At 33.9% G+C, this 58,086-nt stretch overlaps 8 protein-coding genes, 1 non-coding gene and 1 pseudogene across 14 annotated transcripts; 6 read left to right on the top strand and 4 right to left on the bottom strand.

The window, feature by feature from the left end:
• Positions 1-4,561: 4,561 nt before the first annotated feature.
• LOC125202607 (putative serine/threonine-protein kinase PBL19) lies at positions 4,562-7,105 on the top strand. Of its 2 annotated transcripts, none has more exons than XM_048101041.2 (5): positions 4,562-4,798; positions 5,014-5,412; positions 5,896-6,156; positions 6,239-6,361; positions 6,448-7,105. In XM_048101041.2, exons 2-5 carry the CDS (start codon positions 5,062-5,064, stop codon positions 6,994-6,996), a joined length of 1,284 nt encoding a protein of 427 aa, XP_047956998.1. In that variant the 5' UTR covers positions 4,562-4,798; positions 5,014-5,061; the 3' UTR covers positions 6,997-7,105. The 2 variants fall into 2 exon arrangements, with proteins under 2 accessions (XP_047956998.1, XP_047956997.1); XM_048101040.2 differs by having other exon boundaries at positions 4,563-4,798; positions 4,999-5,412.
• A 429-nt stretch (positions 7,106-7,534) lies between these two features.
• On the bottom strand, positions 7,535-7,620 carry TRNAY-GUA (transfer RNA tyrosine (anticodon GUA)). The gene is given in 2 exon segments: positions 7,535-7,570; positions 7,584-7,620. It is a non-coding gene; the product is annotated as a tRNA-Tyr (tRNA).
• A 5,195-nt stretch (positions 7,621-12,815) lies between these two features.
• LOC125201820 (senescence-associated family protein (DUF581)) lies at positions 12,816-13,617 on the bottom strand. The gene is made up of 2 exons (XM_048100077.2): positions 13,381-13,617; positions 12,816-13,280 (listed from the first exon to the last, which is right to left on the bottom strand). The coding sequence occupies exons 1-2, from the start codon at positions 13,494-13,496 to the stop codon at positions 13,100-13,102; spliced, it is 297 nt and encodes a 98-aa protein (XP_047956034.1). The 5' UTR covers positions 13,497-13,617; the 3' UTR covers positions 12,816-13,099.
• Positions 13,618-23,436: 9,819 nt separating this feature from the next.
• On the top strand, positions 23,437-27,146 carry LOC125205427 (ALG6, ALG8 glycosyltransferase family). 2 transcript variants are annotated; one of them, XM_048104362.2, is made up of 5 exons: positions 23,437-24,202; positions 24,763-24,969; positions 25,286-25,523; positions 25,859-25,956; positions 26,556-26,779. In XM_048104362.2, the coding sequence occupies exons 1-5, from the start codon at positions 23,474-23,476 to the stop codon at positions 26,640-26,642; spliced, it is 1,359 nt and encodes a 452-aa protein (XP_047960319.1). In that variant the 5' UTR covers positions 23,437-23,473; the 3' UTR covers positions 26,643-26,779. The 2 variants fall into 2 exon arrangements, with proteins under 2 accessions (XP_047960319.1, XP_047960311.1); XM_048104354.2 differs by lacking the exon at positions 25,859-25,956 and having other exon boundaries at positions 23,440-24,202; positions 26,556-27,146.
• Positions 27,147-28,223: 1,077 nt separating this feature from the next.
• On the top strand, positions 28,224-31,872 carry LOC125202732 (uncharacterized). Of its 2 annotated transcripts, none has more exons than XM_048101177.2 (7): positions 28,224-28,450; positions 29,154-29,390; positions 29,469-30,110; positions 30,503-30,673; positions 30,869-31,014; positions 31,442-31,552; positions 31,630-31,872. In XM_048101177.2, the coding sequence occupies exons 1-7, from the start codon at positions 28,313-28,315 to the stop codon at positions 31,709-31,711; spliced, it is 1,527 nt and encodes a 508-aa protein (XP_047957134.1). In that variant the 5' UTR covers positions 28,224-28,312; the 3' UTR covers positions 31,712-31,872. The 2 variants fall into 2 exon arrangements, with proteins under 2 accessions (XP_047957134.1, XP_047957133.1); XM_048101176.2 differs by having other exon boundaries at positions 28,227-28,450; positions 29,151-29,390.
• A 682-nt stretch (positions 31,873-32,554) lies between these two features.
• On the top strand, positions 32,555-34,753 carry LOC125213334 (10 kDa chaperonin 1, chloroplastic-like). Its single transcript, XM_048113823.2, has 7 exons — positions 32,555-32,704; positions 32,822-32,880; positions 33,102-33,152; positions 33,726-33,791; positions 33,899-33,946; positions 34,187-34,216; positions 34,504-34,753. Exons 1-7 carry the CDS (start codon positions 32,617-32,619, stop codon positions 34,570-34,572), a joined length of 411 nt encoding a protein of 136 aa, XP_047969780.1. The 5' UTR covers positions 32,555-32,616; the 3' UTR covers positions 34,573-34,753.
• A 575-nt stretch (positions 34,754-35,328) lies between these two features.
• Positions 35,329-37,652, bottom strand: LOC125202824 (acyl carrier protein 1, mitochondrial-like). The gene is made up of 2 exons (XM_048101297.2): positions 37,367-37,652; positions 35,329-35,755 (listed from the first exon to the last, which is right to left on the bottom strand). The coding sequence occupies exons 1-2, from the start codon at positions 37,559-37,561 to the stop codon at positions 35,579-35,581; spliced, it is 372 nt and encodes a 123-aa protein (XP_047957254.1). The 5' UTR covers positions 37,562-37,652; the 3' UTR covers positions 35,329-35,578.
• A 2,857-nt stretch (positions 37,653-40,509) lies between these two features.
• CPSF73-II (cleavage and polyadenylation specificity factor 73 kDa subunit-II) lies at positions 40,510-49,435 on the bottom strand. Of its 3 annotated transcripts, none has more exons than XM_048088726.2 (14): positions 49,271-49,435; positions 48,785-48,804; positions 48,624-48,706; positions 48,286-48,536; positions 48,076-48,190; positions 46,831-46,904; positions 45,735-45,871; positions 45,402-45,465; positions 44,865-44,930; positions 44,716-44,785; positions 44,261-44,365; positions 42,630-42,771; positions 42,070-42,169; positions 40,510-41,373 (listed from the first exon to the last, which is right to left on the bottom strand). In XM_048088726.2, the coding sequence occupies exons 3-14, from the start codon at positions 48,646-48,648 to the stop codon at positions 40,627-40,629; spliced, it is 1,896 nt and encodes a 631-aa protein (XP_047944683.1). In that variant the 5' UTR covers positions 48,649-48,706; positions 48,785-48,804; positions 49,271-49,435; the 3' UTR covers positions 40,510-40,626. The 3 variants fall into 3 exon arrangements, with proteins under 3 accessions (XP_047944683.1, XP_047944690.1, XP_047944675.1); XM_048088733.2 differs by lacking the exon at positions 48,785-48,804 and having other exon boundaries at positions 48,286-48,407; positions 48,489-48,536; XM_048088718.2 differs by lacking the exon at positions 48,785-48,804.
• A 2,901-nt stretch (positions 49,436-52,336) lies between these two features.
• LOC148932817 (uncharacterized) lies at positions 52,337-55,995 on the top strand (annotated as a pseudogene).
• A 167-nt stretch (positions 55,996-56,162) lies between these two features.
• On the top strand, positions 56,163-57,284 carry LOC148932816 (zinc finger BED domain-containing protein RICESLEEPER 2-like). The gene is made up of 2 exons (XM_089065240.1): positions 56,163-56,653; positions 56,894-57,284. Exons 1-2 carry the CDS (start codon positions 56,163-56,165, stop codon positions 57,282-57,284), a joined length of 882 nt encoding a protein of 293 aa, XP_088921366.1.
• The last annotated feature ends 802 nt before the right edge of the window (positions 57,285-58,086 follow it).

The raw sequence follows: 58,086 nt of genomic DNA, 5'->3' as shown, positions 1-58,086 counted from the left end.
GAGTACTACCTCCGTCCTCCAAATATTGACACATTTTGACCCGACATAGGTTTTAAGAAATATAATGGAAAGTAAGTTGAAAAAGTTGGTGAGATGTGAGTCCTACTTTTAAAGTATTAGTTTTATAATAAAATGTGAATATGAATGAGTTAGTGGAATATGAGGTCCACTACCAAAAATGATAATAAGTGAAGTGTGTTAAATTTTCAAGGACGGACCGAAATAGTAAACTGTGTCAAACTTTCAGGGACGGATGTAGTAGTAGAAAATTAGAGAATGAACGAGAAAAGTTACTTCATTCGTCCTACAAGAGAAGAGTATGCATTCTTTTCTTTTTAGTCCGTCGCACAAGAATTTGCATTTTCTAATTTCAAAAACTCTTTTCTCTCTAATAAGGTGAGACTCATTCTATATTAATAATAATTTAATTACTTTTTTTTAACTTTTCTCTTACTTTACCCATTGTACATTAAATTGTATCCAACCAAAAGTGTATACTCTTATAGACGAATGGAGTAATATTTAGATATATTACCAAAATATCATAATGTTGCCCTGAACAAAGGTCTTTCAAATGACGCAAAATATCCCCAAGTCTTGATGGCATCTAAGAAAAGTACATTTATGTGCAAATTCAGATTTCCACAATGAGAATGACTTCAGTTTTGTTGATGAAAACGTAAATAATAAGATTAGTAGATATTTGTAAAATTTCCACAATGTGAATCCCCAGCATTTTGGGAGAAGAAAATTCTCTGCAAGACTAATCAAAATCAAATCCAAAAGTTGATATATTAAGGCTGGATTTCTAGGTTACCTAACAATTAAAGCGCATTTCAAGAAATGATATAAACAACAAAATCTCTTTGTTATGTTTCTGAAGCTGGACTCTTCAATCTAGAAGTTGGTTAAACGAATTACAGTAAGATATACAGATCAAATTGAGTGCAAATCTTTATACTACCAAAGATTCGAATGTCCCTATAACTAAATAAATTCCATTTAGATCCCACGTATAGCTACTAACGAAAAACGTACATTTTTCATTAATTTTTTTAAGAAAAAACTCCATTTATTTATATAATTAACAACTAAGTAATTTATACATTTCGGTTATTACTTATTACAAATCCACTTTCCTAATTGACTCTATCACAGAAATCTGGTCACTGTTCTATTTATCAACAACAAATATAAGCATACTATCAGAAAATATATAGTGGCAACACAAAAAATTCATAGTTTAGTTTATCCAATTTATCATTTTTTTTTCTTCATATCAGTGAGGAATTTTAAAACTATGCAATAAAATTAGAAGCAAAAACAATAAGTCAACAACAAATAAAACAATATATCAAAAAATTACCACGTCCACGGGTTTGGTGACAATATTTTCTAGGAATAAAAGATCAATTAAGTCAAATGAAGTAGTACAATATATCTTGACTAGTGACGTGTCGAATTAAGTTTATATTTGTATGTTTATGACATCAATATTACATGTAAGCAAATATAACCTTTTAACTTATCAATGTGAATAGCACCAAGATTATTGCGAACATGAGATAATAATTTACAAATCATGAAGTTAAACAAATAGAATGACTTAATACATCAATATGATCGAACCAAAATGCTTAAAGCTGATATTCATTTCCACATAAAATAGAATATGAAATAATAGGTAAAATATATATTTGTATGTCAGTAATAATGACAGTTACATAAAACACAACCTTTGAATCAAATTGCGGATTCAACAATATATAAATTACTTTTTAATTAAGGAACATTAAGTCATTAACTACTTAATGACTTAGGGTTTAGCGTGTCAGAATGTGCCCAAATTTGAATAGGCTTGTTTTGTGACATCAATGTCACTCTTAAATCTTAATACAGTTTTTATCATTTAATTCATGTTAATTTGGTACAACAATGTCACTCTCACTACATTTTTTTTGCCATTTAATTCATGTTAATTATCATTATCTGTAGATATTGCGTTTACGATTTCGTCTAGTCTTGACCAGTTCCAGCAAATAACGTATTGATCCTTGAGCCGCAAGCTCGTGCCAATTAAAAGTCCAAAACTATCCTAATAAACTCTAATTAAGATTTGATTAATACTATGAATATATGAAACAATACAATTTAATTATAATTTACTCATTCAATACATATAATATAATATTAGTAGTAAATTTAATTTTAAAATAAATATAATTCTTAACTATTTTGATGCAGACACTGTCAACGTATGTAACAATTTTAAACACTAGTTTGAACCCCCACAATAAAAATTCTGCATCCACCACTGGTTGTTAGTACGTGTGGTTGCTGGTTTATCATCATGTTATTTTGTTTGTTGTGCGGCTATACTGAATTTTTGTAGGTTTTGGGATATGGTGTTAGTGGGAATTAATGTCACACTGTTGTCTAATCTTCGCTTTTGCATTTTTTCGTTTTATACAATAGAACTGAATTTTTGTAGGTCTTGGTATGTGGTGTTAGTGGGAATATATGTTATACTGTTGTCTGATCTTCGCTTTTGTATTATTTTGTTTTATACAATAGAATTATCTTGCGTATTTACAAAAATGACGGGTTGTATTTTAGTCCTTTTCCATTAAACATTTCCAATCGCAACATACCAACAATACATCTTAACAAAATTTTATATTTAGTCGAGGGGGGAAATGTCAACAAGTTAAACGAGTGGTGATCCACATATATATATTTCACAATATAAAACGCAAATGAGACGAATTAACACCCAAAAAGATTTACCTTACTACCTAATTAAGTTGAACATTAGAATTAAGTCAAAAGTGTTTGGTAGAAACTATTTATTTATACATCATGGGGCAAAATATATAAATTTTAAAATTTTGATTTTGACGATGTGAGTGCGCTCCAAAGATCCTTTCTAACTAAATATTAAATTAATAACAAGACATAGCAAATTATACATGTATGTTCCCTAAAATCATAAAGTTGGAACAGCATAAATTAATGATTAATTAAAAGGTAACAATTATTTATGAAATAAGCAAGGCTCGTATTGACTTTCCCATACATCCCCCACATGAAATGAAAGTTACCAGTTACCACTTCTGATTAACTAATTATGTGGAAATAAACAGCACCTTTGACCATAAATGGTCTTTCTTTATTAATTTTCACTAATATTTTAAATATTTGCAAGAGTGACGGTGGACATTTTTGCTATTTAAGAATTGTTTAACATCTTGCTATAAATATAATATTGGCGTGCCAATTAATTAAGTCCAATTTCTTGATCAACCTAACAACTGAAGAAATCATAAACATAGAGTACAATATGACAACAGAAATAAATATTTTAATTTGACTTTTAAGTCATGTCACATAACCACCACCCACTTTTGGAGACGGCGCAAGCAAAAAGGCCAAAACAAACTTACAAATTTCTATCACTGCTATGTAAATTAATTATAGTAGTAATAGTTATAAAGCGGATGCACGTTATTTAATTAGTTTTACTGTAGTTAGGATAAATCGAATCAATATCAAAATAATCGAACTTATTTTCATATGCATTTTCTTGACGTTCACATATGTAGTTATGTTTAGATCCAAACATTGAGTGACATCTTGACACATGATACAATCTTGCACAATGATGTCTCAACAATAAAATTCCCAACATTTGCCTATAAATCCATTCATATATTCTGATTATGATTTTATTAACTTCAAAAAAGCAACGATGCGAGCCAGAGATTGACTTGAAAAACTGCAGTGTTTCAAGTGTTGGAACATTTTATTATAGTCCTAACATAATTGCATGTTTAATAACTTATGAAGTCAAATGGTCATTTATAAAAGTAAGAGAACTATTGTGCAGATACTACTTTGAATAACTCCAATTTATCCAATTTAATTATAAGTGAAAAGTGAAATTAGAATTATTTTATAATCAAAAGGCACTACTTGTTAAAACAGTGAGCAAGCAAATCTTATACTCAATCCAGCTAAAAAAACTCAATCTAAAGTGGGGAAGCCCAAATTGGCTAATGCATACAAAGTGAAGAAACTCATTCCCTCAAAGAAACAAACATAAGTAAGTGAAATTAGAGTTATGATAAAGTTTGTAAAATCGTTGTTATGATCCCCTAGACATAAAATCAGAATACAGAGTTCTTCTGAAACATTGACACTAGAAAGACGATTTTCACACTTCAGAATTCATAAAGAACATCGAATATCATGAGTGTGAATAGAAATATGATTCGCTAGACTCCGTAATAAACAACTTGATTCTTCTATTGTCTTCTAGAACCGATTAGAGGCAACATTCAAAGTCCACCATTGCCATTAATCTTATGCTCCACATCGAATATAGACTCCAATAAATCTCCATCTCTATTGGGGCCGCGAAAGAAACAACCTATCTTTCTAGAAGTTTGGTTTTGTTGAGGTACTAGGAATTCAACATGCCCTCCTTTCTTGAGTTGTCTGCTGTCTCTCTCTCTCTCCTACAAAATCAACAAAATAAATCCTCAATTGGCCTCCATCACTAAAATCTCTTGGAAAGCAACTCCAGATAGGAGAGAGAAAGTTTATATTATACGTTCACATTTTTGTATGTATAATCAAGCCACACCAGATAAATAAATTCTCCTATAACTATTTTAACTCTATCTTCAAAATCAAACCTTTACGTTGATTGATACCCCATTCTTCTATTGTGCGTGTGTGTGTGAGAGAGAAAGAGAGGGAGTTGGTTGAAAATTGAAATGAATGCATTGAGAAACAGGTAATGTTCATTTCATTGGCCGCCTTCTGCTTTCTTTTATCCCTTTCCTCTTCATTATCCATTCAAATTCCAATCCCAACTCCATTCCCTTCAATTCTTCATATACTCATAATTCTCCATCTCTTGCTTCTTTTCTGGACAGATTTATTGATTTATTATGTTACCAACAATACAATGATCAATCACGCTTCAATTTCTAGGTATTTTGATTTCAGCTCAGGTGGGGCATGATTTGAATCTCAATAGAAAAGGGGAAGGAAAAGATGAAGTGTTTCTACTACTTCAAGGATAGGAGCAGAACCAGATTGCAGAAATCAGCTCCAATCCTCAAAGACGACACCAAATCTGACATCTCCGAACCCGATAGGATCACCAAATCTTCATGCTCGGCCACTTCGCCCCGCACCATACCCGAATTATACTCCGAGAAAGCTCAGAATTTGAGGGTTTTCACATTCTCCGAGCTGAGGCAGGCCACCAACAACTTCAGTCGTTTGCTCAAGATTGGGGAAGGCGGTTTTGGGAGTGTTTACAAGGGCACCATCAAGCCTGTTGAGGGAAAGGCTGATCCTATTGTTGTTGCTATTAAGAAACTCAACAGGGATGGCTTTCAGGTCTGTCAAAGATTTTTTGTTTCCTTTTCAGAGCTTTCGTTTTCTCTCCTCTTCCAATTTTGTCTCTTGCTGGATTGATTGGCCCTACTTGTTGTATTTGTATGTTTGGCTTTATAGTGCTTTTTTTAGGCAGATTAGTGGAGTTTTTGGAAGTGCATTTTGACAATTATACTTCATAATTGTGGTTGAGAATGTGAATTGATTTTAAAATCCATTTTGAGAGTTGAAGATTGGTGGAAACTACCAAAACTGATTAGCTGTCATTTCAAGATTGGTTCTTGGTGAGAATCAATTCAAAACAAGATTTCACATCATCATCTTAACTATGTGTTTTGAGTGATCTTTCTACTTGGCATATGCAGAGTTTTGATGCAGTTTAAATGTAGTAATGTGTAAAAGATATCATGTTTGAAAACTCTGTTGATTAACTCTCCTTCTTAGATCAATCTTTTGTTAAGGCTTTGGTGTGTGTATTGCTATCAGGGTCATAAGCAATGGGTGGCAGAGGTGCAGTTCTTAGGCGTCGTGGAGCATTCGAATCTTGTGAAACTGATCGGATACTGTGCTGTGGATGGCGAGAGAGGAATCCAGAGGCTGCTCGTGTACGAGTACATGCCAAACAAGAGTTTGGAAGACCATCTCTTCAGCAAGGTGTTTCCACCACTCTCATGGGATGCTAGGCTGCAAATAGTGCTTGGTGCTGCTCAGGGATTGGCTTATCTTCATGAAGAGTTAGAAATTCAGGTAGATGACTAAGGTTTTCGTTGCTTGTTAAAAGACGAGTCTTTGCATTTCTGTTGATGCTTGCTTACTCCAATTTGTGAAGGTTATATATCGAGATTTTAAGTCATCAAATGTGCTGTTGGATGACAAGTTCAAGGCGAAGCTCTCGGACTTTGGGCTGGCCCGGGAGGGCCCTAAAGCCGGACATAGTCATGTTTCAACTGCGGTATGGATAGACAGATAGATAGATAGAACAAGCGTGTGTTTACATACTCCTATTTAGTTGGATAAATAATCGAGCGTGTTACACAGGTTGTGGGAACATACGGATATGCTGCCCCAGATTACATAGAGACCGGGCACCTGACCTCAAAGAGCGATGTATGGAGTTTTGGAGTAGTCCTGTACGAGATCTTGACAGGCAGGAGATCTCTGGAACGAGACCGCCCCAAATCCGAGCAGAAGCTGCTGGAGTGGGTGAAGCAGTACCCTGCAGATAGCAAAAAGTTTGGCATGATTCTAGACCAAAGGCTCCAAAATGACTACTCGCTGAGTGCAGCTCGAAAGATCGCCAAACTAGCCGACGCCTGTTTGGTGAAGAGCGCCAAGGATCGGCCGAAGATGAGCAATGTGGTGGAGACCTTGAAGCAGATAGTGCAGGTCACAAGAGTAGAGAGCCCTCCGGCGAAATATGCAGATGACGAGGCAACGAAGGGGGAGGAGGCCGCAGCTCCTGCGAAGGCGATGGGGGCGTCGGAGTCGGCCAAGAGGCGAATTGCGCACCTTGCTAAGATTAGTGAACACATTGGTGGAGTGAGTAGAAGGAGGTTCATGATCATGCAGAGGGCTAATGTGACATGATATGATATCAACAACTTACAAATATATTTACTTGTATCATCACTCTATCATAAGCTCCTTCGGTTGGCGCTCTTTTTTCTGTTAATAAATTTTGCTTCTTGGGATGCGATCTTAAGTCTTTTTTTTGTATATCAAATAAGCTTAAGCCAAAAAAGCGAGCAAGCAAGTCCAACGTACAAACTTATAAACAAGAGAAAAGTCAAATAACATAACCTATATGACTAATGAATTGATGGAAAAACTTGTATTGTTATATATGTGGAGGTTAATCGAGTTAGCTCATTCAATTAATTAAAAAACGAAATTAAAGGAATTACCCTTCTCAGCTACATTTAACAAAGTATACTTAAAACTCACCACAATTGCCATATCAAGTTCCTTTATGTGGTCGGCAACCAACAAGATTTCCCAAAGTTCGATTAACGACCTTAATCTCACTAATGCATAGAATCAAAAAGATTTTTTAAACAAATATAGTGGACCAATTTTAGAATTTAGTCAAAGTAACATTTCTCTCATCGTGAACAAAAAAATACATTCCGACCTACCGGATTCGAACCAGTGACCTAAGGATAACAGCTGAACGACTACAGTCCTCCGCTCTACCAACTGAGCTAAGGTCGGCTTGTGTTTAGTCCATTTTGTTAATTCTATTATTATTCACAAAGTTTTATAGTAGTCGTCTAAAATGTATAAATCTATACCCGTTCCAAATTTGATTAATTGCGTCGACATGTTTACTCTTTAAAATAATTAGTTAATCATATAATTAAAACTTGAACATCAGTTTGTATTATTATTAGTAATAACTAATAGTACTACTATAAACTATGTAGTACTATAAGATTATTACTGAGAAAAAACATCACATAGACATGTTGATAAATGTACGGACCCATTTAGAATTTAGAGTGAACTACACAAATGGTTCCTGGACTATGGGTTTATCTCGCCTATAGTCCCTGGACTTTAAAAATATCGCCAGTAGTCCCTGGACTAAGGGTTTATCTCGAAATTGGTCCTTTTGGTTTTTTTTGGTACGAAAATACCCTTTGATATTATTTTGGGGAGTTTGGGCAATTTGGTCTTTTTACACTTTTAACATTTTAAATCTGATATTATTTTAGTTATGTACTAACTTTGATATTATTTCAAAATTATCATTCTTCTTCCATTTTGTTATCCTTCACTGAATTTTTTTTTTAAATTTCAATATTAGATTTAATTTTACAAAATTTTAAATTTTATTTTTTAAATATCAATAAATTTTTTTAATTATAAAAATTATTAAATAGCAAAAATTAATAGTTATAATCAATATTTGATAGTGTATAGTACTATGTAATCAATAAGGTATGACAACGCCTTAGTTTTAATCAATATTTAAATAGCTTTAATCATAAATAGATTATATAACACAATTTATTCTGAAATAAATATGCATCTAATGTAAGACTAATATAATTTTTGTTTATTAATTTGAAAACAATCAAAATTTACTAGAAAATTTCAACAAAAATACTCCTATATAAATTTTTAAGTAGGATCAAATTTTTAGTCAACTTCATAATATTTAATCACAAGCAATTATAACAACCGAACGGAGGCTAAATAGAATAACTCTTATTTTTCCATCATGATTAATATTATTTTTCTGTACTTCTTCAATTCAATTGAATATTATATTAAATAACAAAAATTAATAGTTTTAATCAATATTTATAGTGTCCATGAATTAATAGTTTTCATTAAAAAATTTATTGATATTTAAAAATCTAAATATTAAATTTAATTTTATAAAATTAAATCTAATATTGAAATAAAAAAAAATTCAGTGAAGGATAACAAAATGAAAGAAGAATGATAATTTTGAAATAATATCAAAGTTAGTACATAACTAAAATAATATCAGATTTAAAATGTTAAAAGTGTAAAAAGACCAAATTGCCCAAACCCCCCAAAATAATATCAAAGGGTATTTTCGTACCAAAAAAAGCCAAAATGACCAATTTCGAGATAAACCCTTAGTTCAGGGACTACTGACGATATTTTTAAAGTCCAGGGACTATGGGCGAGATAAACCCATAGTCCATGGACCATTTTTGTAGTTCACTCTAGAATTTATATTATTATATACCTATAGAATTTCTCGTAAAATAATCCCCAAATTACCTTATAGCTGTTCTAGCAATTGATTCTAACTAAAAAGTATGATCACATTAAGGTATAAACTTCAACGTATATTTTTCATTTAATTTAATACAAAACTTAGTTATAAACACAATAATATACAGTTTAATTTGAATTAAATTTTAAATTTGGTGAGTATAAGTCAAATCTGGATTCGTAATAGCTCAATAAACTGACTATTTGACCAATTATAACTATTATTGAACTAAACCTTCTAAAAGAATATTTACTCAATCAAAATTTGTTATTTGAACAAATTGGAGAAGAAGCTATTTTGGTTGGACGAATATGGTCCTGAACAGACTCTAAAACAAATGACTTCATCTGTATAGTAAGAGCATCAGCAGCGCCGGACGTCCCGGTTGACGTCGGACCGGCGTGCGGACGTCTGCGCGGGATGTCCGCCATTAGGCGCGAGACCGACGGATGCCCGTTCGGCTAGCGGCAAACTATAGAGATTCAAGGCATAACATGGACTTTGTTTGAAACGGTTTGTGGTTTGGGATGATTTGTTTTTTGAACTATGTACTTTTTTTAATTTAAATATGTATGCTTTTATTTAAAATAAAATCGTTGCATTTATCTCATATTCGTGTCAAACTTTTAATTCCGTAAATTGTTTAATTTGGTGAATTTGTGAATTTTTATTATTGTGGATTTCCGTCGGGATGTCCTTGGGACAGTGGCGGATCTAGGAATATATATTCGGGGTTACGAGTAGTTGAATAGGAGTAGTCGAATAGGAATAGGGGTACATTTTAATATAAAGTTAAAATTTTCTATATATATACATAATAGTACTAAATAAAAAAAAATTGGGGGGTCATTCGAACCCCCTGGTTACCACCTCCCTCCGCCACTGCCTTGGGGATGTCCACCATTATGCAGTGGGATGTCCTTATGACGTGGCAGTGCAGTGGGAGGTCCTTATGACTTGGCAGGAGGTGTTTTTGGGAAGTCCGTTGCGATGTCCGCCGAGACATCCGTTCTATTGCTGATGCTCTAATAAGAATTTCAATTTTCCATTTATTAGTTCATCAATATAACTTTTATTTCACTTTTTTTTTTTTAAATGTTAAGTTAATTTTACTTCCCAATGTACTTCACTCACCTTTCATATTTTCATTAATAAAATCAATATTCCATAGAATGTTAACTCACATTGTATTCTTTTTTTCTCATAAATATTTCATATATCTCAAAATATGGTGAAAAAAGAGGGAAATCTAATCATGGACCGATAGAATACACAAATTACAAGTGTATCTTGTTTATAAGGAAGTTCATATCTTCATTAATTGAGAAAATTGAGTATTGCAGAAGTAACAGGTCCATCAATTAATGATATTTGACTATTCTTTTAATTCTAGAAGGATTTTTATTTTACTGTATGTGTAATGTTGGACATTCATAACCTTGACCTTTTCAACACTTCCTTTTTACGCCCCTAGTTTTCAGCTGGAATATGATTTAAATAAAGTATGTTGACTCACACCTTCTTGAACGACTTTTGGTCTCTTCAATGTGATGGGAGAAGACCCCATAAATACATCAATTTTTTTATTTTTGCAAGAATTGACACGGTGGAATGATATATGACCATTTACTGTTATTTCGAGTTTAATAAATTTTCTAATATCTAGATTCTTTATAAAAAATTAGTTACTTACTCTGTATGAACATTTCATAAAGCCATTACTATGCACAAACATTTCAAAAAGCCATTCAAAAATAAATTGTTGCGTTTGCGATATAAGTAAATTACTTTGTCACGTCACTATCGATCGATGTAAAACTCTGCGATGTAAATAAATTACTTTGTCACTTCACTATTGATTGATCATTGATGTAAAGTTATGCAGTGTAAATAAATTACTCAGTCACATTATTAATTGATGTAAAGCTTATACTACATTCAAATTTTCATTAAGTTTTTTAAGAGAATCAAAAATATTTTATCATCTACTTGTGATTCAAACTCCTGACATTTCCAAATTATTGATAATAGAAGAAACATTTTAGCAATTGAGCTGTATTTTATCATCGAATTCATAATTAAGTTTCTTATGAGTGACTTTCATCATTAATCTTGGTTTGCCTAACTCAATGGAATAATAGGGCCTGCCCCTAATCTACAAATCTTTATAAAGTTAATGTCGATGTCACAAATTTCTACTACGTGTCCCACCTTCAAACACTTTTCTTAGTAGTAAATTATTTTTGCTCAAATAATTGGTATCTTCTGATTGGGCTCTACAAGAATCTAATTTATTTATTTCAGACAGTACAACTTTTAAGGAGAATATTTTTACAACTTTAGGCAATATAATTTCTGTCAAAATCATACATAAAATGGAGGGCATTCCATACTCCATAGTGCTTCCTAGAAGTTTCACAGAAGTTTCTAACTTTTTCATTTTTATTTATGTTTTTTTGAGTACGTGAAGGTAATTTTCAAAGTGTAGCTATTATTAGCATCTATCACCGGTCCCAAAATTCACTTTTTTTTCCCAATCTATTTGAGAAAATAAACTACACAAATTCGAGAACATCATGTAGTTCATGTACTAAATAAATGGACGTAAATGTATTATTAAATAACTCATTTTATTGTAACATGTTCATTTCGTGAACGAAGTAAATGTGTCTAACCGTTCGGTTCGTGAATGAAGTAAATGTATCTAACAATTTTAATTTTGAGTAAAAGAGTATTAATGCAAGGGAACCGAAAACTTTTCGTGCATTATTAGTCATTCTAATCACCCACAATTAGTTTAATATAATGTAGTGTTATGTAAAAGGGTGTTTAATAGTATAGTTTAAATTTACTCATTTTAATATAATGTAGTGTAATGAAAAAGGGTGTTTAATAGTATAGTTTAAATTTACTCAACCGATATTTCCACTAATAATTAGGGTACTCTTTGTATCATTTTCTTAAATCGCTTTTCAAAAAAAAATATCTCTTTAAATAATACTACTAATAAATAGTACTCCCTCCGTCCCATAAAAGTTGAGTCGTATTCCTTTTTAGTCCGTCCCAACAAAGTTGAGTCATTTCCTTTTTTAACTAAAGACAAAACATCTAATCACTCTTACTTTATTCCATCATTTACTTTACTCTCTCTTATCTTTCCTACTTTTTTCATCTCTCCTATTTATTTAATATAAATTTTTAATCTCTGTGCCCAAAAGTTTTGTCTCAACTTTTATAGGACGGAGGAATCTCTTATCTTTCCTACTTTTTTCATCTCTCCTATTTATTTAATATAAATTTTTAATCTCTATGTCCAAAAGTTTTGTCTCAACTTTTATAGGACGGAGGAAGTACTGATATCTTTTGGTACCAAGCTAAGCCACAACTTCATATTGAATTTATTAACCAAAACAAGTAGAATAATTTTAAAATATCACCTTTTCCAAACACCAACACCCAGACACAAAAGATTCATAGAAAATACTAGTATTAATAAAATAAATCCTTGACCTCTGTGAATTATTCACAGTATATCAATCCATTTGGCAGATTAATTAATGAGTGAATATATAAATTGACTATTGAGAGAGAGAAAATGCATTAAATTAATTAAGTTTTGTAAAGGTATTTAGTAGAATCCTATCGCAGCAGCTTTCATAATAGAGACATCAAAATCTATTTGATTCAAGAAAAAAGGGAATAAACATTACATAAACGATTAAATTAAAAATCAAAATTGTAACAGCAGGATCCTCTCTCCTCCTCCTTCCCGCCCCAACTTTTTTTCTTTACAGATCAAACTCCACTGTAATTCCTCTCATAATCAGGAATTTCGAGAAAACATCAATTAAGTCTTCTTTTCCCATACGATTCTCCTTTATTTTCATTTTGCATTTGGAGATCTGAATTTTGATATGTATTAATAAAATCTCGGGTTTAGGCTACAGCAACGGTGCCTGTTCGCACGGCTTTATCGGTATCGGATTCCGTGGTTGAATCCTTGCTCTGTCTAACGGCGTTAGATCTCTTCGAAGCGATTTTCCATCTCTTCTCCTTTGCCTCGTCCATCTCAATCTGTTCCTGCCGGCATTCCTGGCTACAGAACGGCGCGTTTCCTCTGCAGATCGGAACAATCGGAAAATTAGGCGAATAAATTGACCTAGAAATTGAAGGAAATCGAGATCTAATTTTCTGAAAATTGAGGAATTTCAACCGACCTGTACATGTAGATGTCGCTGTTGTGGCTGAGATGCTTCTGGCAGAGAGAGCAGGAATCGAGGAAATGAGGCTGGTAGTATTCTCCTCCGGCGTAGTGAGAAGCGGACGGCCTCATGTTTTTTCGCTTCTTTAGTTGTGCGGCAGCTAGATCGGTGTTGGTGCGGCGGAGAAATTGGTGTTTCTAGGGCGGGGAGGCGGTGGCGTTAATTCTTGGGTGAGAATTGGGGGAGGAGAGATGGTGTGGAGTGGTAGTGGTTTTATAGAGTGAAATGAGAGGGCAAAGCTTGAGTGCTTTCTGGACCACATGCACCAGTTAGTACAGCCAATCGAATCTACTTAAAATAATCATTTTTTAGCCTAATTAAGTGAAGATAAAATAAAGTAGAAATAATTATTTTTTAGCCTAATTAAGTGAAGATAAAATAAAGTTTAAGAAAAAAAACTAAAAGTCATTTTAAATGTGATATACAAATAAATATGATTTTTTTTCGTTTTAATTAAGTTGAGTTAAAATTTTTGAGCATGGTAATTAAGAAATTATGTTGAAAAATAGGAAAGATGGATAAAGTAGGAAAGATAAAGAGAGAGTAAAAGTATGTGATGACATAAAGTAAGAATGATTGAATATTTTATTTTTTATCAAAAAAGAAAATGACTCAACTTTATTGTGACATTTCAAGAGAAAAATACAACTTAACTTAGCTGGGACATAGAGTATTAGTTTATTACTATATCAATTTGAGGACAAATAGAGTATATGCATAGAGCACCACCACAACCGTTTATGAATAGAGTAGTACGTTTTAAATTTTAATTTAGCCAAATCATTGTATTTAGAGAAAATATCAAAACTTCTTTTTTTTTTTTTTATGTCTCAACAAAGATGATGCATTATTAAAAATAGAAATATATTTATATCTATTTTATTCCATCTATCTTATTTTACATATTCCACTTAATGTAAAATAAAGATGCATAAAATTTTGTGTCATTCATAAAAGGGGTATTTTTCTTAGAACGGAGTAAGTACAAATTATACTAGTACTTATTATTTCTATTTTTTTACACTTACATATAATAATAGTTTCCCATAAAATTTGTATTCTCCATAAAAAAACAACTGAAATATGAGGTTGGACCACTGGAATATGATTGATTAATTTTATAAGAATTTTAAAAACCAGTGGCAGTTTCAGCAAATCCAAGGGTTTGAATCCTGTGGCAGAGAATTAATACAATGCATTGCATCTGTCGGACAAAAATGGTTTTCTAGTAAATAAAATAAGCAACTTGTACTTTCAACTTTATGGCATTATAGTCCCTTGTTTATGAGTAATCCTTTATAGGTTCATCAAGATTATAAATTTCACCTTTTTGGACAAGTGGCAATTCCATCTAGAATCTGTGGTTTTAATATTAGGGCAACATGACAAAGACATGCATTTGTTTTCTTTATAGTCTGCTGCTTATAAATATTCTAATAAATTTAAAATAAGAGTGTTATTCAATTTTATGCAATAATTATTGATGAAATAAACCATCCACTTTTTAAATAACTAGTTATTCAATTTTTATGCAATGATTATGGATGACAAGAATCATCCACTTTCTAGCTCCATCCATCACATCTATATAGATTTATTTTCACATTTGGTAACTGAATTTTAACCCATCTACTAATAAATTGTCTATTAAATTATATTGCAATAGTTCATCATCAAAATATAAATGTATATAAATGGGACATTGAAAGTATAATTTCCATTTGTTGTCTCATGTAAGTCTTTGACACAAAAATAATAATACTTGACGTGATAAGGATACGAACACAACACAAACATAATAAGGAGATTGATTTGATAAGAATACAAACACGATAATACTTGACACTGGCTCATTCATTTGGTGTGTATTCTTATAGTGATAAAAATTATCAGTTATATCTAACATGAGTACAAAATAGTACAATACATAAATATCTTATCTTATGTATTCAAGAGCGAATACAAAAATTTGTTTAACATGTGCTATACATCGTGATTCACATTCAATTTTAGGACGTCCCAATTCATACATTTCTCCTTTTGCAAAACCAACATTTTTATTAGAAAAAAAACACTTTCTTATCTCTATTAGTAATTTATTCTCTTTCACTAAATCCACTAAACATAATTTTCTTGAATTCTTCTTTTTTAAAACAGGGTGTCAAAGAGACAATCCTATTTATTCTCTTTCACTAAATTCACTAAACATAATTTTCTTGAATTCTTCTTTTTTACAACAGGGTGTCAAAAAGACAATCCTTTAAAAAAAGTGTATACCGCTTAAATAGCAACGAGCATACAATATTATTTAATAAAAGACAAAAGAATAGTTTACTATACGTTCAACGCGTGACTACATATCATTTTTTAAAATCTTATGCTTAAAAGAGTGTTTACTTACGAAACAGAGGAAGTACTCCCCCCGTCCTAGAATAAGAGTCTTGTTTTGCCATTTTTGTTTGTCACATAATAAGAGTCCTATTTTAATTTTAACATAAATGGTAAGAGCATCCACATCCGTGCTCTTAGCTAAGAGCACGGAAGTGGGCCCGGACCCACTTTTACTCCTTGTCATTAGCTAAGAGCACAACACTCACATCCGTGCTCTTAGCTAAGGACAAGCTCAAGGGTCTCACCATTCTATTATTCAATTTAAATACTCCAATTATTAAAAACATTTCTACATTATAAAAATACATTAAAAATAAAAATTACATAATTAAAATTCTAAAAAATAAAAATTACATAATTAAAATGCTAAAAACTAAAAATACATAATTAAAATCCTAAAAATTAAAAATTATACACGTGGAAGACTAGTCCTCTAACCCCAATTGCCTCTTGAGACACAAGTGGGGGTATTTATAGATGAAAATGTGAATTTTGGGGGAAAAAAAATTGAAAAATAAATTAAAAGTGGGTAGAAAACGGATATAATTTTTTGGGAAGTGGAAAAATATTTTTTTATTTAAAACATTTTTTTAAATAAATTTCGCATTAAAAAAAAAAATTAAACAAGCCAACGGCAGGCGACGCCACGTGTGCTGCTCAGCGGCACGGACGTGCTCTTAGCTAAAAGCAGCGCCGTGCCGCTGGCACGAACGGACGAGCTCTATCAGCGGACGGACGGCGATTTTTATACTGCTGCGGATGCTCTAAGTATGTCTCACATTCTACCAACTTATTCCACTCATATTTTATTATGAAACTAATATATATAAGTGAGACTCTTATTCCACTAACTTATTTAACCCACTTTTCTTTACATTTTTTAAAACTCGTGTTATTACTAAATATGACTTATATTATGGGACGGAGGGAGTATTTCATTACGACAACATAGACTTTTGCTTAATAATTCACGTAAAATATTAGAGTAATGATAAACAACCAAATTTTGTACAATCAAAATAAGGCTATATTAATAATTTGATGTATTAATTATATATTAAAATAATAAATATAGTAAGTGGACAAGTTAAAAAGACTTATAAGCCTTTAACCTCAATTTTTTATTTTTATATTTGAATTTCCTTCCTATTTTTTAAAAAATTTGAATAAAAGTATACACTAATTACATTTATAGTTCTAAAAAAATAAAAAAATTATATACAAATCATAAATATATGACCACAATATTATACATTTTCTATCTACTATATATGCATTCATATACTTTAACTAAATGGATAAATAAATCTTTTTTTTAAATAAATTAACTTTTAGTTGTACAAAATTTGGTCATAGATTGATTGAAAATATTAAACACTAAATAATGTTATAAAATTAAACACTAAATAATGTTATGTAATAAAAAATAAAAAATTGTTTGGCTTAGGTGGGTGTGCGTGTATCTTAGAATTGTCGAACTTAAAAGTGCGTGCAAATTGGAGTTGCGAATATAAAGGTTTATCGGGGAAGAAACCTAATTTTATAAACTTTGTGGGGTCAAAGAAGAAGAAAAGGCCATCAGTTTGGGAAAAAGCGAAAACGCTTCGGCCCTAGCTTAGATCATACACATGATTGATAATTGCATCAGAGTCCCCACAATTTTTGTCGTTTCCCATACGCCCGCATCGGAGCTACGTCGGATGGGTCCCACTCCAGCAACGAACCAACTAAACAAAATCATTCACAGGTGGGCCCAGCCCAGCTGGGAGACTATGCGGGCTCTAGTTTCCAGGCCATTGTTCCCCGCCCGCGGGGACAGTGTAAATATTCCAGACCAGCATTATTCTTTCATTTTTTGTTTAATCTTTTTCTAGTCTCTCAACCGCATAAAAATACTATCCCAAATTACTATTTTCAGGTGTCTTACTTTAAGCATTCTGATTGAAATATTCTATAAATGCTAATAGACCTCTCATTCAACTAATTTTTTTCACTCAAATTTTATTAATAAAACTAGGGTAATGATTTATTAACAAACATTGTATATACAAAATGCCCTTATATTTTAAACCGGTTTTATTATTTTCTTACTAGTTTACCCTTTTTATATATATATGGAAAATTATGAATATGTGGAAGATCAATACAATATTTATGGAAATTTCATAAATTAAGATAATTAAAATTTATCTAGCCAAGATTGTTTCTTAATGCTTATACGTATGTTTTAAACAAATAAATATATTACTGCTAATATTTAGCACTAATCTATCGTTGTATTCAAAATTATAAGATTACATAAATTAAAATTTTTATACTTATTTCTTGTGTATTAACCGTAAAGTGATGAAAAAAAAATTACTTTGTAATTTTTAATTAATATTATATAGTTTTAAGGGGAAAAAAACCAAAAGTTTAAAAGAACCAAGCTCCAATATAGTATCAATTATATACGAATAGAATAGTAAAGACTGAAAAAAGATACTATGTATAATTATTAGTATTATTTTAGTGAATGATCATATTCGAAAATGTATATACGGATAGTTGTTTATATAGTGATAAATTAATAATAAAATAATTAAATGTGAATGATAATTATTTTTTTGTTTAATTAAATTATAAAATATTTATTTCCCTCACGGGATTTTATGTGATGGTACTATTATTGTCTTGTGGGTTAAATAAAAAGAGAAAAAAAAATAGAGATAATTTTATTTCTATTTTAGCAAATGTGTCATTTTTGTGGGACAGTTCAAAAAAAATATTTCATTTTTAATAGAAGAGGTGGAATACTTTTGTTGGATGATAACACTAAGAAATTAAGTATATATACATACAATCGCTTGTATGACTTAGAATTATAAGAATTATTTTAAAATAAAATAATTGAATGAGAATGACTGTTATTATTTCGTTGGGTGATAACACTTAAAAGTAAAGTATGTGTACATGTAGTTGTTTTTATTAAATTATAATTTTAAAGATTATTTCCTTGGACGATGACACTAATAAATTAAATATACATCCACGTAGTCGTTTTTATAACTTAAAATTTTATTGATTATTTAATAAGCACTATTCTAGGAAGCGAAATACTAATATTATTTCGTTAGATGATAACACTGGTATATATACATATAATCATTTTTATAACTTTAAGGTTTAAGAATTATTTAACAAAAAATAATTAGATGTGAATGACTAATATTATTTCGTTGGATGATAACAATAAGAAATTAGTACTATATATACATGTCGTTTTTATAACTTAGATTATGATTTTTTATTAATAAAATAATTAGATGTAAATGACTATGATTATTATGTTGAATGATAACACTAAGAAATTAAATATATGTTTTTTTATAATTTAGAATTTTACATAATATTAAAGTAATTATTTGATGACTATGATTATTTCGTTGGATGATAACACTAAGTATATATACATGTAGTCGTTTTATAACTTAGAATTTTAAATAATTTAAACAAAATAATTGAATAAGAATGACTATGATCATTTCATTGGATAACAACACTAAGAAATGAAGTATAGTTGTTTTTATAACTCGAAATTTTTATAGATAATTTTATAATAAAATATTTTGATGCGAATGATTATGATTATTTTGTTGGATAATAACACTAAGAAATTAAGTATACATAGATGCAATCGTTTTATAACATCAAATTTTAAAAATTATAAATAATTGGATGAGTATGACTATGATTATTTTGTTGGATGATAATTTTTATACATGTATACATGTATTATTTTTATACATGTATTATTTTTATAAACTTAGAATTTTAAAGATTATTTAATAGCAACACAATTAGATGCTAATGATAATCATTTTTTCGTTCAAGGATAATATTAAGAATATATATACATATAGTCGCTTTTATAATTTTAAATTTTAAAATTATTTTATAATAAAATAATTTGGTATTAATGACTATTAGATGAATTAAAACAGTTCTAAAGCAAACTCAAACGATATACTCCTTCCGTCTCTGAAGAATATGCACTATTTTCTTTTTTGTCCGTCCCGAAAGAGTATTAGCATTCCAATTTTGGAAATTCTCTTTTCTAATGAGGTGAGACTCATTCTTCACTAACAATACTTAAAAAGACTTTCTCTATCTATCACTCTTTTACTTTACCAATAATGCATTAAAACCCGTGGCGAACTTAAAGTTCATACTCTTTGGGGACGGAGAGAATATAAACTTTTATATTATTATTTGAATATTAAATAAAATTCTCCATTTTAGAATGCAAGTCAACTTGGAATCCTTTATAGTAGTATTTTGCAAATTTGAAGTGAATCTATAATATCTTATTAAAAGTATTGTAAATTTTTAATTAAATTTATTTTAATTTATTGCTAATCAAAATCTTCATCCGAAAATTATGAAATCATGAACCATATGCATCTAGCTAATTTGTAGGGGAGAGTTTAATTTTTTATTAAATGGAGAAGAAATATCCTCATTTTTGTTAATGAAAGAAAAAATTATGTCACCGTTAGTATACATAATCAATTACTAATCATTCCTTAAATACATAAATATTGATTATGAGAAACTTAATCTTTCCTAAATAATCAATTAAAGGGTAGATATGTAATACATTACATTTTAAAATGTAAAATGCCTTAAATGTCCAATTTTGTATATATAAATTTTGTTAATTTATCACTACTCATAAAACTAATATATTCCCTCTGTCCCATAAAAATATGTACACTTTTCATTTTCGTCCATCCCTTAAAGAGATGCGCAATCCATTTTTGGAAAGCAATTTAATAATGTAGGGTTCATTATCCATTAACACTACTTTAATTTAACTATCATTTTCCTTCTCTCTCTTACTTTAACATACCATTATCTTCATTTCTCTTACTTTACCAATTTTGTTTTAATGCTCGTGTCATATCCATTGCCCATATTTTTATGGAACGGATGGAGTAGAAACGTAGGACCCACATTTATCAATTTTCCTTTACATTTCTTAAAACTCGTGCTAAACTCAAATGAGACTCCGAAAATGAGATGGAGGGAGTAAGTTATACCACTATTTTTTCTGTTCATCCCACTATATAGTTCATATCTATTACTTCATCTGTCCCAAGTTATTTGAGTCGAATTTTGTTTAGGGCTGTCACAAGTTATTTAAGTCATTTCTCTTTTTAACTAAAGACAAAATATCTAATCATACATACTTTATTCTTTCTTTTACTTTATTCTCTCATCACTCTCTTACTTTATTCTCTCATTTCTCTACTCTATTTTTACTTTATTTAACTCACTAAACACAACTTTCTTAAATATCGTGCCGAAAAGAAACGTCTGAAGTAACGTGAGACGGAGGGTGTATGATTATTTTTCTTTCTCTCTTATTTTACCAATTGCATTAAAACTTATGTCAACCCTAAATGACATATTTCTGTGGGACAAAATGAAGTATAACATTACTAAAATCTATTTTCTCTGTCCGCTATTAGATGTTACAAGTTAACCCGACTTGAGTTTTAAAAAAATATAAAGAAAAGTGAGTGAAAAAAGTTAACAGTCGAATGTGAGTCTTGAGTAAGATAAAATCAGTGAAATGTGTGATCCATTAGCAAAAGTAATAAAAAGTAAGTGTGACAATTATTGGCAACGGACCAAAAAGGAAACTAGTGACAAGTATTAGCGGATGGAGTATAACTAGAGACGCACGCAATCTCTTCATTCCATTTTCATTTCAGCACAAGTTTTATGTATTGTTGTTTTATGGGTTAATAAAGAGAGAGTAACAGTAAAAGAGAAAAAAATAAAGATGTGTTATTCCTACTTTAATAAATGTTTAATTTTTAATGAGAAAATAAAAAAAAATGTTTTTTTTTTCAAAGGGATAAGGGGAATATTATTAATTTGAAAGTGATAATTTGTATATAGCGGTGTCATTCGGTTGTCATGACCAAGATAATCCATGTAGGATTAAGCTGCGAGACTATTTTTAATTAAAAAAATTATTATGATTAATTATCACATGATTATTCATTTAGGATTAAATTGTGAAATAATATATATTTACACATTTTTTCACCTAAAGAATACTTTACTAGCAATTTAATTTATTTATAGCCTTATATACTATACTTCATTTTGTAAATTTAGAGTGTGAATATTTTATGCAATATAGGGTCATCTGCAACCATTTACACGAAATTCAAACCCATTTTTTGGTATATGTTAACACCAAAAGTAATTTTACTACAATCATTTATATCAAACTCAAACCCAAAATAATATTTCATATCCACTACTTTTTATAGATTTTTCAATTACACTCTACACTTACTTAAATTACAACATTATATCAAAAATTTAAATTAAATTAAATAATAAAATAAATTTTCTTATTATATACTCCCTCCATCCATGAAAAATAGGCCACGTTGTGAATGACACGAGTTTTAATGTGAAATTAGTAAAGTAAAAAAAAGTGGTGTTGGTTGAATCTGAGATCTATATTATTAGTGGGGAATGTTATATTGCTAACTCAATACCTAATTGCTAAGTACAACTAAATAATAATCATTAGATATTCAAATTAAGGGCCTAGATCATTAACCAAGAAATATCAATACGATCAACAAAAAACGTCAATAAAGCCATAGGATTAATTCCATAAAATATCAATAGGGGTATTAATGTCAATTAACTACATGTTTAGTTATAACTAACTTTTAAAAGAAATTCCAAAACTTTAAACTCATATAACATATATCAAATTAAAGATAATTTTATAAGGATTCCAACGATATCATATATGCATATGTTCCGACGTCAAAATTTGAAAAAAAATTCGAAATTTTTTCAATTTTTTCGTAAAGCAGAAATATCAACATACTATATAAAATATGTCAATATAATACATGTAGAATGTCAATATAAGCAATGGGTTAACATTCTTAAAGCATCGTGTTGACATTCTCAAAGCATTGTGTTGATATTTCCGAAACACTATATTGACATTTTCATCTAAAACCCTAATTTGACGTTTTTTTTATATTTTTTTTATTTTATTAATAAAAACGAAAATTACACGTGGCAAATTGTAGACCACACGTTTTCTAAAATCCTATGACCTTAAATTAGTTGTAGTTAGCAATTAAATAATTAGTTAGCAATTGATCACTCCCCTATTATTAGCAGTGTTTAATTATTTTAAGTAGCAAATACGGGTACTTTTTGAAATTTGTCTATTTTTCGTTTTGGATATTTGAGTATGTACAATGGATTTGTATCGTTCGAAATTCAATTTTTTTGGAAAGTTGATTATATGCGAAAAAGCTTTGGTAAAAATTTAAATTGCCATTAATGTACGTATGTTTTAAAAATTAGCCTTATTTTAATTAGAACTTGAAATAAAATGCACTGTTTTAGTAAAAACAAAGTCATTTATGTTACGTGGGATAATTGAAATAAATTTAAAAGCTAGTACTATATGATTTTTTTTATTATATTTTCAAAAACTTAACTGATAATTTCAGTTTATGAGAAATTCCAAAATATACGTAATTGTGTATTTAGTTTAAACACAAAATGTTTATGTGAATATTCAAAATTCACTACTGACAGTTAGTAACCAACTGACCCAATGACGAAACCCCCAACCAACAGTGGCGTTGTGTGGTGGCCGGCCCTCGTCGCCGCCGCCGTCAAACTCCTCCTCATCCCGGCCTACCACAGCACCGATTTCGAGGTCCACCGCCACTGGCTCGCCCTCACGCATTCCCTCCCCCTCTCCCGCTGGTACTCCGACACCACCAGCCAATGGACCCTCGATTACCCCCCTTTCTTCGCCTACTTCGAGAAATTCCTCTCCATCTTCGCCGCCAGAGTCGATCCGACCATCACCGACCTCCACCGCGGCCTCAATTACGCCTCCTCCTCGGTGATCCTCTTCCAGCGCTTCTCTGTCGTGCTCTCCGATCTCGTTCTCGTCTACTCCGCCCACAGATTGACTAGGAGCAGGAATTTTAGGGCTTTAGAGAGGCTTTTGATCTCGGCGTTGGTTATTTGGTCGCCGGGGTTGTTGATCGTGGATCATATGCATTTTCAGTACAATGGATTTCTGTTGGGGATATTGCTGCTATCTATTTCGTTTATGGAGGAAGGGAGGGATTTGATTGGGGGTTTCATTTTCGCGGTTTTGCTATGTTTTAAGCATTTGTTCGCGGTGGCTGCGCCGGTGTATTTTGTGTATTTGTTTAGGCATTATTGTAGGGGTGGATTGGTCAAGGGATTTGGGAGGTTGGTGCTTATGGGTTCCGCAGTCGTGGCGGTCTTTGCCGCAGCCTATGGGCCGTTTTGGTACTATGGACAGGTAGATGTTGTCTCAATTATGCTAGTAAGTAGTAGTTGTTAATGTTTAATGTTGTAGAATGTGAAAACGCATACACCTGTACCAGATCCTTCTTTTCTTCGTCTTTTAGGTGTGTTTGATGGTTTGGATTTGATGCTGGTTCTAAATATCGTGTGAATTTCCTAGTCTCCTTATAGAGTTCTGTTGTGAGTTGATAATACATACTAAATTAAGTTTAGATGACATTTATGAGAAGTTGTTTGTTGATTCTTGATGCATTTGAAAATTCACGGCACCAGTGGAGAGTAGAACATGTACTGATATCTTAGCTTATTGTTGTTTCTGGTTATTAGTACTTGTTATGTTTAGAATGGCAGCAACATAGAAGTCCATACAGCTACTTTCTAGTTCATCTGAATGCTACTATATGCCCTATGATGTGTTGAATTTTGCATCCATCCAGGATGAGATGTGGTTGAAGATTTGTAGTTATGGGATTCAGTTAGAGTGTTTTGTTAGTTGTTTGATTTCAGAAATAGACATTTACAGAATGTATATTGTTTCCACCTGTAACCTTGCAGATACAAGAAGTTCTCCAACGCATGTTTCCTTTTGGCAGGGGACTCTGCCATGCTTACTGGGCTCCAAACTTCTGGGTATTCTATATAATGTTGGATAAGGCTTTAGGATTTTTGTTTACACGACTAGGTTTCAGTATCAAAGCCCCTACAGCCTCATTCACTGGTGGCCTTGTTGGAGATTCCTCGCCTTTCTCCGTTCTACCCACGGTAAGAATATATAGTTTTGTTACATGTACTAACTATCTCAATTCAGTTGTAGAAGCTGGCATTGTGCCTAAGCCTACAATCAAGAACTTATTGCTAAGTTGTTATTTATCCATGCCTTCATTCTTGCAAGAATATTGGCTTCAAGGATCCGTAGTTTTGCGCCCAATTTTTCTTCTTCTCTATATTACCCATATGGTTTGTTGGATATTAGATCTTGAATAATGTTATGTAAGAGTAATATTAGTTTCATTTATATTTTAGATTAATTATGTGAAATACCAAAGGTAAATTTTGACCAAATGGACTATAAATGCAGATCACCCCTCTTATTACGTTCATCACAGTTCTCTTGGCAATCTCTCCATGTCTGATAAAGGCATGGAGGAATCCCCAACCAAGGATGATATCTAGGTGGGTATCATACGCTTATACATGTGGCTTCCTGTTTGGGTGGCATGTCCATGAAAAGGCGTCACTTCACTTTGTGATTCCACTTGCTTTGACATCCTTGAAAAGTGTGGAAGATGCCAAGCATTACTTCTTTTTATCCATAGGTATATGATTACACTCTCTAATTTTTATACTTAAAATGACTAACCTGCTTTGGATTGAGCACTTGTCCACTCATACGATGTTACTGCTCTAAATTGACTGATATGCAAACTAATAAACATTTTCTATCTCTAAGTTGATTGATATGCAAATTAATATGCATCTTCTGTCTCTTAAACAATTGTGTTCAAACTATTTCATTTTTCTCACATAACTATTATGTGGTACTTAAAAAAGGCAATGTTGATGTATGAGTCCACCTATTTCTTCAATCTACTGACATTGTGAAATAGAATTCTACAAGTAGGGTAGTCTAATGAGGAATTGATATCTGTAGGCTGCTTTAGTTCACTCATAGATATCCCACTTCTGATAAATGAAGATGGAAAAAGAACAGCAAGAAACTCTCATCCGAAGAGGTCACAACAATTTCAAGTATGGTTTTTTTGTTTTCTTATATCTACACCAAGATATTTGTAACTGACCTCTAAGATGTTACTCTGTTTTTCTATTGAGCAAGTAATGCTGCTGTCTTGACAAATTTAGCTTGCCCATATTGGTGAATGGACTCGAAAAATTCTTGTGTTATTTTTGGATTCAGTCTTCATCATCTAATAATGTTTACGCAACAGCTGAGGGAAATGTTTGATTGCAATTTAAGGAATGGTTTAACTTTGGAAATTGGCCCCAGCGGTGGGTGGGTAGTTGCACATATTCCACTTTCAGTTGGTCATCAGAAGGCCTCATATGCCTTTTTAAACATCTTTCCTAATTTTGTACCAATTGTTAGTGAAATAATAAGTAAAGACGTTTTTAGTGTCCTACTCACAGGGGTTTTGTGAGTAGTGGAGCGGTTCGCCATCGTCCAACTCTCAGGATTAGTTACTCAAAACTAAGGATGTAACCTAATTATCTGGTTGCAATTATTTGTCTTGCTGATTCTGTGATAGTATTAGTAGCTGTTTTTAATGTTAATATGGATTGCCTGCGTTAAGCTTACAGCTTTATCGTGTTTCCATTATCATTGTGTGCAGTATCCTGCTACTCGCTGTTCCCTCTTCTGTTTGAAGCACAAGAATATCCAATTAAAGTCGTGTTGCTGCTTCTACATGGTGTACTAATGCTGTATGGATTTTCTGCGCGTTTTCCCGAGACAAGCGCCATGAGAGACCCTGCTGTGAAGGGAGGTGATAACAAATCGGAAACTAATGCTTTCCGTATTGGGTGGTTCGGAAAATCTTACCTGATCGGCTTAGTAGCGGTGGAGGTATGGGGACAATTTCTGCATCCCATCATTTTTGGTGATGCCCTTCCTTTTCTACCTCTTATGATGATTTCCATATACTGCGCACTTGGGATGTTGTACTCTTGGATTTGGCAACTAACACAGATTGTTTTGACCAATTAGAAACAATTAATCACAGTTAGGATTTAATTACGATGGATTCACCGTACATCCGGGTGCACCCGAAGTGCGACTGGCCGTGATCATCTCAAGCCTCATAACTAACAAATGACTAAGATTATGTTGTTGTAGTCTTGTATTTTTATCAGCTCACTACCAACTTTACATTTCAATGAACCTCAATTTTTGATATACACATGTTACTTGTGCTTTTCAATTTTGTATTTTGTTTCATCATACTGTATGATGGTTAATTATTTTGCATATATGCTGCATAAATCTGATAAAGAGCAAGATATAAAAACTGTGTTTTGACTTTCTGGAATGAAGTTTCATTGTCAAACTTATTTTCTTATCTTTAGGCCTAATTTCGCCCTTGCACTTTAGCTAGCGGAATTATGAGCCTTTGACTTGAGCTTCCAACATAAAATAAATTGCCGTATAACAAAAGTCTTTAGTGCATTAATTCTTTACTCTATAATTTACCGAAGTCTTTATCACATTTACTCTTTACTATATAATTCACAAAAAATGTACTACTAGAATAAGATAGTATTAACAATTTTTTATTCAAATCTACAAGCGTGTTACTTCACACTTTTTAGTTTTTTCTTAATAACTAAACAATCAATAGGCTGATCGAGACACGTTTTATTAGTTGCAGTCACATGCTTCTTGATACCAAACAATCTTTCTTAGTTGGATTTTGCAATCTCTCATAGTTATAGTAAATTTGTTTCGGTGAAGGAAAACATTTACTACTTTGTATATCAGTACTATCAACCAATCAATTAAAATAAATGATTTATTGTCATTTTTATCAATAAAAGACACCCATCAATAAAACCTTACTTTTATGTCTATGCTACGTATAAAGTAAAATGTTATTTTTCATTTTAATTTTTAAGTTTCAATGATGTCTCAATCTTCTATTTTTTGTAGTTTTATTTGCATAAAATTTTGGAGATAGAGTTTGAGCATCCTTTCAACTTGAAATTTAAAATCCGGTGATATTTAAACTACAAAAATCTCTGACCTTTTTATACCAATTTCCGACTCAATTAATATGCCTTCAAACTACGAATTTAACAATAATGCCTCAAACCTGGTTTTCAATTTTGAATTTCAACATTGAATGTATATCAAATTTTAGCTGCATCTATAAAAAAATAATAGTTTTAGCAAGGCCAAATTGCATATCAAATGAAAAGGATTGATATTTTATTTTACACTATTTGTTATTTAAAGAGTTAAATCTAATTTATAGCAAGATCCAAATTTAGAATTTAAAATTGCAATTACCTCTAAAATAAGCAAAGAGGAAAAGGAAAGGGGCTAGAAATTGTGAGTGGAATTTCACTACCTTCATCTCCTTCACAAACATTCATGGCTTCAGCCACCAATCATCTCCTTAGCCCCAAATCCTCAAACATATCCGGCTCCGGCGAGTCCAGGCTCCGTCGCACTAAGCGTACGCTCTCCAATATCTTTTGTGGCGCTTTCCGTTCCAAGTCAACTCTTCAGGTCTGTATATATATATATATATATATATATATTTTGAATTTCTTGAATGAATTAGAAACCAGTAGCCTTCTGATTATGCAATTCTTCTAGCTATGATGCCTTCTTGATTGAGCCAACTGCTTAGAGTGAGCTGCTTTGACCTTTTGATTTTTGATCTGAATTGATGCTTGAAATGTGCAAAATATGAGCTAATTTTTCGGTGGCTGGAAAGTATTTGTTCCATGATCGATTAGCTTCGTATTCTGTTCCGAAGTGGTCTAATTTTGTTGATCAAGACTCAAGAGGGGTTTGGAGTTGGGGCTAGGGTAAAGGGGTAGTTTAGCGGTTTGGAGGCTAAATATTCTGACTAACAAGAAACTTATGAAATTGTGTAATACTACTTTGTTATAGGAGAGATTTGAAGCTATTGTGATCTTGGTGGATAATTAGTTGTTGCAGTTTGCATGTAATGTAAGGGATTTTAGAACTCAACTGAGTCTGAACTAATATGGTTGTTAGACAAAGATTACTGAAACTGGTGAGCAGATTGGAGAAGAGGATAAAAGAATATCTTAATTGATATGTGAAATTATTGTTTCAATTTTTAGGTATACAACTTGCTAGTACAAGATTTTCCACCTAATGGTGATATTTTCTATGAGTTTGTTGTTTAATTTCTTCTGCTACATTTTAGTAAGGCTGTTAATTGTTTTGTTCCTAGGAGCTGGGAGATGGCCCAGCGGTAAATTCAATTTGCTACACTAAAAGCTTATCTCTAGTTGATGCTCAAAACTCAACCCTAGAATCCTCTTCTGTATTCACATCGGAATCAGGGGAGGCAGTGCCCATATATGAAAATGGGGACTCATCTGACAGAAGCAGTATCACTGAGGACGCTTTTCCTGAATCTGGTCCAATCGATGTTCAGTCAAGCAGAGATATCAAAACTCTTCCACAATCGGTATGTATAGTATATTGTGATCGAAAGTATATATATATGGTAGAACCTTAATCATGAAATTGCGGCATTGTCTGACAGTCTGCTCAAGAATCGATCTCTGATAACGCGATCAATTACATTGCGGAACTTATTGATGCCAATACAGTAACTGAAGACACGGCTTCCATTTATCCAGGTCACGATCAGTCACAGGGGCTCATTGTTCAACACCCGCATTCAAATGATATTGTCGAATATAGCCACAATGCAGCTGTAGGCTACAGTTCTGATCCAAGGTCTCTTTCTATTGTCTCTGATTCTTTACCACGATTTGAATACCCCGGAGATGACCGTGCTCACGTGTCAACAACTTCTAGTTCAGGGTTTATTGTGTCTGACAGTGACCAGAATTTGATAAATGGTGATCTTCTTCGCCTTGATTTGGTTAGTATCTCTTCCAACTCCTTATCTGGTAGCATTGCTGAAGTAAGTAGCCATGAAACTAGAAGAAACAGTATGAGGCTATTTTGGGATGCTTTGGCAAGACGCAGCTTAAGAAGGAACATTGATTCGCCGACATTTGTTTTTGCAACTGGTCTGGCTGGTGACTTAGGTTCACATGACAGATGGCTTCTTGAGTTCAGTGGTGATCTCCATTACTATGGAGCCAGTCGTGATCTTGATTCATTCAGTGTAGGACTTCATCGAAGATATGAAAGGAGATGGCTGTTGAGATCTGAGGTATGTTATTCGCTTGTTTGCTAAATTTGTATTGTTTATACGTTTCATGAATTCTTGGATGCTATTCTTGTAATTATTTTCCTAATCACTAGTTCTATATAATGCCTGTGATTTAGTATTAACTATACAAATGCAATGTGAATCACCTAGATTAAGATTTTAAACAAATACATTTTCTTTTGAGGTGTAAAAACATGGTTGATTTTTTCTCTGAATGTGGGTCATTCTCGTCTCCATCCTGCCTGCAAATGAAGATATTAACCTTTGTGTCTGCAATCATGATATTCATTCGAAAAAAGTTGCAAAGAATGATTTCCATATTCCTAGTTTATTCTGTGTTGTTTGCTCGCTAACTTAATGTATAATACTCACACCATCATTTGTTTGTCTAGGACTCAGAAACAATAAGTGGTATTGATGGGGAAGATGAACATACTGCTTTATGTGCATCTGGACTTCATCTGGATGGTACATGCTCATGTGACTCATTCTTTACAGCTGAAGAGTCAAGTAGTCTTGCAAATATTTCACGAATAGTCCTACTTGCAGAGGCATTATTTGAGGTAGACCCTTGACTTAAGTTGGTTTGATTTTTTTCGACGACAAACTATTTGTTTTGGAGTATGCAAAGGGATATTGTTACTTAAATAAGGACTTTGACCCCAATTGTATTTTGACCTGACCTGACTGAATTTTAAAATTTCTTCTCATATAGTTCTAATGAGAAGCTGAGAAGTTGCTTGATTTCTGTTCCTCAGGTTTTGGATGAAATTCATAATCAGTCTCTGTCACTTTCGCTATCTACTCTCTCGCTTCCTGCTCCAGAATCTGTCGTGGATGAATTCCCTCTCAAGTATTACAAAAAAAATAGTAAGGAGGAAAGTGATTCCACTGATGATAGACAGTAAGTCTTTGTCTTGTGCAGAAGGAAGCATGGTTGCATAATCTGTTTTCTAGAGTTCTACTTCTTTTACCCCTTTGTTACACGTATTCCACAATATAATTAAAATAATGATGTGTCAGTACCCTTCATAAAAACAAAGGAGCAGAAAAATAAAATTATACTCTAGTTAAATGAAGATTATGACATAGCCATACAGAATCAGAAAGGGCTGACTTTGATATAGTACAAGTGATATCCTCTTTTTCTTGAATAGTTCCTTAGCTCTATTGATCTCATAGTTTAGGATGCCTTGAATATGACAAGAGAAGTCATCACGGCTCAACAACTGGAGTTGTGCTTGTTGCAGTTTATTGGTTGATCTCAGATTTTATTTCCTTACCCTCAATTAAAAATAGCCTGTGAACTAATATCGTCTTTGTAACCACAGGTGTTATATTTGCTTAGCCGACTACGAGGAAGGGGACAAACTGAGAGTCCTTCCATGTAATCATGAATTTCACACCCCTTGCATTGATAAATGGCTGAAAGAAGTAAATAGGTATGTATATTCCTTAGCTCTTTGCGCGTCTGTGAGTGTGATCCCGGATTTCTCACTATTTTGCTTTGGCTGAGCAGGGTATGCCCAGTCTGCAGACACGATGTCTGTGAGGGCCGCGGAGAGTGTTCCGTTTCAAACCCACAAGTATTCTCACAATAGAAATGCAACTGTAGATATACTAAAACATACTAGTAAGTTGCTACTTGTATACCTTTCAAGGGCTAACTCAATATGTTGTGTGTCTAGAATCTGTGGAATATGAAACTATGGTGCTGCAATGTATATATAAAACTAGTCATCAACTGTTGTTGGAGATGTCACTAACATGTCTCTTCTTTTGTTTGTGTGTGTGTGTTGCCAAAGAAGGTGAAATGAGTGATATTTGGCACTGTTCTAGTGTATAATGCATATACTATGAATCATTGGACTACTACAAAAGGAAAATCATTATTTTTTCACAGCTATTATTGCAAACAATTACAGCTTTGAAATTATATACACTTTTAGCCAATTACAATTTTTGGACCAATACAATAAAAAAGGGATATTGGTGCCTAATGTTAAGAAATTTTTTTAAAAATATTCTCTTTCCACAAATATTGAATTTGACGTATAATATCACGAACTTTAATTATTGAATTTTTTATACCGGTGATAAAATTCATCTAAACAAGTCTCACTGCACTGTGAGCTAGAACTGGAGGAAAGTACAACTAAAACTATTACTTTGACATTTAGTTCTTTTTTTTTTTTACTTTTAATTATTAATAAGTATATTGATTATTTATATAACTCTATTTATTATAGCCTCTGAATAAGTGATTTGAATTTTTTTTTAAGCTCGAGTACACTACCCGATAAAAAAAATTCTCTTACAATAATAATTATACTAATATAATTTACATTTAACACAAAAAAATGAAGCCCATGTCTAAGCCCAAGCCCAAGCCCAATTAAAGGCACAATAAAATGATAGCCTGCGTCAAAGTTGTACATTCAGCGCAAAGTACAACACCTCACTGCAACTACCGCAGTCCGCAGCTCTCTTCTCTTCTTCCTTATCCATGGCGTCTTCTTCATTCATTGCCCTAACTAATCCCTTTACCTCTAACAAGCCTAACCTACAACTCCTCTCCAATACAACACGCATTGGTTACTATCTCTCTCTCTTCACCTTCAATTTCTCCAACATTTACTCTTATTGAATCTTTTTCACTCCTTTCAATTTAAGCATCATTTCAGCTTTAACATGTTGCAATTTTTGAACAGGTCTTCGGAGGAGCTCGCTGAGAGTGAATGCGATCGGAAAGACGTACGAGCCTGCTAAGGTTCCTCTCTTTCGGTGTATTAGAATCAGTGCGTTTTTTAATGTGTAAATGAAATTGAAACAACATTTGTTTATTCTTACCACTGAAGATTTACAAAATTTGAATATTTTCATACAATGTGGGAGAAATAGGGACAGCTTAAGTCAAGCTTTTACCTTGCTAGCAAGAGTTGCTATTGTAATTCTTATGGGGGTTGAAAGATTCTGGTTTTGTGTTTTTAGGTGGTGCCACAGGCTGATAGAGTTTTGATTCGTCTTGAGGAGCTTCCTGAGGTATTCTTTTTTCCTACTTCGATTTCTTCTGTGTTATTGCAAGTGTTTGGGGATAAGTATATCTTGGATATAACGAATTATTTCTCAGATTCAATTAGTACCATTTTTGTGAGGATATATGTTTTTGCAGTTGTAGAATTGGAGGTCATGTTGATAACATACATTTTGTTGAACACCATTGCAATTAGGCCTATACTTTCAACCACTTGACTTGATATGCATTCGTTTTGCTATACTATGCAGTTGTAGAATTAGAGACCATATTGATAATTTTTTCATATATTCTGAATATGATTCTGTCAAACATAATTGGAGTTAGACTGCTAATATTATGGATTCCTCATGATCCAAACCCTATAAGTTCGTTTTCATAGACAAGGTGGATATCGTATCATCTTTCATAATAATATTTTCTGAATGTGGACGCTTTTAAGTCAGTCTAGAGCTTGAAAAAACTTTAGGGATACAAAGTGCAGTAATATTCAAAGCTCATATGCATGACACATGTACGGATTAATCGTTATAATGCATTGTCTTTTCATTTGGTTAATGGGGTTTCTTTTTTCACTGAAGAAATCAGCTGGCGGAGTTTTGCTGCCAAAATCAGCTGTGAAGTTTGAGCGCTACCTCGTAGGAGAGGTATGTAAAGAATATTAATCTCATAGTTGACGGTTTGCTTGGAAGGCATGTCTTAATGAATAGTTATACTTGTAACTGAGATACATCCTCTCCTAATTCCCGTGCAGGTTGTCTCTCGTGGAGCTGAGGTTCAGGATGTGCAAACAGGAAGAAAGGTAAATTTCAGAAGTTGTGGTTTAGTATGCTTTCTCCAGTTGAAAGCTTTTCCTGTCAACCCCATTTCACTTTTCCTGAAGTGAAGCATTTGCATCTTCAGTTGTGGTTAAGTATTTGCATCTCCAGTTGTGGTTTAGAATACTTTCTCCAGTCGGATTTTTTTCCTGTGAACCCTGTTTTACTTTTTCCTAAAGTGAAGCGTTTGTGTTTCCACACTAATTAAATTTCCTTCTGCACAGGTGCTTTTCTCTGACATAAACGCACATGAGGTATGTGTTTATAATGCCTAAGTTTTGTTTGCATATTCATGAAATCTCTCCACTTGTTCGTTTCTTAGTACACTATTAATTTGTCTTTAGAAGATGACATCTTTGTAGATGCTTCACTGTCTGCATACTGGGATATCCTATCCAAACAAACCATGTGAATGCTGTATTCTGGATCTGTTGATCTGAGTTGAACACTATATTAGTTTAATCCTCGCTTTGAATTTTGATTTGATTCTTGTAATTTTGACATATGGAAGATTATATAAAGTTTTCTGGTTTACTACTAGGTTGATCTGGGAACAGACACAAGGCACTGTTTCTGCAAAGCTGGCGACTTGCTGGCTATTGTCGACTAGTCATCTTACACACTGGAGAAGGAAACAAGACTAAGCTTAACTCGGAGTGCAACAAGTAGCATGTATTGTTATAGCCTAGTTCAGACAGGAATTCTTGAGTAATGACAATGGTGACTATATGAGGTCTAATTCAATAAAAGATTCTCCTCTATTTGGATGGGGGAGAAACCCTCTTTTATCTTTTGAGAATTGAAAATTTGCTTTTCACTTATTTGCCTCTAAACCTCTCACCTCTCCACCCAAAATAAACAAAGTCAAATTGAGAAGTTTATGTTGTACTTATTTTTGTTTTGTTCATGCATCCAACTTTTGATTTCAAAATTATCATAATTTCCAGAACTATCCACTCATCCTGGTCAGAGCTCCCAAAAAATTTCAAAATTTTTTTATCATCAAAATCCTCATTTTTTTTTCTAAAATTTTGAAAACTCTCGAAACTCTGCATACATTGCAAGAAATTCTATGTCAGAAAATGTCACCCGGAATTTTTTAAGAAAGATTAGGTTCCAACTTCCATATTAAATGAGGATTTGATAGCCTAAATGTTGCAAAGATTAGGTTCCAACTTATGACTTTGGCAGTACAAACATAAAAACGTACACAAAGAAAGTTGAGAGCATAAATTTAGGACTACATGTTATTTATGAAGAAGTTGAATACTCCTTATAAGAAATTAAATTTAACCATAAACAAGAAGTTTCAGAAAGGTAAGTACCAGAAATTAGATGTAAAATTAGGTAAAGAATACAAGGGGAGTAAATTAAGGATGTGCCAAATTGGCAACAGATGTAATTTTGTGCCAATAATTTTGTTTAATCGTCACTGCAGCAGAGCAGAGGGTAACATGAGCTTAGGAAAAACAATACAAGAAGAGACTAGGCACCAACATTCAACCCCAGCTCAGGGATATCTTATCTCAAGCACAACTAAATTATTTCCCGTGCAAAGACGGATGGATACATGCTTTTAAGTTATCAAAACACCAAACTATGGAACATTGCATATCTTAGCTAGCCATAGGATGGTTATGAACGTATTCAATTGCAAGATGGCATGAGTCGATCTTATCAGCTTCCTTGTCCGGAATTTCCAACTTAAACTCTTCCTCGATAGCCATCACAATCTCCACATTGTCTAAGCTATCCAGACCCAAATCCTTTTGGAAATGAACATCGGGAGTCACCTGAAGTTATTAGAAAAGAAACTAGTCAGACTTCAGCTATTATTCCCAGCATGGCATATCAGGATGATAGACATTGAAATGCAGATCATCGAATTCCTTTAGAAAAATGCTAATACTTGACAGAGAGTGTAAGAGGTATAATCCTGACTTAAATCTGAACGAGAAGCTCCAGAAAAAACACAAAATTTATGATTAAAGATTACTCAACAAAGTTCAGAAATGTAAATTATGATGGTTTCTACGAAAATTGCTACTTCAAAGAAATGATCCTTGATGTGGTATGAAATAAACGATAATAAGGTCAATTCATTGTGTTTGAACCAATTGTGAAAAGACTAAATAGCATACTTTTATCAACATTTGAATCAATCGATCAAATAAAGAACTTAATTATATGCAGAAGTTCCTGCATGTGCACACACAACAGAATGACAAGTGAAGAAGCCATTCAATTGCAAATCTATAACAAGCAGCACAAGTATTGTTTATTCCTATTTAAAACAGAGTACAGCTTTCTGATTAGAAGTCACATGTTTTCATTTCGAGCCAATACCTATTCAGATCCAGTAGTAAAACAGTACACTCCCACAATACAGCATGGTAAAAATCAGATATGAGAGTTTTCTGTTCATTTCAAAGATACTCCCACAGTGTACATATGTTTGTTTGAACACTTTTACATATAGACAAATCATCAGTATCCCGCCATACTTCAAGTGAAGTCTAGGATTAACAATCAAACCATCATTATGTGCCTGTAGCATTTTGTATCATTTCAACAACATTGGCGACCTATTAATATGAAGCACAATTTGGATTAATAAGCATCATTCAAATCGAAACTACATTCTGTTCACTTCTTCCTCCTTGCATGATAGTAAAAAAAATACGATTGGTGATGACTTAAGAATCTATTGGTCACTTCCAAGAGATTGTACTAGAATCCAAAGTTTTCAGCTTCTTTTGAAAAACATGGAGGGAAAGTTACAGGAAGAAGCTTTTATTGTATTCAACAGTCACTATCGTTCCTATCTGCTAATCAGAGCACACAAATGCAGCTAACAAACTGCATTACCATCAAACAAACCAAGAGAAGTCTACACATGCTTCATTGCCAGTGAATTACAACCCCCTTTCTAGTTTTAACATCCCCGTCCACACCGCTCAGAAGTAAACATGAATCACTATGAAATATCAATGTATCCAATAAATATAAACATCTAAACATTAAAATAAGTAGTAATTGAAATGATATCAACACGTTATTAATGAGTGATTATAAATATGACAAGGAATTTGTGCCGAAATCAGCTACTACAATATAAATCAGGCAATCCGAATCACCTGATATAAATCCAGCATATTCATTCCTAGAGCTCCGTATCTCTATTTACTATATCTCCATTCACCAATATATAAACATAAACAAAGATTATAGAATTACATAACACAACGCATCCCAACCTTGCCAAACAAATCATACACAACGATAACCTTATTTCAAAACTTCCGTTCATACAAATCGAGAAACATCACCGAGGCAATCAAAATGCTTGACATTCTAATTACGGAAAATTATTAAAATAATCGAATAATTGAAGAAACGTAGACCTTGGATGGATCGACTTTGGGGAAGCTCTTGACGACGTCGAGAACTCGGTCAATAACTGCCTGCTTGTCGAGGTGATCGTCGCCGTGGGACGACATCGATCGGACGGTCGCGAGGCGGGATCCGTTTAGGGCAAAGGATTGGGTTACGGGGACCCTAATGTGGCGGAGAATGGCGGATCGCAACGCCGACGCCATTTTCTGTTGCGAATTTCCGGTGATTTCTCGTGCTAGAGCTGAGCAGTATAGATGTTGGAAGGGGGATTTGGAACTGAGAGTGGAAGCACTTAACTAGATTTGGGGGTTCCGTTGAGGGGTATTCTCGGTATTTTCGCTGCGAGGGTTTTTGGGCAAAGCCCACCTTTGAGGATTTCATTTTGTTAAATTTCTTTTATTTATAGTACCGTTTTCATCTCATAAAAATAGTAGGAGTACAAATAAATAATATTCCCTTTATCCCGATTAATATGATACGTTTTTCCTTTTTAGTTTGCTCTATTTCATTTTTTGAAAACTTTCTCTCTCCAATGAATACACCCAACTACTTTCTCTCACTCGTATTAAAATATTCAATTTTCTTTCTCTCTATATTTTAATACTAACACCCATTAAGATGACACATTTCATTTTTTGAAAACTCTCTTTCTCCAATTAATACACCCAACCACTTTTTCCCACTAGTATGAAAATATTCATCTTTTTTTCTCTCTCTATTTTAATACTTACACCCACCTTTTTTCTCTTCAATTAAACACTTTAACCTATAATTTCTAAAATCCCGTGCCGGCTAAGAAATGTTTTATCTTAGTCGGGATGGAGAGAGTACGTTTTAACGTATAAAAAAAATACTCTTCCCATCCTTGAATAGTAGTAGGTTCAATTTGACTTGACATAAATTTTAAAAATATACTCCCTCCGTTCCGCTTAAGATGACACGTGTTCCTTTTTAGTTTATCCCAACTAAAGGCATCCACAATGGGACGCCCTAAGCGACGCCCTATGCACCGCCACATCAGTATTTTATCCTCCTCCTATTCCACCTGCAGTGGGGCGGACTATAGCCCGCCCTAAGCGACACCCTAAGCATTTTATCTATTATTTGAAATTTATATTTTTATGTTTGCAAATGTAAAAAGAAAAATAAACATATAAAAACAACACAATTAAAGGGAAATTCTAAATTTACTTAATTAAAAAAAAGTTACAAAATAAGAAATAAAAAAAAAGCACTAAATACAAAAAAAGGCTAGTCTAGAGAAGTCCCAACTTGCGGCTGAGACCATCGATCATCCGCTGGATGCCCTCGATTTGAACTGGGTTGGTCGCCTGCATGAGGGCGGTGTGCGCGTCCAACAACGTCCGGTAGTCGGAGGAGGCCGCCAAATCCGCGTACGCATGGGCCGAGTCGAAGTCGCGGACGGCGTCGAACTCGGGGTCGGCGACGGGGCCTGGTCAGGCGGCGCGGCGGAGGATGATGTGGCCTTGCCCTTGCCCTTGGCAGCCTTGACGCCAGGGGGACGCCGGGAGGACATCGGTGTGCCGGAACTCTCATCATCGAACACCGGACTGTTGAGGTCCATTGGAGACGCGCCGCTATCGCTACTTGTATAATCATCGAGGGTGCGCTTCGACGCCCTCTTCCTCGCCGCCGTCGATTGGGGAATCATACCACCAACGAACTTCTGCTTGTCCCTCAACAGCACCCAGGACTGGTAATGCTTGAAATCGCCGTACAATGAAATGTACGACTGCATCGCTTTGTCCCGCACATCCGCGAGACTCTCGCCACTGGCCTGCTCCCTCTCGCACTTCTCGTACTCCCCCGCGAACAAATTTACCTGCTTCTTTATTTGATCCCAGTGCTTGCGGAGCTGCTCCCTGTGGCGCTTGTACGCGTTCGCCGGCTTGGCTGCGTTGTATTTCTCGGCGATGTGCTCCCAATACGCAGTCACCTTCTGGTTGTTGGCGTACACCGTCCGAAACATCAATCCAACATCTCGTCAAGACGATGGATTCGGGATCGGAGTAGTTCGTCCTTCCCGGGGCGAACTCTTCACACACCTCTGTGGTAGACAACTTCTGGACTCGTGCCTTGGTCCGCTTCTTCTTGGTGGCGGGCCCAGACGTGGCGGCGGAGGGGCGGAGGCGAGGTGCGGCGGCGGAGGATGGGCGGTGGTCCGTGGTAGGCTCCATGTCGGACAGCCCGTACGAATCGGTGCTGAAGTCGGGATCGTACTCGGCGTTGGTGTCGAATGACCGGTATTCGTCGGGTTCTGTACCGGCCATCGTGCACCACCGAACATCGGACTATTCGGATAATCTCCGGAATCCATTTTGCTTGTAGAAAATGTAGTGAATTTGAGAGTGAAGAGTGAAGTGAAAAATGAAGTGAAATGAGATGAATATATAGGTTTTGAAAATTTAATAAAATTAAAAAAAACGGAAACGCGTCACATCGTCCGCGTCGTCCACAGTGGCAGATGATGCGACGGACGATGGGTATCCTCCGCGCATCGTCCGCGGACGATGTATCGGGCGCGGACTATGGGTAACCCATCGTCCGCGATGCTGCAGTGGCGGATGATACGTCCGTCGCATCGTCCACCCCATTGCGGATGCCCTAAGATGACACATTTCCTTTTTTGGAAACTTTCTCTCACACTCAACCACTTTTTTTTCACTCCTATTAAAATATTCATTTTTCTTTATATCTCTACTTTTAACACTTACCCTAACTTTTTCTCTCTTCAATTAAACATTTTAATCAATAACTCCTAAAATCCCTTGCCAGCTAAGAAATGTGTTATCTTAGCCGGGACGGAAGGAGTGAATTGAAAAATACAATGGAGGGTGAGCCTATTTTTACACATTTGCTATCAATTTTATAATAAAACATAATTGAGAATTTAAGATAGAGTAATTTTATAATAAAATATGATTGAGATAAAGTTAATGGGATGTATAATTTAAACCATCATAACGGAGCAGTAAACCATCATTTTTATACATAACATAAAACATTGTTTTCATGTTTAACATTTGCCAGGAATTTCTTAATTCAACCTGAAAAGCATATTTTCAACATATTCTTGAACTTGATTTCGATAAAGCAAATGTAGAATAAGCTAAGACAAACAAGGATGAAGTGACACTAAATCAATGATCATAAAAGTAGATTCCTTCAAGTTTGTTTTTTCTTTTGTATCAAGAACACTGGAGCTTTAAATAATGTCACAAGAATCCATCAAAAATTTCAGAAATAATCAAGTGCTTTCCCTGCTCAACTTGACATTCTTCACTAGTGAAATAACTTTCCAAGCAAGTTCCTCCTCAGTCACCGACCATGTACAGCGAAAATGTAGTGCATCCACGTTGCTGCTCGGACATTCTTCCCTCGAGCACAAAGAGGCAACAAACGACCCAACCTGAATGCCCTTTTGGCAATCATGCATAATACAATCAGGAAAATCTCCGGAAACTAATCCGAACAACAGCTGCAGCAAAAAAATCTTTTGAGACGTCGAAGGCGACCAATCTGATGCAGCATTGCTAATATCTGAATCATATGCTGCTGAGCAACAATGAACAAACTTCACTTGATGATTTTCTACTCCTAACACGTCCCTCAATTCATTTTGAGTAAAGACTCTAGGATTCTGCAGGGTTAACATCCCTTGACCCACTCGGTCATCATGAACCTGCAATATAGGAGGTGTTCTCTTGTCCGAGCCAACATTGGTTTTCCAAAACTTGAAATTGGGGGTCAGGCAACTCTGCAGAAATTCATCAGACACACCAGCTTCTATGTGATGAGTTGAAGGAATGGTCACAGTTTCATTGTTTGCTGGATAACAGCATTCAATTCCCAATTCAGACTCTATTTTTTCTTTAAGCGCAGCCATCTTAGGCTTTTCTCCATGTACAAGCAGCACATGCTTAGGCGAGAGAAATTCAACAAGGTCCATGATTCCCTTGCCATCGGTATGAGCACTAAAAGCTAACTTATGAATCTGCAAAGCAGGTTGGGGAAAGGCCAAATAAGAACTAATTTTAACTCTAACACAAGCACTTCACCAAAAAATGTGAAATTTTTGTGCTTGTTAAGGAGCTCTGAATTTGCAAACATTATGCCTTCTACATCAAAGGTCTTGAATTTGACATAGTTAAATGTGTGAATTTAAGCACAAACAATAACTTGAAATGCATATAATGTGTGTTTACATTCAAATATTTATCATTTCACAACTTCCCAATTAGTTTACCAACATAATATGGGATAATAATCATTTAAATCATAAACATTGACCAAATTTGTAATTTCAACCCAACTTGTAAGGCTGCGTAGCAAATAAATACCAAACCTTTCAATTTTATGCAATTAACAGTCAAGTCGAAATTGCCAATTAGGTTCAATATTTATGGTTTAAATGACTATGTCATACTATAATACTTATACAATAACCACTTTATTGAAAATTATTTTATTATTTTATATTCATACAAAAATCTACAAACAACACAACTATTCTGTTCATTAATACTAGGATTATCGACACTTTAAATACTAAAACTTCGAACCCTACCTAAATCTAAAACAAAAGCATGCTAAATAATTTAGCAAAAACAAAAAAGTTGCTAACGTTTCATCCTTTTGGGCTATTAGAGAAGGAAAAAATAATGGTATATCATAAGAGGAAGGTAAGAACCTGGCATCGCACATCGGTTTTGACATTCTCATCAAGCTTGATTTGTGTCGGTATCTTGGCTGACATCAATTTGCTTCCTATAATTCCATTCGAACAAGATCTGGAGGAAACACAGAGAGTTTGGGATCAAAGTTGCATACATGCACCGCCCCCGAGTTTACGCACCAGAACTGATAACATTCAAGATTACGCACGAAAGATAATTTTTTGGCTCTCTCTTTAGCCCTATGTCCCTAATCCCTAGGAGGTCTTCCATGAAAACTTTATTTTTTCTTGTGTGGATGGCGGGCAGGCCTGCCATGACCTATCATTACTTGCGACTATCTTCAACATAGTAAAAAACAAAAAAGGGCATTCTACATATGCATCGTCTAAAACGACTTATATCAGTTTAGCAACGAAAGAAACTTTATATTCATAACAGTGGTATCGTCTTCTTTGTTATATCTTCTGCATTTTCTTCATTCAGATAAAACGAATAAACCAGACCCACCCCCCCTCCCAAAATAACAGAGCAAGTAGAAGTGCAAATCACTTATGTTAGAAAAGAACAATCATACCCTGGTAGCATGACAAGATTCTCTTCGTATGGAGCCCACTGCTTGAGAATTTCCAAAGAAAAGCCACCATTAAGGTTCCCAGGTGAAGCAAAAAGGACACAAGGTCCAGGAGCATTTATCAAGGAACGATCAAAAATCCTAACTGCAACATCACAATTCAGAGTAGATTATATAAGGTACTTTTACATATTTACTTACACAGGTTGCACAAGTTTAGATAACACCCATGCTCTAGAAAATCATTGATAATCATGAAAATTAGAGAAGTTTTTTGAAGGATTATCGATCTCCAGTTTATATCTAAATAAGGTTTGAGTTGGACTTTCCGCCCAGAGGGGAAGATGATGCCAAAATAAGATAATGAGATTTAATCACCAACAGGTAAATGTATAAAAATAAATATTCAACATATTCATTTAGTATTTAGCGCATGGCAGGCATCCCAGCCCTCATACTTATATTCAAAGTTATACAACACATTGGCGAAGTGAAGTACCGGGCCTATGGTCTGTGCCTTACCAACAACTCTAGCTTACATCCATGTGTCATATCTCCCAAATTGTAGCTATGGTCGGGCATTGTTGTATTGTAGCCGAACCACTGCAGGAGTTGGGGATGGTGGAATTAAAATTTATAATAATTGAATATGACAGAGAAAGGAGAGGATATATGAGGCAACATGGGCTGATGAGGATAAATTTGCAAGGCAATCTCCATATTTCTGCCTTGTGGACAGAGTAGAGTACAGGACTGTTAGGGAGGAAGGATCGAGGAGTTGTTGCAGAATCGAGGAGAGGTGAGAGCAAAGGCAAGTGCGTAGCAGTGCTTGATGCTTGACCATTGTTCTCTCATTTCTTCATCTATTATTTACATTAGCCAATTAATATTGGGTTGAGCTGCCAGTTAGTTTTATGGGTCTTGCTATCCTAGAGAATACAAGCATTCTTTCTCCTATTGGAAAGACTAGTCTAGGATTTTGTATTTCTTGATCACATTATCATATTCATTTAGAGTATTTATTGATTTTCTCACATTATTATTTTTATTGATTGTCTCTCTAGTCGCATCAACGATTTAAATTTTTATTCATAAAGAATGATATTTATAATTTAAGAATAAAAATAATTCTATAAATATGTAAATATATAATATTGTATAACATTAGTAAAATTAATATCAATGCTATGCCCTAAAATATATATTCATATTTTTCTTATCATCTATTTCTCTCGCACAACTTTTTCTATGGCTTGGTTCGAGTTGTTTCCGAACACTGAACATATTCAATAAATTTTAATACTCCCTCCATCCACGAAAAAAGTCTCATTTTAGAATGTCCACAAAACATAGTTCCATTTATAAAAATGGAAAATTTTCCTCTCATACTTTACCTCTTTTTCTCTCATCTCTCTTACTTTACCCACATTTTTATACATTCTTTGTCTTACTTTATCATTTTCTCATTAAAACTCGTGTCGTGCATAAATATGACTATTTTTTATGGATGGAGGGAGTAGTTGTTTGGGCCCCCCATCGTTAAAAGTCTGGCTCCTGCATATTACTTGAGGTCATCATTGGAAAAAAAAAATCCATGCTGCTTCTTATTAGATCCAGAGTTTGGCCGGACTTACCGTTTCTGAAGTCAAATGCGTTGTGTCTAGCATGAGTGTCCTTGACATTTTGGCTTGCCCAATTGATGAGAATTTTATGGTACAGATTTGCTTGTATGGTCGAACCTGAGAATTTTTGTATTTACTCAGCTATTTCCAACGAAGTGAAAAAAAAAAAAGCTGATCTTCATGGACATGTGCCCACTCTTTGAGCTGTTTGATAGAGTGAAGGCGGAATTAACAAATGAGCTAAACTGAATTGATATAACACCTCAAACCAAGAAATTCACAGGAAGATTCCTACCACACTGTGAATGCTTTTCTGTTTCCAATGGTGGTGCAAAGATAAAGAAACCCTTATTTTGAAAATACTATTCAAACACCCACTAATTCTTAAACCACATAAGAACTTTATTCCAAGCACGCCAATGAAACCCATAATAATTTTACAAAAAGATAAAGGCAAAAAGGGTTACCTGAAGAGAAGTATATTGGCACCTTAAGGTTTGTCCGCTCCCAATAATCATCTAGTAGCATACACAGTTCCTGAAGAATAATTTAATCAGGAATGCACAACAAATTAATTGCATCAACTAATTTACATTTATGCTGCGAATAGTAAAACCTGAGTCCTCCCAAGAGCATTTGAAGGAATTAGAACCTTGCCTCCACTAGTAACACACTTGTGAACCTGCAAGACAAATCAATCACATGTAGATTTAAGCATCCAAATACACACTGAAATAAATAAACATCATATTAGAAATACGATTCAGGGGGAAAGCACATGACATATGGAACACCTAGACAAACATCCACTCTGCATCAAGCAATTCACAGGTGTACCTAGCAACTAAATGTTCCTAAGGCTGAGGAGACTTATGGCTTTATGGAAGAGAGGAAGTATACCAATTCAACAAGTGCCACTCATAACTGTAACCTTGAGAAATTGAAGCGTGAATAACTGAGATTTATTATTTAATACTTTGGAGTATAATTGCTTCAGTTCAGGTATAAGAAAGAACAAATGCAGAACGCCAAAATTAGTAAATAGAATCTATTTATGGGTGATGACAAGAGATACATAAGAACATATAAAGGTATATAACAAAAGAGCAAAGCATATAAGGTTAACAAAATTCAACTGATTGAAGATTCATACTGCTTTTAGAAATTCCCTCTCTTGGACATATTTTGAATCACGGTATGTTGTTGCATAAGTTGACCTGTTAAAAGGAAAAAATGAGGACATCTTAAGAAGGATTAATACGAAAGATCAGCCAACTGTGGCAGTGTATTCAGCCACTTTCATCACCCCAATCTCCATGCAGCCACTTTGAAGTTCATGAATCATCTAATTATTGACATATCTTCTAATCCCAGCTAAGTTCGTTCAAGTTAAAAAATGTCCTAGAGCATGCGAATTTCATATGCATCCCTAGCCAAGTTAGGATTTCTAGTCAGTCAGTGTATAGTCATGTAGAGTTTTTCTTACTCGGATATAACAAGGTCTAGCTGCAGTCGGTCAATTTGAGCTGCACCAAGATGTCTATCAGGCACCATATTATAGTCACCTGTATATACCAAAGCAGCATCACCCACTTTGGCATAAAACATTGCAGCCCCAAGAACCTGAGAAAAATGTGTATCAATTCTGAGCCAAATTGGACAATATTCAAAGAACAATCTAAATTTCATAGATGAACCATCTAATAAGTAGACACCAAAAGTTCCAGTATGTAATTGTTGTAAATATTGCGTTATAGAACAAAACATGATAGGCTGTAGGTTTCTAGTAATGAAATACTTATCAAAATCCTGACATGCACCTTCTACAGATGGACTGAGCCCTATCAAGTTTCATTCAATTGTGCAACCAATACATATACTATTATACTAAACCAACATGTAAGAAGTTTCTCGACACAGCATTTGATACTTCATAGCTTACAAAGACATTGGAAATTGAGAATATGGAGTTGTGATTGATATATTCTTCGTTAAGCATTTGGTTCACGAGTTGAAGTAAAGAATGCCTTGCTTCAAATTTGAATCCTTAGTATGTACTCCTCCGTCCCAAGGTAGATGTCTCACTTTGGTGATGGCACGAGATTTTAGAAAATGTTGTTTTGTGTGTTAAACGGAGAGAGAAAATACACCCTCCGTCCTCTGTTTCACCCTAAGTGATAGAAACATCACTCCCTTACTTTTTCTCACTCTTACTTTATCCTATCTCCACTTAACTCACAAAACAACACTACATAAAAAGGAAGTATATATATATTAATGTGAGAGAGAACTTTATCAAAAAAAAAGGAAATGTGTCATCTTTTGTTGGACAAACTAGAAAAGGAAGTGTGACATCTACCTCGGGATGGATGGGTATTATGTAGGGACTGGAACTATAAGGGATTCTCTACACATCAATATATAATTTGAGGGAAAAGGCTGGGTATTTTTAATTATGACATTATTATAAACCTTACACAGATATCTTGCAGGTCATTTGCAGAAGAAGCACAAGTTTGTGGTGTGTGTGTGTGTGTAAGAGATATTAGTAACACAAGTGGAGCAAGGAATTAAAGCCTTACGTGCCCTGCATAGTAGGCTCGAATCTGAAGGTCTTTATCAACGTGAATAGTCTGTTTTAGATCCACTGCAGTCACTAGTTTGCATAGACCGTAGCACATGTAAAAAGGAGCAATAAGATTACTAAAAATAACAGATATAAAATGTGCATACAATCAAACAGCACATGCCAGGAGTCAACTAAAATAGTATCTAAAAAGGAAACTATTTAGTGTTTCTATTACCCTAAGGTCCACAAGATCGCCTGTAGAAATAGTTGATGGGAATGACTGAGCAATAATTATCATTTAAGGAGACACCAAGCAGAAAAGAAAATGGTTCTTAGCACTGAGGAGAGAAGGAGGAAACAAAAGGTGTTATGACATTGCAAACCGAATTGAGAGTTATCAAGAAAAAGAAGACCTCTCAAAAAGAATGTTTTTAGGCATGCAGTTGGCATTTTAATGATGTAAGTAGTATTTGACATAATGCTCTTAACTGTCAAACATTTCTGCTCCTTTCTGATAATTATGCCCAGAGAAGGTAATCTCAAAAGTATGCCCTTTGATTATCAGGTATCAAGTAAAATCATACCCAAAAAAAAACGATTTGAAGTGATACAAATCAAAACCTAAACAGAACAGCCAACAGGTTGAAAGGAAGTATATTTTTATCATTTGTAAACCATAGATTAACCTCTTTCAATGTAGTGGGAGATTCTTTTGTGCCTGCTCCGTGAATGTTCTAGCAGTGTAATATCTGCTAGCAGTAGAGTGTGTGTGATTGTGATATGCATAGGTAACTATTAATTGTGATATGCATAGTTGTTTCTTTGGGCACAGTACTCCAAATGTAGGTGGTTGAACTGAATTGTTGTCATGTTATTTTTGGTTTAACTGAACTGTTCCTACCCATAGCTCACTAAGCAATATGGTCTCATCCTATGAGCCCACGGATTAGCAAATTTTTCCCGAATCAAGTTTACATGTGCCACAAGTTCCCTTGGCAACCAAGTGACCAACAACTTGATTAATTAGGTGTATCTATATGATTTTAATTCACTATATTTGTTATTTTATTTCATAATTGAGTTTCAGGCTGGACTGGATACTCTAGGTCAAATTCTTTAGTTATTTATAGCTTTCATTCTATATATTTGCTCCTCCTCGATACTTTTTACTCTGTTAGATGCAAAACAACAATTTCCTTGCATAAACTTGAACTAAGAGGCAAAACAAAGATAGAGAGTTCATAAAAAGTTGCACTACCTTTTTTCATACACTCTGCAATATGCTCAGAAGTAAATTGCGCTTTCTCTCCTCCTCTTTCAAGCGTATTTCGATAATCCTCGAGTGCCAGTGGAGCTAAGGCCTTCGTTGGATACTACAGCAGCAAAAACTGTTTCAATTTTAAAAAGCCAAACATAATTGAGGAAAAGGGGACTGCTATAGTGAATATGATGACTATGGGTCTGGTACCGTCATGTAAATGGGGCCCTCATATCCACAAACTTGAGTAAAATATGGAAGGGCTCCAATGTGGTCCAAGTGGAAGTGTGTAATGATCACACAAGAGAGTGAACTGGTAAAGTCACCAGAATCTGAAATCAAAGAAAAATCTGGGTATTGGCGAAGATCTTTGTAGCGCATGTGCATTCCACAATCAAACATTATTCTCTTGCCATTTATTGTCACAACCACGCAGCTCTTCCCCACTTCTTGCCCCGCGCCTGTCCAAATTACATGGACAATTAATTAAAGATAAAACAGTTTCTAGGAAAGTTTAGAAAGTGTCCTGAATAAATACAATTCGTTACCGAGCACTAGGCATTCGATAGCCATCTCTAGGCAGCTGTACTCACGACCCGTTCACTAAAATTCTGTTTTATACTTTTAATCTCTGCAGCAGAAAGAATAAAAATAAAGCATCACCATAAAATTCATAATGGAACAAATTAAAACTGTTGTCAAATATTACCCTTGAACTCCGGCCACAACCTATATCAGAATATTACAGTTTAGTTTCAAAACACAATGAAGAAACACAACCTACCAATCAAGAATAGCAAGGAAAGAAGCCAGAAAACTAAAAAGGCCCGGAAAAAGTGAATAAAAAAGATAGCAATAAAAAGTAATGAAGAGAATTGTAACACCCAACTTTTTCTACCTTAATTCATCGAGTTATTTTTTTTTTTCAAATCTGAAATTCTCTCCCTGCAACAGAGGTACACTCTTTTCCCTCAATTCTCAATTCCATGGCTTAAGTGCCTCACTCACGATAGTTCACTCACAGAAATTATAACAACACTTTGAACCCTTTTTTTGAGAGATTTTCTCAAGATACGATCTTTAATCTGCAGTAGTAATAGGCCCTTTGAACCAATTCAAATTCTTCAAACCTCATGAAAAACAAACTAAAATCTTTTAAAAGTTTTAGAATGGGGAATTGGGGGATGAGACTTACCGTTTGTGCGAAGTCAGTGAGAAAAATTGGTGTTGTCGATTTGAGATAGAATGAGACGAAATCAGTGACTTGATTTTCAATTTGAGAGCTAGGGAGAGGGAGAGGGAGAGGAGAGGGAGAGGGAGAGTTTTTCTGGTTTGAATGGGAGTATGTTGTGTTATTGTTTTCTTCCTATTTCTTTTTCTTATGTTTAGTTTTTAGGCTTGGGTACATTCTTTTTTTTTCCTTAGCGGGCCACTATTATTTCAATTTATTTAATTGGACCAACTTAGATTTAGTATGTGAGACTTGGTTGGAAATACATATATGTACGTGTGTTTTGGGTCAGGAGTATATATATATATTCTTTTATTTAATTTATTATTTTTGTTGTTAGACTAAGTTAATTTTTTGATTGGACTGTATTTTACTAGGCCTATGGTTTGTGCCTTACCGTCAACTCTAGCTTACATCCATGTGTCATGTCTCCCAAATTGTAGCTATGGTCGGGCATTGTTGCATTGTAGCCGAACCACTGCAGGAGTTGAGATGGTGGAATTAAAGTTTACTACTATAATAATTTATTATGACAGAGAAAGGAGAGAATATATGAGGCAACATGGGCTGATGAGGATTGACTTGCAAGGCAATCTCCAGATTTGTACCTTGTGGATAGAGTGCAGGACTGTTAGGGAGGAAGGATCGAGGAGTTGTTGCAGAATCGAGGAGAGGTGAGCGCGAAGGCAAGTGCGTAGTAGTGCTTGGTGCAGTGAGAACAAAATACATCGAACATTCTCTGCATATTAGTAATAATATTGGAAAGATCACGGCACCACCACTCTACATAATGTCATGAGAACTTAAAACCCACATGCTACAATCTGTTAAACAAAACAGATTATCAATCATTAGATAAATAGAAATTCCACGCATATATATTCATCCTTCCATTTAATCTCCAAGTCCAAAAAAGAAAAAGAAAAAAAGCATAGTATGGCTATTTGGATTATTGTCTTGCTGCTTGCTAGAAGCTAAAACTAATTGAATGTAATATAAAATTGTTCACACAGTTGAACAAGAGAAAGCTTAGTTCTACTTAAGCATCTTCCCATTTCCCATACAGTTGATCAGCCAATACTTTTCAGTCTTCACAATCTCAAATTGCATATTGCTGAATGCATACGAACCAAATCAGCAGCTTATATTGAGGAAAAGCAAAACCGAATTGATTTATGAACGACGATTTCTCATACACACAGATATAGTTCACCAACCTGGAAGACGGTGAGCCACTCTGAGGCGATGGTGGTGGACAGGTCAAGGCCAGAGGGTGGCTGCAACGCTGCTCAGTCGGAGGCCGCACCTTTGGTGATGGCGCGACGGAGAAGGAGAAAGAGAGCGCGCTAGAATGAAGTGTTGTTAGCAAAACTTTTGCGCGCTAAATCTTACGTCAAGTTGAATACAAACCAATCTAATCTTCGACATATAAAGCATGTTCAGGATTTAGGAAAGAGAGAAGACAACTTGGGCTTATTAGATTTGAGCCTAATATTATATTGTTGGGCTGTTTTTTATTTTTGGATCGGGTTATAATAAACTAATGTTGCCCTAATGTTGCCCTAATGTTGACATAGTTAGCCCAAATCCTCACAAGTTTAGGCCTAGAGACTTGTGAGTTACGCACCATGCACACCTCTCTTCGCTGATTTATTAAGAATTGATTCGTATCAAATAATTGTAATTGACTATTTGATAGAATTATAAAATTAATTTTATCAATAAAATAATCTTATTTGCAACAATGCCTATTATTTTTATAGGTATTTGGATTTGAACCACTTTGTAGTTTTTAAATTAAATTCAGATTAATACAAAATTATTTATATTTTGCAAGTGGTAGTAGGTGGTAAATCTTGTCAAAATTAATATGTATTCTCTCCATCCGCAAATAGGAGTCTTGTTTTTTTATTTTAGTTTATCCGCGAATAAGAGTCATGATTCTATATCTATATCTATATCAATATAAAAGGCGAATTTTGGCCTTATTTTTGAATATTTATAAATTTTGGGTATAAATTTAAATACTTATAAATTAGGCTTGAATTTGATTATTTATAAGTAGTTGCTATGAATATTTATTTAGATATTTTAATAAGCACTTTGACTAATTTTTAAGAGCTAAATAATATTATTAGATAATGCAACTTTTAGATTTGGATGTATTATTTTTTTTAAATAATTAATTAAATATATTATTCGTAAATAATAAATATTTAAATATTACAGTGTTGTTATAGACACTAAGACACTACAATTTTCAACTTCTTCTTCATTTTGTTTAGGATGATGTTTTTTTATATATATATTTGTTGTTATTGAGGATAGTATTGAAATTAGTTTTTTATAAGATAAATTATATTCATTTATGTATAAATAATGTTTGCTTTCACTATCAATTCATTCTCTCGATTTTTTTTGTGATTGGAGAATTATTTGTTTCAATAATCTTTTAACAATGTTTTGTTAGCTTAGAACCCAAGTGGACCACACCGGTGGATTGACCCGGTGGACTAGCCCAGCGAGTTGGACCTAGATACAACTATTATCTTTTGTTTCTTAATGTTTGACATCTAATTCAACAATTTACTAATTATGTTTATAATGTAAATAACTATGCAAAAAACCTTCAATATTATATTAATTATTCTTTCTAATCCACCGAAGATGACCCACTTTCAATGCTTGAAAAAGATAATCCAAGAGACTTTCGCGATCGATTCGGGAGGGGATAGTGTCTGGGCTGAGTGTGGCATGTGAAGTGTGTTTTGTGTAGCATCTTCATCAAGGTGAAGAGTGTAGGGTCCCAAATATTTCGGTCCAATTGTTGAACAATCATATATTCGTCCTCCAGCCAAAACACAATCAAATACACTTTCTTTGCTCAATTTTCCATCTAAATGTTGTGTACTAACTCCATTTGTAATTTCCTCATGTTCTGAGTGTCAGGTCGCGTCATAAAGAAAAGACGTTTGGATGAAAGGTTCATTGCTATAACTAATGGTATTACCACAAAGAAGATAGGGGTTGATGGTGATCGAGAGGCTATTGACAGCACAATACGATCTGTATTTCACCTTAGCAAGGACCGGGTATTTTGGCTGGAGGACGAAGATGGTTGTGTGGCCATTGGACTGTCACATGCCTCTGACCAACTACACTCTTCGCGTTGATGAAGGTTATACACTAAACTCCATAATAATTCTTTATAAATTTTCTTTATCGTGCAACCTCCACAATAATTCTTTATAAGTTCTCATTATCGTGCATTCTTGATTGCTGCAGGGGTGACTGTCAAGATTACTTTTCCTACTGGTTATTCAGACATGCCACATAAGAAACGTTCTACTCCGATGCAGAGTTTGTTGAGTTCCTCAAATGTATGAACTGACAGTATTTGGAGTCTGATTATGCCCATTTCCGTTCTGAGCTGGTCCTCATGGCCAGGTACTCTGGTTACAATGGCCAAGTCTGAAGCCAAATTGAAAAAAAATACTATTTCTGTAGATGAACCACTTAATCTCCCACTAGAAACCTACACTATGCTTCCAAAAGGTGTTTTGTTAAGTTTCAATAACTTTCTCTAATCCATTTTGGTGTTCCGTTGCATATACCATCTTTTTCAGATTTGTTTTATTTGATATCAATTTGGCACCCTTTAGTTGATATTTGCACACATTATAATGTTCTATTGCATGTACCACCTTTTCACATTTATTTCTTTGATTTCAATTTTGCATGCTTTAGTTGATATTTGTTAGTACTAATTATCAAGAGTTTACTCCACTAAATCAGGATATATAATTATTTTATTTAAACAAACTGCACTTTTGTTAGATAAAGACGTTGTATGAATTGATATATTCAATTAATTTTTAAAATTCAATTTTCTTTTCAAATAAATACTCCCCCTCATTCCATTTAAAGTAGATATGAGTCTCATTTGAAGAACAGTATTACAGCAAGTGAATGTAAATGAATTGTGATAGTAGATGTAGTATTAATTTGTGATGGATATTCTTGTAATCATGTGTTTATGGAGTGGATGTAGTATTAAACATGATGTACTATATTATACTCTAATAAAATTTAGTTTTATTGTACTCCCTCCCACCCGTCTAAGATGACACATTTCTTAGCCGGCACAGAATTTTATGAGTTATTGGTTAACATGTTTAATTAGAGAGAGAAAAAGTGAGTGTAACAATGTGTATCGAATGGTTGTTTGGGGTCAAAATAAAATTTCAAAGAGAAGTACTCCCTCCGTCTCATAATAAATGACACACTTGAGAATTGGCACGGAATTTTAGGTGATGTTGTTTTGTGTGTTAGGTGGAGAGAGAAAATAGTATATTTATATTAATGAGCTTTTTCTAACAAAGAAAATGTGACATCTTTTATGAGACAAACTAAAAAGGAAAGTGTGGCATCTAGTATGGTACAAATGGAGTATAAAGTTACCCAAATATTATAACGTCGATGAGATATTTGAAATAAAGTTATATTCCATTCAACCTCTATTTCATATTCACCTCATAAAGTGACGAAGTATTATATTGCGTCATAAAAAAAACAGATAAATTTATAAATGGCACATATTTTAATATACATTTAGTAAATAAGATTGAAATGAGAAAAAGTAGGGGGGGGGGAGAGAAAAGGTTGTGGAAATAGTGCTATTGGATAAGTGATCCACATTATTTGTAGTATGTAATCGGTTAAAAATATTTCATATTTAAACTTTGGTATAATTTTTGGGGACAATTCAGAATGGTAAAACTAGTCTTTTTTTTTAGGATGAAGTTAGTATATATCAAAGCCTCGCATTAAAATATTGGACTTTAAATAAATATTTGTATAGTCGATTATACCTTATAAGAGCATTTGGTCCTGCACATATGGCTTCACGAACCTCATCAAAACAATACTTAGGCAAGTTTTTATAGCAATCTGGTCCTGACGGAGTATATGATTCACCTAAGATTGTTGCACATATTACAAGGAATGTCACCATCTTAATCATGGATTTAGACTTCATTATCAATCTTTCCTTTTGACAAATTTTGTTCAACTATATTTTTTATTAGTCTTTATATAAATACACTGCTTTAGATGGATCTATTACTAAACTAATGTTGAAACATAAATTTTTATCCGTTATGGAGTACTAAATTAATGTTGAAAGATTCTATATAATGCATTTTAGTTTGTAATAAAGACATACCGATCTGAGTAGGGCTGAAAATTTAATCCGCGGGTTTCGGGTATTCCCGACCCAGTCCCAATACCCGACGGGTTTTGGGTACCCGAAACCCGAAATTATGGGTTCGGGTACGGGTTTGGGTAGTTAATGCTAGGAATTTTCGGGTTTAGGGTACCCGAAACCCGTATTAGGGTACCCGACTAATACCCGATTAAACCCGATTAATTATGTATTTGTGATAAATATTTTTATTTAGTATAGGGCCTATGGCTCGTAGGGTAAATATAGGGTAAATCTAGGGTAATCACATGTATATTTATAAATTTTTCGTGTGCCTCACTTTTTCAAGTTTCCTTCACACCGCTGTTGCTGCTCTCTTTTTTCCGTTTGTACTAGATCAGGATGGTTTTTATTTTCTTTGCAGTTTTCATGTTTGCATATTTATTGTTTTACCTCCTTCATGGTTGGCGGTGACCACACTAAACTCTAAGATCTACACCTAATCAATTTACATGCTTTATATTTTGTTATTTTTGCATGTAACTTGTTGGTTATAAGAGTAGTCACGTGTGCATATATATGTTATATATATATATATATATAGGGATGTATTCAAATCCTTTTCATATCTTTTGTCCTTTTTCTTTCTTAATCCTAGCCCCACGATTTTGTCATCTGACGGTTAGATTAATGCCACGTGTCATTTAATAATATATATATATATTGCTTTTAGAGATTATGGATTACTTTTTAATGGTTTTAATTTACTTGTGGAATACTGGAACTTGTTGTCTAATTTTTTTTTAGTTTGTTTTGCTTAGGATGGAAGGGGATGACAATACGATTTTCAATGAGCATAATTTGAACAACGGTTTTGTATTAAGAGATATAGAAGAAGACGAAAATCAAAGGGAGAAATCTACACAAACTACGCAAGCTCAGAATAAAAGAAAAGATGAGGAACATCGGGAATCAAGATCTCTACGTTGGAAAGATTATGACAAAGTGTGGGTTGAGTTAGGTGATCCTCCTATTAAAAAGCTCAAAGGAAAGTGCAAGCGTTGTGGTACTTTGATTGCAGCCGATCCACGCGGCGGCACCAATGGTTTAAAAAACCATACTGTTGCATGTTTGAAGAGGTTATCCAAATCGCAAGCGAATCAAGGTCAAACTGTTTTGAACTACTCCATGGATCAAAATGGTGGTACTGCATCTTTGACAAGTTGGAAGTTTGATCAAAAGGTGACCAGACTAGCATTATGCGAGATGATCATCCTCGACGAGCTCCCTTTCAGATTTGTGGAACACGAGGGTTTTAGAAAATTTGTTCAAAGTATGTGTCCACAGTTCTACATTCCGTCAAGAATAACAATAAGAGCAGACTGTGTGAGGTTGTCTCTTGAGCACAAACAAGGTTTGCACAAATTTTTCAAGAAAGAAGGCATGGGAAGAGTATCTATCACAAGTGATTGTTGGACTGCGGTGAACACAAGCTTCATTTGTGTTACTGCACATTGCATCGAGAAAGACTGGAAACTGCACAAGAAGATACTAAGTTTTTCTAAGATTGAAGGTCACTAGAGGGAAGAAATCGGTGAAGCTATAGTCACATCACTGAAGGACTGGGGATTGACAAATCTCTTTTCTTGCACTATGGATAATGCAGCCATAAATGATTTGGCTATTACACATATCAAGTCTCACCTTGACAAATCGAACACGAATATTTTGGATGGCAGGTACTTTCATATGCGCTGTGTAGCTCATGTACTGAATTTGGTTGTAAAAGATGGCTTGGCTGAAATTGGCATATCTGTGCGCCGAATCAGAGAGGCAATGAAGTGGCTCAAAAGTTCACCAAAAAGAGGTACACAATGGGATAGAGTCGTGAATATGCTCTCAGACAGGATTGATTGCAAGAGGTCATTGTGTTTGGATGTTCCAACTAGATGGAACTCTACTTATTTGATGCTAGAGTCGACTGTACAGTACGAAGAGGCATTCACGCTCTTTGGGCAAATGCATCCCATTTTTGGTGAAGAATTGAAGAAGAAAAAACACGATGAACTTCTCATAGGAGTAATTGAACAAGAAGATTGGATAAATGTGAAAAAGATGATGGAATACCTGAAGAAGTTCTACGAGTTGACTCTCCTCATCTCCGCCACAAAAAAACCTACCTCACATTTATTTTTTTGCCGAGATGTGTGATGTCTTTGATCTCATCATTGAATTGGAGAATAATGACGAATATGAAGTGAGTTCCATGGCTACCAAAATGAGGTAAACAATTAACCAAAATATTTTAGTTTGTATAATAATTCTACTTTCTACTAATTTTTTTTTGTGTATTACATGATCACGTTTTTTTTTTCAATTTCAAGGTTGAAGATTGGAAAATATTGGATGGAGGAAACAGAGTTAAATCCTAAGATGAATAAGATTTTATACATTGCTGTTGTACTTGATCCACGACAGAAGATGAAACATTTGGAGACGTGCTTTAAGTCAATCTACGGAGTTGAACGTGGGGTTGATATGGTAAAAGAGGTGACAAACTCCATGAATGCATTGTTTGAATTTTATCGAGCACAACATGAGACTAAGAATCCTACTATACCTTCAAATATGTCTGCTACTGATACTTTACCTCCTCGTTATGGTCGGTCGGATCGTCGAGGCTCCCTTAGTCTTATGGCATTGCAGGATGATGAAGAGCCCAACAATGCGAATGAGCTCGCTATTTATCTCACAGAAAATAAACACAAAGTATAAAAGAACGATGTGGATAACTTTGACATCTTGAAATGGTGGTCGGAGAATCCACGCTACCATGTTTTGAGTGAGATGGCAAGAGATATTTTGGCAATTCCAGTTTCTAGTGTTGCTTCTGAATCTGTATTTAGTACATAAAGTCGTGTTCTAACCGCGTATAGAAGCTCATTGTCTTGCAATATGGTTGAGGCATTGATTTGCGCCGGAGATTGGTTGAAGACTAGTAATATAGAAAAGAAAGATGAAGAAGACATATCTGAAGAGGATCAACAAAAAGAGTTTCAAAGTGGTAAGTACATTTCTTTAGATTTGTTCTTACTATTATCTCTCTCTCATTTCTTCTTGTTTATTTATGTAGTATTGGTAGCTACCATCGGAGAGATGGCCTGCACAAAGTCACAGATGAATGACAAAATGAGGAGCACTTAAAGATGAATTGAATGGCATGAATCTTAGTTTTTGGGTTATAAAGTTCTTAGTTTACTATTTTGATTATGTTTGGTTGCTTTGACATTATTTAGATTATGTTTGGTTGCTTTGACATTTCATTGTTCGGTTCATGTTGCATTATTTATGTTCTTACTTGTTATCTTTTGAAAATATATAGTTAATTAGTTATGCTTTCTCCATTTTATTTACATGTTCATTTAATGTCTTAAAAAATTATTTTAATCTCTTTTATGTTTCAATTTATATAAAAAAAAAATTATTTTAAAATTAAGTAGTGTCTATTTGTCTAATGTCTATTTTATATAATATAGAATCATAGTCAATAAATAGTATAAGTATGGTGTTATTTTTA

Source organism: Salvia hispanica, chromosome 2 (genome assembly GCF_029641045.1).
Source record: "Salvia hispanica isolate PSC_SH4W2 chromosome 2, Shi_PSC_v1, whole genome shotgun sequence".
Taxonomy (NCBI): Eukaryota; Viridiplantae; Streptophyta; class Magnoliopsida; order Lamiales; family Lamiaceae; genus Salvia; species Salvia hispanica.
The sequence above is the reverse complement of the archived record's forward strand: the minus strand, read 5'-3'. Positions and strand labels throughout refer to the sequence as shown.

Excerpts from the sequence above, each read along its gene's own strand:
- LOC125202732 (XM_048101176.2), top strand. The coding sequence starts at position 28,313 with ATGGCTTCAGCCACCAATCATCTCCTTAGCCCCAAATCCTCAAACATA. Across the intron at positions 29,391-29,468 it reads TCAAAACTCTTCCACAATCG|TCTGCTCAAGAATCGATCTC; the intron begins GTATGTATAGTA and ends ATTGTCTGACAG. Across the intron at positions 30,674-30,868 it reads TTGCAGAGGCATTATTTGAG|GTTTTGGATGAAATTCATAA; the intron begins GTAGACCCTTGA and ends TCTGTTCCTCAG.
- LOC125213334 (XM_048113823.2), top strand. The coding sequence starts at position 32,617 with ATGGCGTCTTCTTCATTCATTGCCCTAACTAATCCCTTTACCTCTAAC. Across the intron at positions 32,705-32,821 it reads CTCCAATACAACACGCATTG|GTCTTCGGAGGAGCTCGCTG; the intron begins GTTACTATCTCT and ends ATTTTTGAACAG. Across the intron at positions 34,217-34,503 it reads CTGACATAAACGCACATGAG|GTTGATCTGGGAACAGACAC; the intron begins GTATGTGTTTAT and ends GTTTACTACTAG.
- LOC125201820 (XM_048100077.2), bottom strand. The coding sequence starts at position 13,496 with ATGAGGCCGTCCGCTTCTCACTACGCCGGAGGAGAATACTACCAGCCT. Across the intron at positions 13,281-13,380 it reads AGCGACATCTACATGTACAG|AGGAAACGCGCCGTTCTGTA; the intron begins GTCGGTTGAAAT and ends TCCGATCTGCAG.
- LOC125202607 (XM_048101041.2), top strand. The coding sequence starts at position 5,062 with ATGAAGTGTTTCTACTACTTCAAGGATAGGAGCAGAACCAGATTGCAG. Across the intron at positions 5,413-5,895 it reads TCAACAGGGATGGCTTTCAG|GGTCATAAGCAATGGGTGGC; the intron begins GTCTGTCAAAGA and ends TATTGCTATCAG. Across the intron at positions 6,362-6,447 it reads ATAGTCATGTTTCAACTGCG|GTTGTGGGAACATACGGATA; the intron begins GTATGGATAGAC and ends CGTGTTACACAG.
- LOC125202824 (XM_048101297.2), bottom strand. The coding sequence starts at position 37,561 with ATGGCGTCGGCGTTGCGATCCGCCATTCTCCGCCACATTAGGGTCCCC. Across the intron at positions 35,756-37,366 it reads CCAAAGTCGATCCATCCAAG|GTGACTCCCGATGTTCATTT; the intron begins GTCTACGTTTCT and ends TAATAACTTCAG.
- LOC125205427 (XM_048104354.2), top strand. The coding sequence starts at position 23,474 with ATGACGAAACCCCCAACCAACAGTGGCGTTGTGTGGTGGCCGGCCCTC. Across the intron at positions 24,970-25,285 it reads CTTTCTCCGTTCTACCCACG|ATCACCCCTCTTATTACGTT; the intron begins GTAAGAATATAT and ends CTATAAATGCAG. Across the intron at positions 25,524-26,555 it reads TTACTTCTTTTTATCCATAG|TATCCTGCTACTCGCTGTTC; the intron begins GTATATGATTAC and ends CATTGTGTGCAG.
- CPSF73-II (XM_048088726.2), bottom strand. The coding sequence starts at position 48,648 with ATGGCTATCGAATGCCTAGTGCTCG. Across the intron at positions 46,905-48,075 it reads TGCAGAGTGTATGAAAAAAG|TGACTGCAGTGGATCTAAAA; the intron begins GTAGTGCAACTT and ends TATGCAAACTAG. Across the intron at positions 42,170-42,629 it reads AATCTTGTCATGCTACCAGG|ATCTTGTTCGAATGGAATTA; the intron begins GTATGATTGTTC and ends TGTTTCCTCCAG.
- LOC148932816 (XM_089065240.1), top strand. The coding sequence starts at position 56,163 with ATGGATAATGCAGCCATAAATGATTTGGCTATTACACATATCAAGTCT. Across the intron at positions 56,654-56,893 it reads TACCTGAAGAAGTTCTACGA|GTTGAAGATTGGAAAATATT; the intron begins GTTGACTCTCCT and ends TTCAATTTCAAG.